We start from the raw sequence: 72,089 nt of genomic DNA, 5'->3' as shown, positions 1-72,089 counted from the left end.
CACGGAAATGCCAGCTCATATTTCACAGGAAACAACAGCCAACTTGCACAGCACAGCAGAAAATTCCGCTGATGTCACATTTATCACTAATATCCAAAATACCACGGAAACAACTGAAAACTCAGAGGATTATGCATCGCTGGCAGATCAAATTAAGGCTGTGATTCTACAGAAAGCAATGGATTTGTTAAACATCCCAGAAAATAGCACAACAACAGTGGCCTTAGAGGAGACAGAAACAGCTCCTGAACTTGCACAGACCTCTAACACAGGTGACCGCATCATGGGAAATCTAATCTGTGTGCCAGTTGTTATTTTACAGAAAGCAACAGTCAACGTGAACAGCACAGCAGAAAATTCCGCTGGTGCCACACTTATCACTAATATCCAAAATACCATGGAAACACCTGAAAACTCAGAGGATAATGCATCGCTGGCAGATCACATTAAGGCTGTGATTCTACAGAAAACAAGGGATTTGATCAACATCACAGAAAACATCACAACAACAGTGGCCTCAAAGGAGACACAGACAGCTCCTGAACAACAGAAAACAACAGTCAACGTGAACAACACAGCAGAAAATGTTGCCACAAATATCATTGATACATCTGACGAGCCCAGAACTCCAATAGACAAGAAAAACCGTGACACCACGCAGGCTGTAGATAAAGCAGGAACCTCTTTGGAAAATGATGTAACCCCAAAGAAATCCTCGGCTCAACATGAAGCCAGCATGCAAAATCAATTCAAAAAACACCCTTTGGTAGCAAAGGATGAATTGTCTCAAAACAAAGAAAAATACCGATTTTTTGTGGAAACATGTATGGAAGAACTAGTTAAGCGGGTTATAAAAAAATCAGGTAAAGTCATAAGTCCAGAAAGAGTTTTAACCATCTACAAGAGGCTTAGCGAAAAAATCTGGGCTAAAATCAGGGATGAAATTGATCAAATCCCCTTAAGGAAGTTCAAAAACTTTGAGAAGGTGATTTTCAAAGCCCTGTGTAAACAGTGGCAAGAGGCAGAAGTAGTTCTGCAAAACATGGAATTAAATGAACCAACAGTCGACAATACGATTGTTAAAATTTTCATAGAAGAGGCAGCCAAACTTTCGAAGAAGCCAAGTTGCATACGTCGGTTTTTCTCATCTATAGGCCGACTGTTTTGTTTCACCAGGAGACAAAACAAGGTTGATGCATTGTAGAAAAAAATTGTGATAACCCCTTGGAACGGTCGCGGCAGATGGCTGTCCCCTCACTGAGCCTGGTTCTGCCGGAAGTTTCTCCCTCTTAAAAGGGAGTTTTTCTTCCCCACTGTCGCCAAGTGCTTGCTCAGAGGGGTTTTTCTGTTGGGGTTTTCTTTTTAATAACTTTTAAAAAAGTTAACATCAATAAAAGTTATTAAATTTTACACTGATTTCTGTTTGTTTTTTTATTGTCTGTAAGTTGAATAAATACATTTGTTATTTCTTGCTCAGTTCAAACTGTGGGTAGAAAATGCTGTGCTGTCATGTGACCTGTACACACACACACACACACACACACACACACACACACACAGAGCAGCTAGACGAGGTAAAAACATTCCTGACTTTGTCTGTGATTTTTGGACAGCTGCAGCAAACAGCAGCGCTGTGTCTGATCAGACCACCTCAGTCGAGTTCAACACAAGTCCAGATCTGGAGTCGAGTATGAAGACCGAGTGCCAGCAAAGTCAGGAGGCTGGAACACACGTTTACAGGCTTTTCATTTCAGATGTGTTACGCCCCAGTCTAGGGGTACAGGAACGTAGCATAAGGGTTAAAAAGGAAGTGACGGTTTGGGAAGAAAAAACAATTTATTAAGTGAACGGTGGTTTATTTGTCTCCACTGAAAACTTAACTCCCTGGTGAACACAGGCCAAAATAACAAACAAAAACAAGCTAAGTCAGGAGAGGAGGTGCTATCTAAAACCCTATGTGTGGGAGAAACATTTCGTCACTCATCCAAGTGACTTCTTGAAGAAATAATTCAACTCAAGGCCGGAGCTAGTTCACAGTAAGATCTTTCCTTCCATCTCTTTCAACATCTTGCAAAGTGTTGCAAACAGAAACACTTGTGTGCAACTCCATATCACAGTAGTGAGCAGAGCAGTGCTAGGCAGCTGATGTATATTTAATTGTAAATGTGTTAATAATTTCATTTTTAAATGCTTTCCTGTGGTTCTTTTCACTTTGGCTTGAAATAAAATGTCTCCCTCTGCTGTAACCACAGCTTACTGCAATTTTTGCATGCATGTATATTTCACACTTTGAAAGAGGCAAAGCATGAAATGGTCACAGTGGGCTGGCTTGTCTATAACACGCTTTACCGTGGTTGATGTGTGAGATAACACTCAAGTCATGGTAAGCTGCACTTACAGCTATTGTAAGTGGAACAATGAGTTATTGAGTATTGATATGTATCTATACATTATTAGAATTTTTTCTAATAGAAAAAGGTTTTCTATACATGGATATTTCTGCTGTTTATTTATGGGCTTAAATCCTTCCAAAATGTGGGCCTTTTTATTCTATGACATAACCAAAAAACTAAATAAACTAACTCCTTCAGCTGATGCAGAGGTAATCCAAAAGACTCTGACTGTGGTGAATTAGTGGATCCTGACAGTCGTCTGCACCACCTACTGGACATGTAGCCGAACAGTTTCTTTAACATCTGCCACTTCATACGGTAATACCCTGTGTTGGTCAAGTTACTTGAAAATAGTAATTATTTACTAATTACTGATTACTTCTCCAAGAAATTAATCCCATTACTTTACTGATTGCTTATTTTTGTAAGTAATTTGTTACTTTCTTACTTAGTTACTTTTAAAAAATATGATACACAACCTGAATACGTTATGAAGCATTAGACCTTTCAGCCCAATTCTATTTTTTCTGCATATTTCATGATATAAAATTGAATCAACTGAAAAAAAAAATTCAAAACTAGTTTCATTAGTTTTAACCTTTTAATTTTATGCACGTTGCAACAAGCAAAAAATAAAATTATATGCAGCATTCGCTGACTGGAAGAAATTTGTTGATTCTGTAGATTCTGTAGATTGCTTAGATTGCTTAGCTAGTATTCAGTAAATCAAACTTGTATCAATCAGGAACATGACTGGAGCACCTGGGTATCAAAGCTCAAAGCAAGAGTGAATAGCAGAATGTGCTGTTTGGTATTGTATTAGAAAATCTGGCAAGTTTTTAATGGGCGTAACCCACATACTCAACTCTACTGGATCGCGGATCACGGGGGCAGCAGCCCAAGCAAAGAAGCCCAGACCTCCCTCTCCCCACCCACCTCCTTCAGCTTGTTTGGGGGAAACACCAAGGCACGGGGGCCTCCTCTCAGTGGGACATGCCCGGATCACCTCACCCCAGGAGGTGTTCTTCTCAGATGCCCAAACCACCTCAAGTGGCTTCTTTCCATGTGGAAAGAAGCCACTTGGCCTCCCCTCTAAGGGAGAGGCCATCCACGCTTCTGAGGAAGCTCATATTAGCCATTTGTATCTGCAGTCTTGTTCTTTCAGTCACTACCCACAGCTCGTGACCACAGGTGAGGGTAGGGACGTAGATTGACCAGTAAATTGAGAGCACCAATCTGTCTGTCGATCTCCTGCTCCCTTCTCCCATCACTCGTGAACAAGACCCTGAGATACTTAAACTCTTCCACTTGGAGGAGGAACTCATCCCTGACCTGGAGTGGGCACTCCACCCTTCTCCTCTGATCTCTTAGCGTAAACTAAGATTTACAAACGTGTACAGGTATTTGTGTGTAACAAAAGCAGTCTGACCACACTCTGTGTTACAATTTGATAATTTTCTTTTTCAAAAAGCTTAGAGTGTCTAAAAATGTCTAAAAAAAATTGTGGAATTATTTTCACTCACTTACAGAACTTGCATGACCAAGCATGAAACAAGTAAATTTACTAAAGTAAATTTTACACAACAGTGTACTTGAGCATAATCCATAATGGGCTTTTTGTGAAAGTAGTTTGCAAAAAGCAAGCAGTGTCACTTTATGTGCCCTTATTTTTTGTTTTAAATCTTTTAGCGTTTCACTGCAACAAGAACACTATGAATTAAAGGGTTTTTCCACCCTGTCTTGCACTCGGTGTGGGAGAAGTTTCAGACATGACTGCATGATCACAAGACTTTTCTGGATGTTTGTCATAATCTCTCACTCGCATATCACACAACTTCATAATGTTATGAAAAAAGTTTAAATTACATATACTTTAGTACATACTGTCACCTGTAAAAGTATGTCTCCTTGAATCTGCAGGTGTACTGAGATCAACAGGTTTTTGAGGCCTACAAACTGTGTGGCAGGGCAGCATCCCCAAACAAGATATGATCATTATGATGGAGATGTTCTGGACCTCAGGGAAATTATAAAACAAAATGTACTCAGGTGAGGATCAGTACTATGTAATCAGTATCACATCCTATATATCATTCTGTTAATTTAAAAAAAATGACTACATTTGGTATGTGATGTAAACATGGCATTGTTATAGACAAGGCTCACCAGTAGTGCTGGTGAACGGAGCTTTAGCTCTGGAAGATGTTGCTCCCACTGGCTTTGCTTTTTGGCAACAAGGTTCATCGCTAAGGTCTAATCATGCTGGGACAGTGCACAGGATGACAGTGTGCAAAAAAACATGCACTCATCCAAAGTGATGGACATGTATGAATCAGTAGTAGTTGTTGCTACATGTTGTTGACATGTATTTATAGACAATGGAGAAATATCCTTAGAGATGTTTGGCCTATGTGAAAACCAGCTGATAAAAATGAAGCCTTTCTTTTAACATTGCGCAGTGAGGACCACTGGTGTGCATCACACAGCAGCTGAATAGATAAAAATGTGAGACCATGTATCAGTGCACAAAGATTTTTTATTATTTTGACATTTGTGTAGGAAATGCAAGCAAAAACTTTAAAAGAAACTTGAGTAGAGTTTTGTAAGCATAAAAACATTAAGAATATACACATCATCTGATATACAGCAGGCCTGTTTTGTTCACTAACATTCACATCCATCCTGTACACTAAAAGCTAGTGTTTTTATTTTGACCATACATGTTTTCTTAACATGAGACACAGCAGGTAACAATAAACAGGTGCATAGCTCACCTTGGCACACAGACAGAAAATTAAAAAATATATATTCAAATATTAAATACAGAATGTTGGAGTTGTCTGCTGCTGGGAATTGTATATAGATGAGAGTCGTCGGGCGTCCTGCACCACCCATCCGATCTGGAGCATAGCGAATGACGTCACAAAGGTACTCTGTGGCAGGTCACCAAGCTGACACACTGCTAACAACTTTACAGCACCTTTGCTAATATAGCTTTATAACAGAAAGAACATTATGACATGAAAATGGTATGTTTGTGCAGATTTCGCGTTTTCTAAGAAATACATACTCTTTTCCTTCTGTCCAAGATAGCTTTAAATGTTATTTATACTTGGGAACCAAATTATGATATTTTAGACATTTCTATTGAGAAATTTTCCCCACATTTTAAATATACTATAATATACATTTTAATAGACTATAAATATCAAGCAATCTTGACTGTTTTTCCAAATTCAGCATTCAAACAATGACTAAATAAATACATTCTTACCTGAGATCGACGTGCAGTGCAGGGACGAGGACGACTACTCGGGTGGGTGCTACGGAATAGTCCAAGTGACAGCAGCTTTAGTTTCCGGCCAACTATAAATAAATGATTTTTCAACGTGATTGTTGTCACCTGGTCGACTGTAATAGATCAACAATCAACGATAAACGAGACAACTATCGTTGTTCCAAATGAAACCAGACAATATTTTAACTGCTACCATTACTAAAGTTATTATTATGGGAGGCTGTGATGAAGCTTGGGGGGGGGGGGAGAGAGAGAGAGAGAGAGACAAACAAACCACACTCTCCGAGCGCATTCTTTTTTTGCTCGAAGTGGGCGGGGCTTAGATCAAAGGCTTCAAAGACGTCACACTTGAAGTGGGCGGGGCTTCAAAGACGTCATACAGACAAAAACCTATAAATAGCCCTCTGCAACTCTGTTTTTTCTAACGCTCGCTTTAACAAACAGAGAGAAGACATTAACAGCAAACAAATAGATATTGAAGCAAAATGGACAACAACACAGCTAGGAGCAATCCAGACAATGTCAGGAGTCATTCCACTCCTGCAAATGATGTTAGGCCACTGCTAGAGGAATTGCTAAATAATGTTACACATGAGCAGTGGCAACAGTTGCGGTCTGATTACGCCGAAAATGCCACCATAGGAAGGCTATGTAATTTTGTAGATAATGTCATTGCCCTATGCTCACTGTCAGCAGGTGCAGAACTGAGGTTTTGCCAGGACACTGCTGTCACTAGCACAACAACAGTGGCCTTAAAGCAGACACAGACAGCTCCTGAACTTGCACAGACCTCTAACACAGTTGACCGCAACACGGAAATGCCAGCTCATATTTCACAGGAAACAACAGCCAACTTGCACAGCACAGCAGAAAATTCCGCTGATGTCACATTTATCACTAATATCCAAAATACCACGGAAACAACTGAAAACTCAGAGGATTATGCATCGCTGGCAGATCAAATTAAGGCTGTGATTCTACAGAAAGCAATGGATTTGTTAAACATCCCAGAAAATAGCACAACAACAGTGGCCTTAGAGGAGACAGAAACAGCTCCTGAACTTGCACAGACCTCTAACACAGGTGACCGCATCATGGGAAATCTAATCTGTGTGCCAGTTGTTATTTTACAGAAAGCAACAGTCAACGTGAACAGCACAGCAGAAAATTCCGCTGGTGCCACACTTATCACTAATATCCAAAATACCATGGAAACACCTGAAAACTCAGAGGATAATGCATCGCTGGCAGATCACATTAAGGCTGTGATTCTACAGAAAACAAGGGATTTGATCAACATCACAGAAAACATCACAACAACAGTGGCCTCAAAGGAGACACAGACAGCTCCTGAACAACAGAAAACAACAGTCAACGTGAACAACACAGCAGAAAATGTTGCCACAAATATCATTGATACATCTGACGAGCCCAGAACTCCAATAGACAAGAAAAACCGTGACACCACGCAGGCTGTAGATAAAGCAGGAACCTCTTTGGAAAATGATGTAACCCCAAAGAAATCCTCTGCTCAACATGAAGCCAGCATGCAAAATCAATTCAAAAAACACCCTTTGGTAGCAAAGGATGAATTGTCTCAAAACAAAGAAAAATACCGATTTTTTGTGGAAACATGTATGGAAGAACTAGTTAAGCGGGTTATAAAAAAATCAGGTAAAGTCATAAGTCCAGAAAGAGTTTTAACCATCTACAAGAGGCTTAGCGAAAAAATCTGGGCTAAAATCAGGGATGAAATTGATCAAATCCCCTTAAGGAAGTTCAAAAACTTTGAGAAGGTGATTTTCAAAGCCCTGTGTAAACAGTGGCAAGAGGCAGAAGTAGTTCTGCAAAACATGGAATTAAATGAACCAACAGTCGACAATACGATTGTTAAAATTTTCATAGAAGAGGCAGCCAAACTTTCGAAGAAGCCAAGTTGCATACGTCGGTTTTTCTCATCTATAGGCCGACTGTTTTGTTTCACCAGGAGACAAAACAAGGTTGATGCATTGTAGAAAAAAATTGTGATAACCCCTTGGAACGGTCGCGGCAGATGGCTGTCCCCTCACTGAGCCTGGTTCTGCCGGAAGTTTCTCCCTCTTAAAAGGGAGTTTTTCTTCCCCACTGTCGCCAAGTGCTTGCTCAGAGGGGTTTTTCTGTTGGGGTTTTCTTTTTAATAACTTTTTAAAAAGTTAACATCAATAAAAGTTATTAAATTTTACACTGATTTCTGTTTGTTTTTTTATTGTCTGTAAGTTGAATAAATACATTTGTTATTTCTTGCTCAGTTCAAACTGTGGGTAGAAAATGCTGTGCTGTCATGTGACCTGTACACACACACACACACACACACACACACACACACACACACACACACACACACACACACACACACAGAGCAGCTAGACGAGGTAAAAACATTCCTGACTTTGTCTGTGATTTTTGGACAGCTGCAGCAAACAGCAGCGCTGTGTCTGATCAGACCACCTCAGTCGAGTTCAACACAAGTCCAGATCTGGAGTCGAGTATGAAGACCGAGTGCCAGCAAAGTCAGGAGGCTGGAACACACGTTTACAGGCTTTTCATTTCAGATGTGTTACGCCCCAGTCTAGGGGTACAGGAACGTAGCATAAGGGTTAAAAAGGAAGTGACGGTTTGGGAAGAAAAAACAATTTATTAAGTGAACGGTGGTTTATTTGTCTCCACTGAAAACTTAACTCCCTGGTGAACACAGGCCAAAATAACAAACAAAAACAAGCTAAGTCAGGAGAGGAGGTGCTATCTAAAACCCTATGTGTGGGAGAAACATTTCGTCACTCATCCAAGTGACTTCTTGAAGAAATAATTCAACTCAAGGCCGGAGCTAGTTTACAGTAAGATCTTTCCTTCCATCTCTTTCAACATCTTGCAAAGTGTTGCAAACAGAAACACTTGTGTGCAACTCCATATCACAGTAGTGAGCAGAGCAGTGCTAGGCAGCTGATGTATATTTAATTGTAAATGTGTTAATAATTTCATTTTTAAATGCTTTCCTGTGGTTCTTTTCACTTTGGCTTGAAATAAAATGTCTCCCTCTGCTGTAACCACAGCTTACTGCAATTTTTGCATGCATGTATATTTCACACTTTGAAAGAGGCAAAGCATGAAATGGTCACAGTGGGCTGGCTTGTCTATAACACGCTTTACCGTGGTTGATGTGTGAGATAACACTCAAGTCATGGTAAGCTGCACTTACAGCTATTGTAAGTGGAACAATGAGTTATTGAGTATTGATATGTATCTATACATTATTAGAATTTTTTCTAATAGAAAAAGGTTTTCTATACATGGATATTTCTGCTGTTTATTTATGGGCTTAAATCCTTCCAAAATGTGGGCCTTTTTATTCTATGACATAACCAAAAAACTAAATAAACTAACTCCTTCAGCTGATGCAGAGGTAATCCAAAAGACTCTGACTGTGGTGAATTAGTGGATCCTGACAGTCGTCTGCACCACCTACTGGACATGTAGCCGAACAGTTTCTTTAACATCTGCCACTTCATACGGTAATACCCTGTGTTGGTCAAGTTACTTGAAAATAGTAATTATTTACTAATTACTGATTACTTCTCCAAGAAATTAATCCCATTACTTTACTGATTGCTTATTTTTGTAAGTAATTTGTTACTTTCTTACTTAGTTACTTTTAAAAAATATGATACACAACCTGAATACGTTATGAAGCATTAGACCTTTCAGCCCAATTCTATTTTTTCTGCATATTTCATGATATAAAATTGAATCAACTGAAAAAAAAAAATTCAAAACTAGTTTCATTAGTTTTAACCTTTTAATTTTATGCACGTTGCAACAAGCAAAAAATAAAATTATATGCAGCATTCGCTGACTGGAAGAAATTTGTTGATTCTGTAGATTCTGTAGATTGCTTAGATTGCTTAGCTAGTATTCAGTAAATCAAACTTGTATCAATCAGGAACATGACTGGAGCACCTGGGTATCAAAGCTCAAAGCAAGAGTGAATAGCAGAATGTGCTGTTTGGTATTGTATTAGAAAATCTGGCAAGTTTTTAATGGGCGTAACCCACATACTCAACTCTACTGGATCGCGGATCACGGGGGCAGCAGCCCAAGCAAAGAAGCCCAGACCTCCCTCTCCCCACCCACCTCCTTCAGCTTGTTTGGGGGAACACCAAGGCACGGGGGCCTCCTCTCAGTGGGACATGCCCGGATCACCTCACCCCAGGAGGTGTTCTTCTCAGATGCCCGAACCACCTCAAGTGGCCTCCCCTCTAAGGGAGAGGCCATCCACGCTTCTGAGGAAGCTCATATTAGCCATTTGTATCTGCAGTCTTGTTCTTTCAGTCACTACCCACAGCTCGTGACCACAGGTGAGGGTAGGGACGTAGATTGACCAGTAAATTGAGAGCACCAATCTGTCTGTCGATCTCCTGCTCCCTTCTCCCATCACTCGTGAACAAGACCCTGAGATACTTAAACTCTTCCACTTGGAGGAGGAACTCATCCCTGACCTGGAGTGGGCACTCCACCCTTCTCCTCTGATCTCTTAGCGTAAACTAAGATTTACAAACGTGTACAGGTATTTGTGTGTAACAAAAGCAGTCTGACCACACTCTGTGTTACAATTTGATAATTTTCTTTTTCAAAAAGCTTAGAGTGTCTAAAAATGTCTAAAAAAAATTGTGGAATTATTTTCACTCACTTACAGAACTTGCATGACCAAGCATGAAACAAGTAAATTTACTAAAGTAAATTTTACACAACAGTGTACTTGAGCATAATCCATAATGGGCTTTTTGTGAAAGTAGTTTGCAAAAAGCAAGCAGTGTCACTTTATGTGCCCTTATTTTTTGTTTTAAATCTTTTAGCGTTTCACTGCAACAAGAACACTATGAATTAAAGGGTTTTTCCACCCTGTCTTGCACTCGGTGTGGGAGAAGTTTCAGACATGACTGCATGATCACAAGACTTTTCTGGATGTTTGTCATAATCTCTCACTCGCATATCACACAACTTCATAATGTTATGAAAAAAGTTTAAATTACATATACTTTAGTACATACTGTCACCTGTAAAAGTATGTCTCCTTGAATCTGCAGGTGTACTGAGATCAACAGGTTTTTGAGGCCTACAAACTGTGTGGCAGGGCAGCATCCCCAAACAAGATATGATCATTATGATGGAGATGTTCTGGACCTCAGGGAAATTATAAAACAAAATGTACTCAGGTGAGGATCAGTACTATGTAATCAGTATCACATCCTATATATCATTCTGTTAATTTAAAAAAAATGACTACATTTGGTATGTGATGTAAACATGGCATTGTTATAGACAAGGCTCACCAGTAGTGCTGGTGAACGGAGCTTTAGCTCTGGAAGATGTTGCTCCCACTGGCTTTGCTTTTTGGCAACAAGGTTCATCGCTAAGGTCTAATCATGCTGGAACAGTGCACAGGATGACAGTGTGCAAAAAAACATGCACTCATCCAAAGTGATGGACATGTATGAATCAGTAGTAGTTGTTGCTACATGTTGTTGACATGTATTTATAGACAATGGAGAAATATCCTTAGAGATGTTTGGCCTATGTGAAAACCAGCTGATAAAAATGAAGCCTTTCTTTTAACATTGCGCAGTGAGGACCACTGGTGTGCATCACACAGCAGCTGAATAGATAAAAATGTGAGACCATGTATCAGTGCACAAAGATTTTTTATTATTTTGACATTTGTGTAGGAAATGCAAGCAAAAACTTTAAAAGAAACTTGAGTAGAGCTTTGTAAGCATAAAAACATTAAGAATATACACATCATCTGATATACAGCAGGCCTGTTTTGTTCACTAACATTCACATCCATCCTGTACACTAAAAGCTAGTGTTTTTATTTTGACCATACATGTTTTCTTAACATGAGACACAGCAGGTAACAATAAACAGGTGCATAGCTCACCTTGGCACACAGACAGAAAATTAAAAAATATATATTCAAATATTAAATACAGAATGTTGGAGTTGTCTGCTGCTGGGAATTGTATATAGATGAGAGTCGTCGGGCGTCCTGCACCACCCATCCGATCTGGAGCATAGCGAATGACGTCACAAAGGTACTCTGTGGCAGGTCACCAAGCTGACACACTGCTAACAACTTTACAGCACCTTTGCTAATATAGCTTTATAACAGAAAGAACATTATGACATGAAAATGGTATGTTTGTGCAGATTTCGCGTTTTCTAAGAAATACATACTCTTTTCCTTCTGTCCAAGATAGCTTTAAATGTTATTTATACTTGGGAACCAAATTATGATATTTTAGACATTTCTATTGAGAAATTTTCCCCACATTTTAAATATACTATAATATACATTTTAATAGACTATAAATATCAAGCAATCTTGACTGTTTTTCCAAATTCAGCATTCAAACAATGACTAAATAAATACATTCTTACCTGAGATCGACGTGCAGTGCAGGGACGAGGACGACTACTCGGGTGGGTGCTACGGAATAGTCCAAGTGACAGCAGCTTTAGTTTCCGGCCAACTATAAATAAATGATTTTTCAACGTGATTGTTGTCACCTGGTCGACTGTAATAGATCAACAATCAACGATAAACGAAACAACTATCGTTGTTCCAAATGAAACCAGACAATATTTTAACTGCTACCATTACTAAAGTTATTATTATGGGAGGCTGTGATGAAGCTTGGGGGGGGGGGGGGGGGGGGGGGGGGGGGGAGAGAGAGAGAGAGAGAGAGAGAGAGAGAGAGAGAGACAAACAAACCACACTCTCCGAGCGCATTCTTTTTTTGCTCGAAGTGGGCGGGGCTTAGAACAAAGGCTTCAAAGACGTCACACTTGAAGTGGGCGGGGCTTCAAAGACGTCATACAGACAAAAACCTATAAATAGCCCTCTGCAACTCTGTTTTTTCTAACGCTCGCTTTAACAAACAGAGAGAAGACATTAACAGCAAACAAATAGATATTGAAGCAAAATGGACAACAACACAGCTAGGAGCAATCCAGACAATGTCAGGAGTCATTCCACTCCTGCAAATGATGTTAGGCCACTGCTAGAGGAATTGCTAAATAATGTTACACATGAGCAGTGGCAACAGTTGCGGTCTGATTACGCCGAAAATGCCACCATAGGAAGGCTATGTAATTTTGTAGATAATGTCATTGCCCTATGCTCACTGTCAGCAGGTGCAGAACTGAGGTTTTGCCAGGACACTGCTGTCACTAGCACAACAACAGTGGCCTTAAAGCAGACACAGACAGCTCCTGAACTTGCACAGACCTCTAACACAGTTGACCGCAACACGGAAATGCCAGCTCATATTTCACAGGAAACAACAGCCAACTTGCACAGCACAGCAGAAAATTCCGCTGATGTCACATTTATCACTAATATCCAAAATACCACGGAAACAACTGAAAACTCAGAGGATTATGCATCGCTGGCAGATCAAATTAAGGCTGTGATTCTACAGAAAGCAATGGATTTGTTAAACATCCCAGAAAATAGCACAACAACAGTGGCCTTAGAGGAGACAGAAACAGCTCCTGAACTTGCACAGGCCTCTAACACAGGTGACCGCATCATGGGAAATCTAATCTGTGTGCCAGTTGTTATTTTACAGAAAGCAACAGTCAACGTGAACAGCACAGCAGAAAATTCCGCTGGTGCCACACTTATCACTAATATCCAAAATACCATGGAAACACCTGAAAACTCAGAGGATAATGCATCGCTGGCAGATCACATTAAGGCTGTGATTCTACAGAAAACAAGGGATTTGATCAACATCACAGAAAACATCACAACAACAGTGGCCTCAAAGGAGACACAGACAGCTCCTGAACAACAGAAAACAACAGTCAACGTGAACAACACAGCAGAAAATGTTGCCACAAATATCATTGATACATCTGACGAGCCCAGAACTCCAATAGACAAGAAAAACCGTGACACCACGCAGGCTGTAGATAAAGCAGGAACCTCTTTGGAAAATGATGTAACCCCAAAGAAATCCTCGGCTCAACATGAAGCCAGCATGCAAAATCAATTCAAAAAACACCCTTTGGTAGCAAAGGATGAATTGTCTCAAAACAAAGAAAAATACCGATTTTTTGTGGAAACATGTATGGAAGAACTAGTTAAGCGGGTTATAAAAAAATCAGGTAAAGTCATAAGTCCAGAAAGAGTTTTAACCATCTACAAGAGGCTTAGCGAAAAAATCTGGGCTAAAATCAGGGATGAAATTGATCAAATCCCCTTAAGGAAGTTCAAAAACTTTGAGAAGGTGATTTTCAAAGCCCTGTGTAAACAGTGGCAAGAGGCAGAAGTAGTTCTGCAAAACATGGAATTAAATGAACCAACAGTCGACAATACGATTGTTAAAATTTTCATAGAAGAGGCAGCCAAACTTTCGAAGAAGCCAAGTTGCATACGTCGGTTTTTCTCATCTATAGGCCGACTGTTTTGTTTCACCAGGAGACAAAACAAGGTTGATGCATTGTAGAAAAAAATTGTGATAACCCCTTGGAACGGTCGCGGCAGATGGCTGTCCCCTCACTGAGCCTGGTTCTGCCGGAAGTTTCTCCCTCTTAAAAGGGAGTTTTTCTTCCCCACTGTCGCCAAGTGCTTGCTCAGAGGGGTTTTTCTGTTGGGGTTTTCTTTTTAATAACTTTTTAAAAAGTTAACATCAATAAAAGTTATTAAATTTTACACTGATTTCTGTTTGTTTTTTTATTGTCTGTAAGTTGAATAAATACATTTGTTATTTCTTGCTCAGTTCAAACTGTGGGTAGAAAATGCTGTGCTGTCATGTGACCTGTACACACACACACACACACACACACACACACACACACACACAGAGCAGCTAGACGAGGTAAAAACATTCCTGACTTTGTCTGTGATTTTTGGACAGCTGCAGCAAACAGCAGCGCTGTGTCTGATCAGACCACCTCAGTCGAGTTCAACACAAGTCCAGATCTGGAGTCGAGTATGAAGACCGAGTGCCAGCAAAGTCAGGAGGCTGGAACACACGTTTACAGGCTTTTCATTTCAGATGTGTTACGCCCCAGTCTAGGGGTACAGGAACGTAGCATAAGGGTTAAAAAGGAAGTGACGGTTTGGGAAGAAAAAACAATTTATTAAGTGAACGGTGGTTTATTTGTCTCCACTGAAAACTTAACTCCCTGGTGAACACAGGCCAAAATAACAAACAAAAACAAGCTAAGTCAGGAGAGGAGGTGCTATCTAAAACCCTATGTGTGGGAGAAACATTTCGTCACTCATCCAAGTGACTTCTTGAAGAAATAATTCAACTCAAGGCCGGAGCTAGTTCACAGTAAGATCTTTCCTTCCATCTCTTTCAACATCTTGCAAAGTGTTGCAAACAGAAACACTTGTGTGCAACTCCATATCACAGTAGTGAGCAGAGCAGTGCTAGGCAGCTGATGTATATTTAATTGTAAATGTGTTAATAATTTCATTTTTAAATGCTTTCCTGTGGTTCTTTTCACTTTGGCTTGAAATAAAATGTCTCCCTCTGCTGTAACCACAGCTTACTGCAATTTTTGCATGCATGTATATTTCACACTTTGAAAGAGGCAAAGCATGAAATGGTCACAGTGGGCTGGCTTGTCTATAACACGCTTTACCGTGGTTGATGTGTGAGATAACACTCAAGTCATGGTAAGCTGCACTTACAGCTATTGTAAGTGGAACAATGAGTTATTGAGTATTGATATGTATCTATACATTATTAGAATTTTTTCTAATAGAAAAAGGTTTTCTATACATGGATATTTCTGCTGTTTATTTATGGGCTTAAATCCTTCCAAAATGTGGGCCTTTTTATTCTATGACATAACCAAAAAACTAAATAAACTAACTCCTTCAGCTGATGCAGAGGTAATCCAAAAGACTCTGACTGTGGTGAATTAGTGGATCCTGACAGTCGTCTGCACCACCTACTGGACATGTAGCCGAACAGTTTCTTTAACATCTGCCACTTCATACGGTAATACCCTGTGTTGGTCAAGTTACTTGAAAATAGTAATTATTTACTAATTACTGATTACTTCTCCAAGAAATTAATCCCATTACTTTACTGATTGCTTATTTTTGTAAGTAATTTGTTACTTTCTTACTTAGTTACTTTTAAAAAATATGATACACAACCTGAATACGTTATGAAGCATTAGACCTTTCAGCCCAATTCTATTTTTTCTGCATATTTCATGATATAAAATTGAATCAACTGAAAAAAAAAATTCAAAACTAGTTTCATTAGTTTTAACCTTTTAATTTTATGCACGTTGCAACAAGCAAAAAATAAAATTATATGCAGCATTCGCTGACTGGAAGAAATTTGTTGATTCTGTAGATTCTGTAGATTGCTTAGATTGCTTAGCTAGTATTCAGTAAATCAAACTTGTATCAATCAGGAACATGACTGGAGCACCTGGGTATCAAAGCTCAAAGCAAGAGTGAATAGCAGAATGTGCTGTTTGGTATTGTATTAGAAAATCTGGCAAGTTTTTAATGGGCGTAACCCACATACTCAACTCTACTGGATCGCGGATCACGGGGGCAGCAGCCCAAGCAAAGAAGCCCAGACCTCCCTCTCCCCACCCACCTCCTTCAGCTTGTTTGGGGGAACACCAAGGCACGGGGGCCTCCTCTCAGTGGGACATGCCCGGATCACCTCACCCCAGGAGGTGTTCTTCTCAGATGCCCAAACCACCTCAAGTGGCTTCTTTCCATGTGGAAAGAAGCCACTTGGCCTCCCCTCTAAGGGAGAGGCCATCCACGCTTCTGAGGAAGCTCATATTAGCCATTTGTATCTGCAGTCTTGTTCTTTCAGTCACTACCCACAGCTCGTGACCACAGGTGAGGGTAGGGACGTAGATTGACCAGTAAATTGAGAGCACCAATCTGTCTGTCGATCTCCTGCTCCCTTCTCCCATCACTCGTGAACAAGACCCTGAGATACTTAAACTCTTCCACTTGGAGGAGGAACTCATCCCTGACCTGGAGTGGGCACTCCACCCTTCTCCTCTGATCTCTTAGCGTAAACTAAGATTTACAAACGTGTACAGGTATTTGTGTGTAACAAAAGCAGTCTGACCACACTCTGTGTTACAATTTGATAATTTTCTTTTTCAAAAAGCTTAGAGTGTCTAAAAATGTCTAAAAAAAATTGTGGAATTATTTTCACTCACTTACAGAACTTGCATGACCAAGCATGAAACAAGTAAATTTACTAAAGTAAATTTTACACAACAGTGTACTTGAGCATAATCCATAATGGGCTTTTTGTGAAAGTAGTTTGCAAAAAGCAAGCAGTGTCACTTTATGTGCCCTTATTTTTTGTTTTAAATCTTTTAGCGTTTCACTGCAACAAGAACACTATGAATTAAAGGGTTTTTCCACCCTGTCTTGCACTCGGTGTGGGAGAAGTTTCAGACATGACTGCATGATCACAAGACTTTTCTGGATGTTTGTCATAATCTCTCACTCGCATATCACACAACTTCATAATGTTATGAAAAAAGTTTAAATTACATATACTTTAGTACATACTGTCACCTGTAAAAGTATGTCTCCTTGAATCTGCAGGTGTACTGAGATCAACAGGTTTTTGAGGCCTACAAACTGTGTGGCAGGGCAGCATCCCCAAACAAGATATGATCATTATGATGGAGATGTTCTGGACCTCAGGGAAATTATAAAACAAAATGTACTCAGGTGAGGATCAGTACTATGTAATCAGTATCACATCCTATATATCATTCTGTTAATTTAAAAAAAATGACTACATTTGGTATGTGATGTAAACATGGCATTGTTATAGACAAGGCTCACCAGTAGTGCTGGTGAACGGAGCTTTAGCTCTGGAAGATGTTGCTCCCACTGGCTTTGCTTTTTGGCAACAAGGTTCATCGCTAAGGTCTAATCATGCTGGAACAGTGCACAGGATGACAGTGTGCAAAAAAACATGCACTCATCCAAAGTGATGGACATGTATGAATCAGTAGTAGTTGTTGCTACATGTTGTTGACATGTATTTATAGACAATGGAGAAATATCCTTAGAGATGTTTGGCCTATGTGAAAACCAGCTGATAAAAATGAAGCCTTTCTTTTAACATTGCGCAGTGAGGACCACTGGTGTGCATCACACAGCAGCTGAATAGATAAAAATGTGAGACCATGTATCAGTGCACAAAGATTTTTTATTATTTTGACATTTGTGTAGGAAATGCAAGCAAAAACTTTAAAAGAAACTTGAGTAGAGTTTTGTAAGCATAAAAACATTAAGAATATACACATCATCTGATATACAGCAGGCCTGTTTTGTTCACTAACATTCACATCCATCCTGTACACTAAAAGCTAGTGTTTTTATTTTGACCATACATGTTTTCTTAACATGAGACACAGCAGGTAACAATAAACAGGTGCATAGCTCACCTTGGCACACAGACAGAAAATTAAAAAATATATATTCAAATATTAAATACAGAATGTTGGAGTTGTCTGCTGCTGGGAATTGTATATAGATGAGAGTCGTCGGGCGTCCTGCACCACCCATCCGATCTGGAGCATAGCGAATGACGTCACAAAGGTACTCTGTGGCAGGTCACCAAGCTGACACACTGCTAACAACTTTACAGCACCTTTGCTAATATAGCTTTATAACAGAAAGAACATTATGACATGAAAATGGTATGTTTGTGCAGATTTCGCGTTTTCTAAGAAATACATACTCTTTTCCTTCTGTCCAAGATAGCTTTAAATGTTATTTATACTTGGGAACCAAATTATGATATTTTAGACATTTCTATTGAGAAATTTTCCCCACATTTTAAATATACTATAATATACATTTTAATAGACTATAAATATCAAGCAATCTTGACTGTTTTTCCAAATTCAGCATTCAAACAATGACTAAATAAATACATTCTTACCTGAGATCGACGTGCAGTGCAGGGACGAGGACGACTACTCGGGTGGGTGCTACGGAATAGTCCAAGTGACAGCAGCTTTAGTTTCCGGCCAACTATAAATAAATGATTTTTCAACGTGATTGTTGTCACCTGGTCGACTGTAATAGATCAACAATCAACGATAAACGAAACAACTATCGTTGTTCCAAATGAAACCAGACAATATTTTAACTGCTACCATTACTAAAGTTATTATTATGGGAGGCTGTGATGAAGCTTGGGGGGGGGGGAGAGAGAGAGAGAGAGAGAGAGAGAGAGACAAACAAACCACACTCTCCGAGCGCATTCTTTTTTTGCTCGAAGTGGGCGGGGCTTAGATCAAAGGCTTCAAAGACGTCACACTTGAAGTGGGCGGGGCTTCAAAGACGTCATACAGACAAAAACCTATAAATAGCCCTCTGCAACTCTGTTTTTTCTAACGCTCGCTTTAACAAACAGAGAGAAGACATTAACAGCAAACAAATAGATATTGAAGCAAAATGGACAACAACACAGCTAGGAGCAATCCAGACAATGTCAGGAGTCATTCCACTCCTGCAAATGATGTTAGGCCACTGCTAGAGGAATTGCTAAATAATGTTACACATGAGCAGTGGCAACAGTTGCGGTCTGATTACGCCGAAAATGCCACCATAGGAAGGCTATGTAATTTTGTAGATAATGTCATTGCCCTATGCTCACTGTCAGCAGGTGCAGAACTGAGGTTTTGCCAGGACACTGCTGTCACTAGCACAACAACAGTGGCCTTAAAGCAGACACAGACAGCTCCTGAACTTGCACAGACCTCTAACACAGTTGACCGCAACACGGAAATGCCAGCTCATATTTCACAGGAAACAACAGCCAACTTGCACAGCACAGCAGAAAATTCCGCTGATGTCACATTTATCACTAATATCCAAAATACCACGGAAACAACTGAAAACTCAGAGGATTATGCATCGCTGGCAGATCAAATTAAGGCTGTGATTCTACAGAAAGCAATGGATTTGTTAAACATCCCAGAAAATAGCACAACAACAGTGGCCTTAGAGGAGACAGAAACAGCTCCTGAACTTGCACAGACCTCTAACACAGGTGACCGCATCATGGGAAATCTAATCTGTGTGCCAGTTGTTATTTTACAGAAAGCAACAGTCAACGTGAACAGCACAGCAGAAAATTCCGCTGGTGCCACACTTATCACTAATATCCAAAATACCATGGAAACACCTGAAAACTCAGAGGATAATGCATCGCTGGCAGATCACATTAAGGCTGTGATTCTACAGAAAACAAGGGATTTGATCAACATCACAGAAAACATCACAACAACAGTGGCCTCAAAGGAGACAGACAGCTCCTGAACAACAGAAAACAACAGTCAACGTGAACAACACAGCAGAAAATGTTGCCACAAATATCATTGATACATCTGACGAGCCCAGAACTCCAATAGACAAGAAAAACCGTGACACCACGCAGGCTGTAGATAAAGCAGGAACCTCTTTGGAAAATGATGTAACCCCAAAGAAATCCTCGGCTCAACATGAAGCCAGCATGCAAAATCAATTCAAAAAACACCCTTTGGTAGCAAAGGATGAATTGTCTCAAAACAAAGAAAAATACCGATTTTTTGTGGAAACATGTATGGAAGAACTAGTTAAGCGGGTTATAAAAAAATCAGGTAAAGTCATAAGTCCAGAAAGAGTTTTAACCATCTACAAGAGGCTTAGCGAAAAAATCTGGGCTAAAATCAGGGATGAAATTGATCAAATCCCCTTAAGGAAGTTCAAAAACTTTGAGAAGGTGATTTTCAAAGCCCTGTGTAAACAGTGGCAAGAGGCAGAAGTAGTTCTGCAAAACATGGACAATACGATTGTTAAAATTTTCATAGAAGAGGCAGCCAAACTTTCGAAGAAGCCAAGTTGCATACGTCGGTTTTTCTCATCTATAGGCCGACTGTTTTGTTTCACCAGGAGACAAAACAAGGTTGATGCATTGTAGAAAAAAATTGTGATAACCCCTTGGAACGGTCGCGGCAGATGGCTGTCCCCTCACTGAGCCTGGTTCTGCCGGAAGTTTCTCCCTCTTAAAAGGGAGTTTTTCTTCCCCACTGTCGCCAAGTGCTTGCTCAGAGGGGTTTTTCTGTTGGGGTTTTCTTTTTAATAACTTTTTAAAAAGTTAACATCAATAAAAGTTATTAAATTTTACACTGATTTCTGTTTGTTTTTTTATTGTCTGTAAGTTGAATAAATACATTTGTTATTTCTTGCTCAGTTCAAACTGTGGGTAGAAAATGCTGTGCTGTCATGTGACCTGTACACACACACACACACACACACACACACACACACACACACACACAGAGCAGCTAGACGAGGTAAAAACATTCCTGACTTTGTCTGTGATTTTTGGACAGCTGCAGCAAACAGCAGCGCTGTGTCTGATCAGACCACCTCAGTCGAGTTCAACACAAGTCCAGATCTGGAGTCGAGTATGAAGACCGAGTGCCAGCAAAGTCAGGAGGCTGGAACACACGTTTACAGGCTTTTCATTTCAGATGTGTTACGCCCCAGTCTAGGGGTACAGGAACGTAGCATAAGGGTTAAAAAGGAAGTGACGGTTTGGGAAGAAAAAACAATTTATTAAGTGAACGGTGGTTTATTTGTCTCCACTGAAAACTTAACTCCCTGGTGAACACAGGCCAAAATAACAAACAAAAACAAGCTAAGTCAGGAGAGGAGGTGCTATCTAAAACCCTATGTGTGGGAGAAACATTTCGTCACTCATCCAAGTGACTTCTTGAAGAAATAATTCAACTCAAGGCCGGAGCTAGTTCACAGTAAGATCTTTCCTTCCATCTCTTTCAACATCTTGCAAAGTGTTGCAAACAGAAACACTTGTGTGCAACTCCATATCACAGTAGTGAGCAGAGCAGTGCTAGGCAGCTGATGTATATTTAATTGTAAATGTGTTAATAATTTCATTTTTAAATGCTTTCCTGTGGTTCTTTTCACTTTGGCTTGAAATAAAATGTCTCCCTCTGCTGTAACCACAGCTTACTGCAATTTTTGCATGCATGTATATTTCACACTTTGAAAGAGGCAAAGCATGAAATGGTCACAGTGGGCTGGCTTGTCTATAACACGCTTTACCGTGGTTGATGTGTGAGATAACACTCAAGTCATGGTAAGCTGCACTTACAGCTATTGTAAGTGGAACAATGAGTTATTGAGTATTGATATGTATCTATACATTATTAGAATTTTTTCTAATAGAAAAAGGTTTTCTATACATGGATATTTCTGCTGTTTATTTATGGGCTTAAATCCTTCCAAAATGTGGGCCTTTTTATTCTATGACATAACCAAAAAACTAAATAAACTAACTCCTTCAGCTGATGCAGAGGTAATCCAAAAGACTCTGACTGTGGTGAATTAGTGGATCCTGACAGTCGTCTGCACCACCTACTGGACATGTAGCCGAACAGTTTCTTTAACATCTGCCACTTCATACGGTAATACCCTGTGTTGGTCAAGTTACTTGAAAATAGTAATTATTTACTAATTACTGATTACTTCTCCAAGAAATTAATCCCATTACTTTACTGATTGCTTATTTTTGTAAGTAATTTGTTACTTTCTTACTTAGTTACTTTTAAAAAATATGATACACAACCTGAATACGTTATGAAGCATTAGACCTTTCAGCCCAATTCTATTTTTTCTGCATATTTCATGATATAAAATTGAATCAACTGAAAAAAAAAATTCAAAACTAGTTTCATTAGTTTTAACCTTTTAATTTTATGCACGTTGCAACAAGCAAAAAATAAAATTATATGCAGCATTCGCTGACTGGAAGAAATTTGTTGATTCTGTAGATTCTGTAGATTGCTTAGATTGCTTAGCTAGTATTCAGTAAATCAAACTTGTATCAATCAGGAACATGACTGGAGCACCTGGGTATCAAAGCTCAAAGCAAGAGTGAATAGCAGAATGTGCTGTTTGGTATTGTATTAGAAAATCTGGCAAGTTTTTAATGGGCGTAACCCACATACTCAACTCTACTGGATCGCGGATCACGGGGGCAGCAGCCCAAGCAAAGAAGCCCAGACCTCCCTCTCCCCACCCACCTCCTTCAGCTTGTTTGGGGGAAACACCAAGGCACGGGGGCCTCCTCTCAGTGGGACATGCCCGGATCACCTCACCCCAGGAGGTGTTCTTCTCAGATGCCCGAACCACCTCAAGTGGCTTCTTTCCATGTGGAAAGAAGCCACTTGGCCTCCCCTCTAAGGGAGAGGCCATCCACGCTTCTGAGGAAGCTCATATTAGCCATTTGTATCTGCAGTCTTGTTCTTTCAGTCACTACCCACAGCTCGTGACCACAGGTGAGGGTAGGGACCTAGATTGACCAGTAAATTGAGAGCACCAATCTGTCTGTCGATCTCCTGCTCCCTTCTCCCATCACTCGTGAACAAGACCCTGAGATACTTAAACTCTTCCACTTGGAGGAGGAACTCATCCCTGACCTGGAGTGGGCACTCCACCCTTCTCCTCTGATCTCTTAGCGTAAACTAAGATTTACAAACGTGTACAGGTATTTGTGTGTAACAAAAGCAGTCTGACCACACTCTGTGTTACAATTTGATAATTTTCTTTTTCAAAAAGCTTAGAGTGTCTAAAAATGTCTAAAAAAAATTGTGGAATTATTTTCACTCACTTACAGAACTTGCATGACCAAGCATGAAACAAGTAAATTTACTAAAGTAAATTTTACACAACAGTGTACTTGAGCATAATCCATAATGGGCTTTTTGTGAAAGTAGTTTGCAAAAAGCAAGCAGTGTCACTTTATGTGCCCTTATTTTTTGTTTTAAATCTTTTAGCGTTTCACTGCAACAAGAACACTATGAATTAAAGGGTTTTTCCACCCTGTCTTGCACTCGGTGTGGGAGAAGTTTCAGACATGACTGCATGATCACAAGACTTTTCTGGATGTTTGTCATAATCTCTCACTCGCATATCACACAACTTCATAATGTTATGAAAAAAGTTTAAATTACATATACTTTAGTACATACTGTCACCTGTAAAAGTATGTCTCCTTGAATCTGCAGGTGTACTGAGATCAACAGGTTTTTGAGGCCTACAAACTGTGTGGCAGGGCAGCATCCCCAAACAAGATATGATCATTATGATGGAGATGTTCTGGACCTCAGGGAAATTATAAAACAAAATGTACTCAGGTGAGGATCAGTACTATGTAATCAGTATCACATCCTATATATCATTCTGTTAATTTAAAAAAAATGACTACATTTGGTATGTGATGTAAACATGGCATTGTTATAGACAAGGCTCACCAGTAGTGCTGGTGAACGGAGCTTTAGCTCTGGAAGATGTTGCTCCCACTGGCTTTGCTTTTTGGCAACAAGGTTCATCGCTAAGGTCTAATCATGCTGGGACAGTGCACAGGATGACAGTGTGCAAAAAAACATGCACTCATCCAAAGTGATGGACATGTATGAATCAGTAGTAGTTGTTGCTACATGTTGTTGACATGTATTTATAGACAATGGAGAAATATCCTTAGAGATGTTTGGCCTATGTGAAAACCAGCTGATAAAAATGAAGCCTTTCTTTTAACATTGCGCAGTGAGGACCACTGGTGTGCATCACACAGCAGCTGAATAGATAAAAATGTGAGACCATGTATCAGTGCACAAAGATTTTTTATTATTTTGACATTTGTGTAGGAAATGCAAGCAAAAACTTTAAAAGAAACTTGAGTAGAGCTTTGTAAGCATAAAAACATTAAGAATATACACATCATCTGATATACAGCAGGCCTGTTTTGTTCACTAACATTCACATCCATCCTGTACACTAAAAGCTAGTGTTTTTATTTTGACCATACATGTTTTCTTAACATGAGACACAGCAGGTAACAATAAACAGGTGCATAGCTCACCTTGGCACACAGACAGAAAATTAAAAAATATATATTCAAATATTAAATACAGAATGTTGGAGTTGTCTGCTGCTGGGAATTGTATATAGATGAGAGTCACCGTGGGATAGTTGGTCACAAAATCCAAAAAAGCACCATATTGTTTTCTACAGGTTCAAACATCACAATACTGAAGCTTTAGCAAAGCTGATATTACTTCTCCCCACTTTAAGCTCCACCTACCAAATAACACAATAATGCTACTTACACAGTACCTCAAAGAAACAGCTGATGAGACAGAATGTGTAAGCATGTAAACTTCAATTCTCCAGTGATGTTAAAATACTTCTAGACCAACTCCTCCTTTATGTGTTGTTTGCACTTCCAGTAAATGTTTCCTTCACTGAAAAATAGTTACACTTACAACATTAATATAGAGAATTCTGCATCGTACTGCTAAGGTTTGTTCTGCTTCTAGGCGCTGTTTGGAGCAAGAAATGTTACGGTTACTTACCATATAACACATAATAAACCTACGAATAAGTATTTGTGTAATCATTTTCAATCTGCAGGGATTACAGTTAAATATTTAATATAATCTCTTTTTGTTCCTGACCAATATTTGCATTGTCAGAAACACATTTAGCCATTAGCTTAAACAAAATGAACATTGTTTAAAGAACTGGCAGGTTTATTTCCACAGACACTCAAAAGCTTCAAATGGCCATGGAAATAGATACCTTAGTGAAAAAGGCACAAAAACATGAACTTATTTGGATTTAGTGTTAGAGGGCTTTGAGACTTCCTGTGTTGTATTTGTTCAGTGGCTCAATCTAATTTCATGTGACTGAATAAACACTTTTAGAGCACTAAGATCTGAGAAAGATATGTTACGCTTTAATACCGGTTGCAATAAGAAAGAAAAGCATATGATGCTGCACATTTGTTCGTGTTCCCTAAAAAAAACAAAACAAATATCAGGACGCTTGTGCAAACGCACTTGTTTTTTGTTTTTCCTCTCTCAGCACTCCGTCTCTTTAGTATCAATGCGTTCCTGCCTCTTAAGGCGCCGTCGGTCCTTGGCTGGTAGGTTCTGTTCGGTCAGATCCTCGAAGGAGGATTTCGTAGCCGACGAGCAGGCTCCTGCGGTTGTGAAATCTTCCAGCAGGCCCTCCTCTCCCAGGTGAGAGCCGCTGCTGGTGTCCTCCTGGATGGTGGCCATCCGCAGCCCCCCTGCGCTGTCCGGGGTGGGGCCGGAGTTCAGATCGGGGGCCGGGGTACTGGTGTTGGTTGCGAGTGTGGCCCGGACCTGGCTCTGCGGCTGAGGCTGTTGTTGATGGATGAAGGGCACGGTCCGGCCGCCGGAGGAGGAGGGAGGCTGAAGAGGCTTGACGATGCGCACGGATGCTGACTCGAGGTTGCTCAGCACGTCTTGATTCTGAAGAGGGAGAACAGCATGTGAGGACGGAGGCAAGTCACAGCTGTGTGTGACTGAGGTGGCACCCATTCCCTTTTTACTACATTCTGTTTAATTCAGAGCATCACATGTATCCCAGAACTTTACAGTTTAACTCCCCAACATATGTTTTATAATAATAACCTCATGTTGCTGATTGCGCTACCTTTAAGTAGCTCCTATCTACTCTTATCTACACTCTTAAAACACACCCAATATCTTAAGGTGGGAATGAGTAAAAACAAAAACCTTTCTGCCTTTGACCATTTTGAAGTGTCAGGCAAATGTGATTTATTAATTATGACTGCAATCCATTTAGGGTTACCAGCACCCTGATATTAAACACATTGGTTCAGCTGCAGGATTTAAAAGCAAACCTAAATGGAACTAAGCCATCATTAATTTGATCATTTGTGCGAGCGCTTAAAAATGCTCTAACAAGTCAAAATGTCTGCAAGAAAGGTCTTAAGAGGAATGTACCCCCCAGTCTTTTTCTTCTCCCTCTAATCAAACCCAAAGAAGGACCTCACACAGTGCACACAGCCACTAAACAAAAAATAAAAACAGTCACCTAAACGCTTCTTGTTTTGGCTTTGAAGAGCAACTAAAAACTGAAAAATGTCGACACACACTGCATCCAATTTCACGAACGACAACAATGTGAAACCCGTTTGGTCGTCTCGATGTTTGAATACTCCAAAAGTGCAATCTTGCTTACTTGAGGCAATTCCTGATCTGCTGCTCCACAGCTGTTCAGTCACATGAAGCTGTGCGAGCCTCCCTCGCTTTATTTGTCAGATGAAGACGAGTTCGAGGGGCTGCAAATGTGCAGCTGGATCAGTGATTACCATCAAGCAGTAAGTGACTGCAAGAGTATCCCAAACGTGGGCCACTGACCATGCACCGTCATGGACTCAATGGCAACGCATTGCAACACCAAGCCGTCGCACACACACTCACCTATGGCGGGAGCTCTACTACAAATTTCCACCATCTGCTGCAGTTCCAAGGCAAAGAGTGATGGACAGGTCATTCAGAAAACCCAGCAGTGACAGTGAGGCCATTGCTTGTGGATTATCTGACCACTGGTTTATACAATTTAAAGAGAGTCTTCTGATTCTCATTCTTACCCTTTTATTTTTCCAGGTCTGGGCTGGTTTACCACTAGCCTTTTCCAACATCAAATAATGATATTAAAGGTAAAACCACAATTTCCCAGCTCAGCAACAAAAACCATAACTGTTAGCAAATTTTAAAGTTGGCCTATTTTGATTTTTCTCATCTTTTGTCACACATATACCGTTTCAATGTGGGAAGCACATATAAAACATGGCCAGGCTCCCTATGAACTAAAAGCTCAGGCTTAAGATGCTCTAAATGCTAATTTCATCATGTTTCCTTTTACTCTTGGTGCTGCAGGATGATCAGAGAAGGAAAATCAGCAGCAGACACACAAGACTTTTGGTTAAACCTTCTGTTTAAAAGGCTCAGCCAATCAGAGGAAAGTCAGCTGGAAAGAAGAGGAGCTAAAAACAGATCTTGTTTTCTGGCAATGAGGGGGTTGCCGTATGCTCCAGCATAAGATATAAGCAATACTTTGAACTTTAAATGTTACACTGCAGTTTTGAATTTATGTCTTAATTTCTCATTTGCAATGAAAAAAGGCCAATCCCTGATCCTCAGTTACAGTCCTTCCTGTTTCTTCTCCCTGCTTGATTAAAGAGGTCAGTTTTTAAGAAGCAATATGGAACTGGATTAGTTTGGTTAGTCTGGTGCAAGAGAGCAACGGTGGTGCACAGGATCAGCGTGTGTGAGCACTGGAAAGTTGAAGAACTTACATTTGGAGGATAATAAAATGACTTTGTGTTCTCCTCATACTGCTGGTCGAGTCGCTTGTCCTAAAGATAGAGGTAACAGAAAAGGACAGCATAAGCATAGTGCTAATGATGCAAATATCAGCTGCTCATTGTACACTGAAGACAATGGGGATCAGTGCAAATGGATATTCAGCAGCTTCTTACCACACAGTGAACCAGGATACTGAGAGGAATCCAGAAGATGAGGGAAAACACCACGACTGAGCCCACTATGTTATCAGCCAAGAACTTCCCTGATGTGGTGATGAGGTGGAGGATAGTGATAAACACACAAAAGAGGAGAAGAAGAAGAAAAACTTTGAATTTGACTAAGCTAAGCTACTACAGTCATAAACATTAAAACAATATCACAATTATTCAGAGTTTTATTGTATCTGGAAGCATTTTCACACACTTTTTAACGCCGACTTACCAAATGTGTTTATGTCCAGCTTGTCAATAAAGTCCCACAGCCTCTCAATCACATCCTGTACCTGCTTCATGCACTTTCCCTTTATGACCGAAAACAAAGTTGACATTGAAATAAAAATAATATCTCCAAAATGTTGTAACGCTGACACAGTTTTGTCAGCACTACTGTAGTTCAGAAATACAGAAATATGATAGGATCAGCAGGTTTCTTGATTGCAGAGCAGAGAAGTATAAAGGTTTGGTAACTCACGCCTTCATCACAGAAGCCCACGGTGCAGGGTTTTCCTTTGCGAAGGAATAGAAAGTTGCCACCTTTAGAGTAGGGAGAGCAGGTGCCATTTTTACTCCTGCAGCACACTTTACAGGAGTGCTCAGTATCTGGAAGCAGAAGAGACGATCAACACAAGAAGCATTTAAAAAAATATTGAGAACTGTTATTCATTTATATCCTGGATATATTGAAAGAATATCCAAGCTTATTCAAACAGTCCCTTTTATTCTTAATATGTTACTTCCAGCTGTAAATCCAAAAAAGAAAAATTCATCTGTGATCTTGTCATTTCTTTCCAAACTCATTGATTTTTGCTTGTCTAGATACTCCTCCATCTGATTACCTCTATAATCAGTGAGAGTCTCCAGGCTTATTCAGCAAATCTCAGACATTTTCAAATGTTGTTGAAAGAAATAAAAATCACCATTGCAAGCGCAAGGCTGAAGGTTCAGCTCAGCCTCACAGAAGGGCACACACTCTCCATTGCGACACAGGCCTTTGTCAACACACACTGTTTTGTCAGCAGCATTTTCAGGAGGTGGGCATTCACTGCTGTTACCTGTTATGTGAAGAAAAGGGTTAATTTATCTAGTTTTTTAATAGGCAGGCTTGAATAACTGCTGCAGTTCTCGTGTTACACCAGCAGGAGGCGATCACCTGTGCAGACTGATTTGCCTTTACAGGTAGCATTGATGGGCTCCTGGCACACTGTTCCTCTCTTTGCATAAGTGCAGTTCTTGCAGCAAGGGCTGTTTCTGTCACTGTAAAGAAATCAATTAATCCAACATTTAATTCGATTGTTGTTTTTCAAAAAAATTCCTTATAGATCCATCTTTTGGATTTCATACCTGCACTTTGCATGACTTTTGAACTTGCAATTGGAGGTGCAGCAGGGGTCATCATTGAGGTGGAGAAGCCCAGGGTCGCAATCTTCCCCATTCTCCACTCTGGAGTTTCCACAGACTTTGCTGTTCCTCTCTTTGAAGCACAGCGGTGCCTTGTGACTTAATGTCTTCTCTACAGAAGCCTTGCTGCAGTTGGAGAAATGCTTGAGGAAAAACAAGAAGATAAGAATTAATCTGTAACAGGTTAAAGAGGACTAAATTTTTACTGTTATTTTGTGTGTGTGATTAAAGGTGATGTGACAAAGAATAGTCATGAATCTTTAACGCTGAAATAATGACATACGCAAATCACTTGCCTCTAAATTTTCCAAACCTGAATCTCAAAAGGTTTAACAGTTTATGCAATTATCTTGTTTTATGCTTCTCCTCAAACACCTAAAGTGGTTGATGTGAAGCTGCAGAAATCATAAGGCCAATGATGGAGGAAGCGCATAAGATTTTGCGTGTGTTGTTAATTTCACAGGAACAACTGTGACTCAGTTATCCCACCTTCTGCACAACCAGAAGCTGCCATCCATTCTGCCCATCACATTCTGTATCATCTCAGCTCATCTTGCAGACATATATCCTGGTATGCAGCAGTCTATTCAAACTAAACGGCATCATAGCCTATTTAAAAAAATAAATAAACAATGCTACCTGCTGTAAATTTGATTGATCTGCCCCCTCAAGTACAACTTGTTGGCAAGGTTATTATGGTTAACTAAAACAAAATGTGACATTTTAGCTAACTAAAATAAAAACTAGACTTTCGAAAATAATTAAAACTGGTCAGATTTTTATTTGTTTGGCTGTAACAAAAGGGGACTTTAAGTCGACTGCTTTCTACAAGTTCTGTGTTTAAAATGTAAAGCTGAAACTGATTTTCCTAAACCTTGCCTCTGGCATAATCCATCGATACAATAATAACATTACAGACTAAAACTGAAACAAATAAAAACTAAATGGAAACGAAACGAAAGGCCATGCTTCTCAGCCGGAAAAGGGTGGAGTGCCCACTCCGGGTCGGGGATGAGTTCCTGCCCCAAGTGGAGGAGTTCAAGTATCTCGGGGTCTTGTTCGCGAGTGATGGGAGAAGGGAGCCGGAGATCGACAGACGGATTGGGGCTGCGGCTGCAGTAATGCGGACGCTGCACCGGTCCGTCGTGGTGAAGAAGGAGCTGAGTGTAAAAGCGAAGCTCTCAATTTACCGGTCGATCTACGTCCCTACCCTCACCTTTGGCCACGAGCTGTGGGTAGTGACCGAAAGAACGAGATCGCGGATACAAGCGGCGGAAATGAGCTTCCTCCGAAGGGTGGCTGGCCTCTCCCTTAGAGATAGGGTGAGAGGTTCGGCCATCCGGGAGGGGCTCAGAGTAGAGCAGCTGCTGCTCCACATCGAAAGGAGCCAGCTGAGGTGGTTCGGGCATCTGACAAGGATGCCCCCTGGGCGCCTCCTGGGTGAGGTGTTCCAGGCATGTCCCACCGGGAGGAGGCCCCGGGGCAGACCCAGGACACGCTGGAGAGATTATATCTCTCGGCTGGCCTGGGAACGCCTTGGTGTTCCCCCGGATGAGCTGGAGGAGGTGGCTGGGGAGAGGGAGGTCTGGGCCTCTTTGCTTAGGCTGCTGCCCCCGCGACCCGGCTCCGGATAAAGCGGATGAAGATGGATGGATGGATGGAAACGAAACATTTTCAACGATAACTGAAACGAGCAAACTCACTCTGGAAACTTACTGAAACTTAACCAAATGAAAAACAAAAAGTCCAAATGAAAGTAATCAAAACGATAATAATTCTGTTTCTGTTGTGGACTTGCTGTTCTGACCTCTCACACTGTACACCGTTTGATTTCACCACAGAGTTGCACAAAAAGATGATGCCAATCACTTATAACCAATAGTTTGTCCATTCCCACAACTTTTTGATCAAAGAAAATCAAGTAGTAGCTGAACTACGAGCACAGCTGAAGTATTGTTGGGTCAAGATTTAATTAAGCTTAGGATCAGGTCTTATTCATAGTGAGTAATACTAATTCACACAACTATGTATTAATGACTAACATTGTGGGTCATTGCAGACGTTCTCTCTTCCTGGTATGTGACTGTATTTGTCTCTGTGTCAACATGGACTTTCACGAAGAACAGTTTAACCCTCCTCCTTCATCTTCCTGGTGTTTAGGTCTCAACTTTATTTCAAGTAGTGCAATTTCACTAATCCTCCAAAGGTCATTGACATTTAGTTTTTTATGTTTAGTGTGCAAAGATGTACAGTGTAGTTTTGTTTTTTCTCTCTTTAATCATAACATGGCATCTCCTCTTTAGGTGGAAACTAGCTAACTAGCTTCTCGATCATTTCTAAGGCTGCTTTTTCATGGATACCTGGATGTTAAACTTTATTGTAACACCTTGGACGACAGACACATTGATCATGATACTGTAGCTGAAAGAACCTGGACTATTTAACTCTCAGTGTTGCTTCACTGTGTTTACTTTGGGAAGTGAAGAAGCATCTGAACCCTGGAAATAGCTAATGATGTCAGGCTTACCAAGCATATATGTTTTTATATTACATGAATGGATAGTTACCTTGTTGTTGACATGATCTCCACTCACAGCAATAGGGTACATGACAAACTTCCCCCCCTGGTCATCACTGGGGGCACAGTACGGTATATTATCAGGATCATGCTCTGCTCCAAAGTTATGGCCCAGCTCATGAGTAGTTACCAAATCCGCCTCCTGATGAGACAAAAACAACATTAATTTTTAATGCTTAATTTTTAAGCTACCTAAGAATAAATCTAGAATCTAAAATCCATTCTGTTTAAAATAAAGGTAAAAGTTATAATTACATAGTTAAGTTTTGCACATTATATTTATAACAGTAAGCGTTTTGCAGATGAGCGTGGAGCATAACGCTACTTGGGGTGTCAAAATGCAGCCTGACTTGACATCGATACTCATCACATCCACACAAAAAGGTGTGTCTGCTCTACCTAGAACCTCAGCTTGGCAGACTGACATGTTGCGTAACATCTTGGCTGAACTGCACCCAGCAACTCGTTTTATTCTGAAATTATGACTAAAGAAATGAGACGAAACAGACCTTTGTGAGGATGGTTTTGCCGTAGTTCTTGGTGCTTGTCAGGCCTGTGTTGAGATAACTCGGCTTCTTTGAAGAATGAGATGGATAGTAAGCTAGAAAATTACAAAGGAAAGTGTCAGTACCTTTTTTTGTTTGTTCTAAAAAAAGCCTCCAACACATGGCTTTTTGTTTGGTTTCTTTTCAATATTATGGCTCGTTTTTCTTTTTGTTTTTAGCTTCACAGAGTAGAAATCATAGTTTGTCCATCTGGTCAAGAGCTGTGCCAGTGCAGTAAATTTTAATGGAGCTAATTGTCCTAACAGGGAAACGCTAAAAGTTAGGCTTTCAAAATGACATTAGAAAAATCCTCCATGCAAATAATCAAAAAGTGATCTTACGTTTTGGGCAGAGTCCACCTAGAGCCTGAGGTTTGGAGGGGGCCACATACGCCAGACCCAGTGTCCCCTCATCAAAGTCCTGGTATGTAAACAGGTGGGCCAGACACACACTAGAGGCATTGTCAGCAATGTCCGAGCTGAATTGCTGCAGGACAAGAGGATTCTTATTTGTCACCATTTCTGTAAATCCTAATTATTTTTCAATGGCAATACAAAAATATTGGACATTCAGAAACTGAGCTCTGTGTAAAACTCTTTGATTTGGAACAATATTTATCTTATACCAGGACATTTTACATGATGCACTCAACTTATTTACCATATTACCTCAAACAAACCTGTGCTCAGCTACTTGAACTCACTATTTTTATGCATTTGTGTAAATGGATTAAACAACCTGATTGAGTTGAACTGAATGATTTCCAAAACTAATCTTGGAAATATGAATCCAGTCAGTTTTGCCTGAAAAGGCCCCTTTGAACTTTGTGTATCTATACACTTTGGTTTTCTTGCTTTTGTACCTCCAGAAGTCTCTTCACGTCCCAGACCTCCTTTCCTTTTACAGGGCTGTCCTCCATGTTGTAATGGACCCAGTTGGGCTGGTTAGGGGGAGGCTTTGTAGGCTCCTTGTTAATAATGATCTGCGAATAGTAACCAAAGACACAATTTCAGTAAGTGTCATTTCTGAGTAATACAAAATTTAAATTAAAGCCATGCCCCTAAGTGTAATGCTAATAATAAGTGCTACGTGGAACATTTTATTTGAAAAGCTATTAAAGTAATAAGAGCAATGTGTTGGGCGTTCCCTTTCAGACCCTTACTGGGGGTTAAATGTGACACAGTTCAAGTTCCTCTTGACATTTATTGTGAAGAAAATTAGTCATTAAGCAGCTAAATGAATGCATATCTTTTCAGTGAGAACGCACTGAGTTCATAGTGTGACAAACAGTGTTTCTATTCATTCCCAAAGCCAGTGGAACAAATTAAATTACCCAACGAGGAATGCACAAAAGCTTCCAGTTTCTCCTAAAAATGCACTTCTCAAAGCCACTGAGGGGGCAGCGTTATTCTCAGCCTCATTTCCGGAGTGACGCAATATAAAACATCAGCCATCGTGAGGCTGGGAGCAGCACCGACTGACACTAAATCGCCACAAGTGGATCAAAATGTCAATATTTGACAGTACTGTAATGTTATGACACACAGCCACGTACACACCTGATGGATCTGGACCCCATAGTTTTTAAATTCCTTACTCCATGTTGTGTTTCTATAAATATCGTCAACTCGATCAATTAGCTCAATCTGGGATAGGAAAAGAAAATAATCAGACATACAAATAAAGCATTTTGACACACCTGAATATGCAAACAACAAAATTCCTGCTGGCTTTATTTACAATTACTCTTTCAACGGGAAACAAAATGTGACAAAAGTTATTCTGCTGAAATATACATGTATAATAACACATTAGAAAATCAGACCAGGTAGTTCAGAGTAATGCTCTCTTCTTTGCGGCCCATGTGTCTGTAGAAGCGGTAGTCTGCAACCAGCAACAGGGGACAGGTATTCTTCTTGTGATCGTGAACTTGTCTCTTCTCTCTGTGGTGGTATTCTGCCAGGACGAAGCAACAGAAGCAGAGAGAAAGAATAAGTACAAGCAAAAGATTCAGAAAAGTAGAATCTTTTTTTGTAGCATTGCCTCACCAGATAAGTCTCAGGTAAGACAGATTAAGTACAAAGTACATAAAGATGCTGGACAATGAGGCCACGCTCCAATATCCCATTGTTAATTGTCCTCATTTTCAGATATAGTAACATGACTTCTCTTTTTTTGCTTGGCTGTGATCTGATTAAGCTCTACCTCTGTTCAGGCCAGATTTAAATAGCAGATTTAGCCTTATTATAGAGGTTTAACAGCACAATAAATGTGGATGAGGTGTACTTTACAGGGAGGAACAAAGCCACTGTAAACACAAGGTAATTTAATGCGCAGATCATACAGTGTTGGGCTCCATCACCTACCTTAAGCGTAGGTATTCATGATATACTCAGTTATTTATTTTTAGTCCGCTTAAGTTGCTTTGTTCTTCCTTTATTAAAAGTCTAGCATTAATCCATCTACCCACTCACTTTTCCAATTTAAGGTCGCAACCTAGCCATCACGAGGTACACCCCTGACAGGTTGGCGGTTTACAACAACATTAACACAGACACACAAACAACCATTCGCGCTCACACTCACAACTACGGACAATTTAGAATCAACAGCTAAACTAATATGCATGTTTTTGGACTGTGTGAAGAAGACAGACGACCCACACGGGCACAGAACCAGAACCTTCATGCTGTGAGGTAACAGTGCTAACCGCTGCACCAGTCTGCTGCCCCTGCATTCATTGTCAATATTCAATTAATCATGTTCCTCAGCAGGGTCCTTCAAATATAAGCCAAATATGTGTTTAGACACGAAGGAAACAAAGTTCTCTTGCTGCAAGGATTTTCAAACTAAACAGAAGATGGCTTTATTTTATTCATTTATTTATTTTATTTTTTGGGTTATTTTTAAGGGTTTTGGGGGTTATTTTAAGGGGCTCTTTGCACAATTCCTCCGATTGTGCAAAGAGCCCTACATCACCCAGCTTTAAAAAAAACTCTTCTATAAAAGGTGGAGGGCCATGAGTGCAAAAATAAATTAAACAATCACATCATTAAACGTCCAAAAGTTGGTTCTGTTCACCTGGACGTAGCGCTTTCAGTGGAACGAACGTTTTGTCACTTTGATAAAATCCAGATGAACAAAACCAACTTTTGGGGATTTCCTCATCTGGATGACTAAGTTGGCAACAACACACATCATTAGATAATTAATTAAATATGAGTCAATATTTAATTAAAATTTAAAATAAATACATAAACAATCTTTTACATTTTTTAAATAAAATAATATTTAATTACTTACACATTAAATGTTACAATTCATATTAATATATAATTTATTTAACTCATTTTGGCTCTTGCAGCCCTCCATATAAACTAAGGCGATCCTTCATTATAAATCTGTGCTTTTAATAGACTAAAAATCTACAACCTACTACCCAAGATAAAATCAACAGCAAATCCTTTAGGAAAGAATGACGATTAATACAATTTAAAAATAAATAAATAAATTATTCGAATGCATGTGCAAAGTCATTTTACCGTGTAACGGTCACAGTATGTTCGTCATAAAAATCTGAATATTCTACCTAGAAATGTTTAAGTGAGACTCACACACCATAAATAATGCATTACAGAAAAGGAAAACAGGAAGACATCCTTTGGGGCATTACATCACACAGTACACTCGACACTATTCAAAAGTGTGGGTGTGCGCTTCACTGTCCTCCACAACAAGCAGTGGGAGACCAGTGACGACTCAGAGTCCGCTCATTGGGCAGAGGAGCATCCATGAATTTTAATGCCTCCTCCTCCATACGAACCTTCACCTCAGCTCATTTCCCCAAAGAGCATTTTCAACCAGGAACCAGTGAGAGCTGTTGCATACATTTCCTCTGGCACATCGCGCTGTTATATTCTTTACATTTCCAAAGCAGCACAAAAGAATGAAGAGGCATTTGGTTTTTACATAATGCCTACTTGTGATCAGTGTGTATGTGCATAACACAGGATGGAGATAGAAAGGCTTGTATTAAAGTGACTGAATCCAACACCCACCTCCTTTGTCTCACTACAGGCTCCTCTTTCCTTCTCTCCACCTTAAACATTTGCTATCCTCCTACTCTTTTTCACCTACTCCTATAATCCACACCAGCACAGAGCCCACGCTGTAACAGCACAAATATCTGCACAGATTTGCGAGATTCACCACTTCAAGAGAGTTAAAAAGCACAGCTCACCCTCTTCCTGGTCCACCCTCTCCTGCCCTTCCCAGTCCCCTCTGGTATTCTGTGGCAAAAGGGGCTCAGCGTTGACGTAGCCACACACTTTTGGAGAAGCAATGCGGCTCAGATTCTTGACATCTTCTGAGCGATAAACCAGCAACCTCCCATCAGTTGGGGAATCGGTAAATCTCCACAGGGGCTGCATTTTTATAAATTTTTTAAAGAGAGAAAGAAAGAGCTGGTATTAGAGAGAAAAAATCACAGAGCTTGATGAAACGTGAGTATTGATAGCTGGAGAAAAAAAGACAGTAAGGGTAGTGGTGTGGTGGGAATGGACTGGCAGGTGTGTCAGATTTACACAATATGAAAAATGCACTGTATCGTTTACTTCTGTGTAGTTTCACATGTTAGTTGTGAATAATTAGAACAGATATTGGGCATTTTTAATCACACAAAATAAGCTCATTTCTACAAGGCATCGATTATTTAGCTGCCTCACTTTCTACTAATCTAGCATCTTTTTCAACTGACACTATAGGTAAGCTCTATACTGGTAATATTTTATGATATCTCAGCAAGCAAGCCCAGCACGTTGTACTCAGTTGTTGTATACATATAGATTTTGGGGTTTTGTATTGGTTTTGTTATTGCTGCCGTTACATGCTTCAGGAGTGCGGGCTTGATGATGTGAAACAGCTAAGGTTAAGCGTCTTACAAAGAAAAATACTGAATTTAAATTCTCCCTCTATTTTGGCACGGAGACAGCAGGTATACAGATGCATACCTCTACATTGTACTCTGCTTCATCAGTCAGAATGTGAGCAGAAAACTCATCTCCGTCTATGTGTGCCTGCACACGCGAATTCTCCTCCCCTGCGAACATAAAACAAATTATTAGTAACATTTAATAAATATGGATTTACTTCAGATATATAAAAATTTGCTTGATTTCCACATATAAACTGTAACTCTTCTAAAATGAAAGACTGGAAAAATTATATTCTGAAAATATGTTTTTTTTCATTCACTCACCAACAACATGGCCAGTGAAATAGTTTTGGAGGTGAACATCATAATTTTCCTTCATCCCGTGTTTGTCAACAAACACAGCTTGGAAGTTGTCCGTGAAAAGGTCTGTGTTTGTGGTCAAGTAAAGTTTGAAATGTCTGGATTTGGAAAAGAAGATAACATATTTTACTTAACTAATAAATGGCTGTTTGGTCCTGTGTGAGACATCAAACTGGGTTTAGCAGACATAGTATTCACTACGGGTGCAACGATACACAAAATTCACGGTTCGGTTCGATACTTTGGTGTCACGGTGTGTATGTGTCTGTATCTCCTCCTAGATTGGAACACTGTAGAACATCCAGTGTGAGGGCCAACATCTATATAGCATATACAAATATTCTATAAAAATCCCACAATTGTATATATTTGTACATTTGACAGTTCAATTGAGCACCAAACATCTCGCACAGGAGTTTGCTAGTAAATATAAATTGCAATTATTAAATAGAGCAGGCAAAAAAATAGTCTTTGGGCACATTTCGATTTTACAGTTTGTGTAAATTTAGAATTGTCATCTCAATTATTTTTGACGTGAGAGGATTTAACAAAACTAACAAAACTGAAACCTTTCTTGTTCCCCTTTCAAGACAAAGGGAACTAGGCACGAACTCACCGCTTCAACTGAGCCTTTTCTTTTTACAAATAACACTTCTTACAAAACAGTCTATAACAGCCACAACAGTCTATTAGGTTTGTACTGAGCCATGGCTGCGTGGATTTTTAACAGTTTCTAAAAGGTAGAACGCAAAACATTTAGCTTTTTCCAAGACTTACACAGTTTCTGCCATTACTGCTATTTGGCAATGATGGCAGTAATGCACATGTAGGATTCACCAATAAAAGAAAAGGTTCTGAGTGCTTCGGGCAAAAAAGCAGCCCAGTTAAGACTAAACGAAAGAAAAACAAAGCATGCTTTGAGAAAATCAGGAAAGAATTATCAGGAAAGTGCAAGAAAAATGGCTTAAAGAAAACAAAGCTCCTATGAGATTAATTTTTACCCTCTCTGTAACACTTGGAGACCTGATTGTGCCACTGATTGTGATCATTATTATTATTAGAATATAGTGACTAGTGAGACAACAGCAGATCAGTGTTATAATCTCTGAGCCACAAACACAAATTTGCACTGGCGTGCACAGATAGAGACGAGGTGGTGCTGAAGCACTTGCCCTTTTGCCCTCAGTCCAAAAAAGTGCCCTTTTGAAAGACGTGATTTTTTTTTTTTTTTAAAGCTGCGCGATTTAAAAAGGTGTGAAAATAATGGCTTGATTTGTGCCCCTTCTTCAAAGACACCCGAACCCTGTCGCTTTTTCACTGTCACCGTGTCACGTGAACACGCTTGCAGTTCATTTGTTGTGAGGCGTGTAGCAGCGGCATGACACAGGACTACTTGGAGTAGGCATAGTAGGCTAACTATAGCGACTGGGAGCCACGGCGGACAACACGGCAGCTCTTTCCCTTCCCAACCAGTCAGGTAACCCATGAATCGAGTGAAATTATTCTGTTTGCCCTCTAAGACCAACCTGCAATTGTTTTGTTGTGAAGTAGCCTGTCAGAAACTGCACATGACAAACTTTGCCAGCTTACCCCTCCATCCATCCATATGGATAAACAAAAAAACGACACATTTAAAATGTAACCTAAACCATTTAGGCAACCCCACTCTCCATCAATTCCGACCTTTTTGCATACACTATTGAAAATATCACGTTATGCTATAGGCTAAGGCTACATGCCGTTAGGCAGAGGGCTCTTTTGAGCCCATTTTTCGTTACAAATTTTAGGATGATCTCACGGAAATCTGTGAATAAATACAAAGTTTTCAAACTGAAGTCAGTGACGGGAAGACATCACACTTTTTAGAGATGGAACTGCAGAAAAACCTAAAACCTTGACATGATTATGAATAATAGAATTATGGACGTTTCTCCGTTTTTGTGGATTAGCCTTTCCATAACTAACGTCAACTACTGTCCTACTTTGGTAAGATTGAAATTAATGTCTTTGACTGTCTTTAGTAGGTGTCTCCTGTGAGAAAGTTAGAACACCGTCAAACTGTCTAAAGATGCAGTCTTTAGCCTAACTGGTTGTTACTGACTCAGCGATGCTCGCAGACATTTACGCACTGTGTTGTGACCTGATTGTGACAGAACAGTGACGTTGTTATTGGTAGTTTGAAGGGTAGGTGTTGGGGGTGGTGCATGTTAAAAGTTTTGAGAAGCACTGGTTAGACATGTTAATTTTTTTTGGTGTAACATATTGGCAACATTAACACATTAATTTGCTAAAGGAAAAATAGGCAGTTCCCAATTGCCTGTGAAAACGACCATTCTGCCCTGTTCTTGTAATGACCACAGTCAGTCTTATTCGTTCTCATACATTTTGGTCTATTTATTTACTAATTTCAGCAAGCATAATGTCTAGGAAAGAGAGGCTGAGAAAGGAGAAAATAAAAGTCAAATTGCATTTAACCTGTGCGATTTTTTTATTATACAAAGAAAAGGTTTTCCACATATGCAAAAAGTGCCCTTTTTTCCCCCTGGAGCACTTGCCCCCCAAAATGCCTGTGCACGCCACTGCAAATTTGTGTTTCTAAAGAGACTGATAAAAAAAAACAAAAAAAAACATGTCAAACACGTTAGAGATGTTTTACCAGGTCCTCATTACTCCAAAACCAATGTATAATATCACAGTGGAAATCTGCTCATAGATTTGATCAAGATTTTTACCTCATGTGCACAGCTATAGGGGTCTTTGTTTTAACACAAACCTAAAGGAAAAGTGAAGCGACTCAACAACATCGCTTAAAAGAGCTCATTGTTGTACCTGTGCAGGGCTCTGAAGCTCACCAGACGCTCAAGGTGGGACTGGGTGTGGACGTCCCTCTTCCTCAGAGAGTGCAACTGGAGGCCTGACAAAGGCAGCACCTCATAATCTGACAGGACTGAGTTCAGAGAATCTGGAATATGAAGGGGAAAACTGTCACATAAGACCGAGGACATACTGAGTTCGTTCATTTACAAAAGTCTGCACATGTGAAAACGCCCCTGTGCTCGCAATTAACAACTGTTCGGGATTTCGTGAGTTAATAAGTTATAACATATCTAAGATCGAGAAAATATAAGTGGCATTGCTTTAAAGTATTTATTATTTACCAAAATTATCCAGAAGATAGCTTTAATGTTACCGTAAACTAACTTCTGCTTAGGCTGAATTGCTAAATTAGCTTCTTACCAAACTCGGGGTGGTCTTCGTGGTCCCCATCGGTAGCAGTCATTGGCTTAATTGCAGCGTTTACCCAGCAAGGAGCCAGAAGGGTAAATAAAAGTATGCTCTCCATTTTAAGCAGAGCTCTCTATACATGTGCTGTCATTGTCGGGGGTAAATAATCCGTTTGTTTCGACAGCTAGCTAAGCTACCCGGAAGTCCACCGAATGGAAAACATCCGCTAAAAGCTAATGTGCCGTTGGAAAGGAGTGACGAATGACGTCAGACACATGAAGAGCAAAACTGATGTACGACATTAGATAAAACGCTTGATTTTGATATATATATATATATATATATATATATATATATATATATATATATATATAATCTGTAGTTTATAAATAAACCTATAGAAATAATGTAAATGCCATTTTGCATTTAAAATTTTAAATACACAGAAAATCTCAATTCCGTAAACATAAGCATGAGGAGTTGTTGATATATGACTGAGATCGTCTTATCATACTCCTCAGTGTGTATTTATACCACTTGAGTAAAGTACATCTTGCATCCGAGAAAAAGAAATCCTCTCCGTGACTGAAAACTAAAACCAATAGTGAAACTATAACCAAAATAAAACTGAACACACCAAATTACAAGCCCAGGTCATCCCGAGTTTACCTTCAAATCGGAGTATGAACAAATGTACATACTGCTGCTCCCTTTAGGGGTCGCCACAGAAAATTATCTGCCTCCATCTCACTCCCTAGCATCCTCTTCTGACATGCCAACCCTCTCTGCATGTCCTCCATTACATCCACTATTCTAAGTTTCTCACACATCGAAAACATCTCAGGTTTTCCTCTATGCCAATATGTTGTCATGTATTGCACTTAACTCACTGGGACAAAACATTTTCATTTCAAATATATTCATGTTTCATCTGTATTTTCCACCACTGTTTGTTAAAGCATTTTACCTCAAGCTGTGCTAATGCGGAGATCAATATTGCTAGCTTAAGTTTTATTGCAGTAAAGGTAAACATTTAACCCATATCAAATGTGGAAAATGTCAATTGTAAATGCAAATTTAATGTCATAATTCACTGTTTGAGTCATCTCAAGTTTGCTTTTTATTGATTTAATCCTACAGGGAGTTTTAAGTACAGTTAAAAATTCCTCATTTTTCCTTTTGTTTATAAGCACCAAGTTAAAAAAAAAAAAAAAGAAAAGAAAAGAAAAAGGCAAAGGCTGAACTTGGTTTATAAAAGGTTTTATTTATGTTAACATAGCCGATACATACAGATTCAACAGACTGTTCAACAAGGCTTGGGGGGGGGGGGGGGGGTGTCTACAACTGAATGAATAGCAAAATAGTGGTCCAAATCTCTAGTGACAATCACTGGACAGACTAACATTTCACCCTTTCTAGGATGTGTACAAACTTGCATTGGAAATGGATAAACTTGACATTTGGACAGGTTTGTGTTACAGCAGTTTCCCATGTCAGTCTGAAGATGCACAAGACCCAGAAGATCAAGGTGGCCTCTCTGCTGGAGGATGAGGAGGACTGACATTATAAATAAATCAGAATATAACAGACTGGAGTGTGAACATCTACTTCAACATCCACATCTCAGTCTGGTTTTCCTTCTGTGACGTGAAATTTACAACGAGAGAAAATAAACAAAGTCCAACTAGTTCCCAGTGGACATCAAGTATCAAGACAGTGATGCATTAAGGACATTACAGGAAACTTCAAATCTCATCACGGTGTATGAGTGATGAAAAGACAAGTTCACTGAAATTCAACCAGCTGTCCATCGGGGTCTAGTGCATGGACATCAGAGTCCTCGACATCCACAAGCTGGCTGCCTCTGAGCGCTGTTCTCGAACTCGCCACACCAGAGAGGTTTAAAGGAAGTGATGCGCATTAACAACTTATTATATTTAGGAAGTGTATCAACACCACAAGGTTTAAGAGACAAGCATGTCCCTGAATTTGATCACACGAGGCCCACTATTACCCACCAAGTATAAATGCTTCATCAGACCCAGGACAAAGTGAGGGAAGTTAAACCTGTTGCTGGGCGCCGGTTTAGCTCAGTGTGTCGAGCAGGCGATAAGTCTGAGAGCGGCCGGCCCGGGTTCGAATCTGACCCACAACCCTTTGACGCATGTCTTCCCCTCTCTCTGCCCCCGCTTTCCTGTCCTTTCTTCACTGGGTGTATCAAAATAAAAAGGCCAAAAAAATTAAAACTGCTATGTAGCAACAGGTGTACTACAGTAAGATATACAAGGAAATTAGTATGTGTGTAATATTTGTTATTGGAACAAAATACAACCATTTTATGAAGTTTAGCTTTCCAGTTGTTTTGCCTCTAATTGAGGTAGGGAATCTGATATCATGTTGAGCTAGCATTCACGGTAAATTGCACACAAAGGGGATGGCTGAGACCACAAAGTACAGGAATGGAGGGTTCTCTCGTGTCCAAATCAAGTGTGTGTTTTTGTCGTTTCTCCCCCCCATATTAATACACAACCGTTTTCAGCAATGTTTTCATGGTAGAATGTTTAAGTGGAGCATTTTAAGGAATGAAGGATGTATAAAAAGTTGTTGTTTTTTTTCCTTTTATTTTTTGGAGTCAACCCCAGCAGCATGGGCTTGGGCTTCTTAGTTCGATGGCTTGGAGCCCTCTTCTCCCTCTCCCTCTTCAGTGGCGCTGTCTGATGTCCATAACTATGGGAGGGGGAGAGAGAGAGAGAGAGAGAGATTTAAGACAGGCAAATATCCAGATTCATTCACAGATTATGATCAATTTAATGAAAATTTACTGTATTGTACACACTAAAAAACAGGGACACTGTTAAAAGGCATTTTTAATTGATTGGGTGGGGTCCAACACTTATCCGAACACGCAACCTGACAGTCTCAGCCATTTTATCATGAAGGGATACGGTTTTGAAGAATGACATGTTTCTTTTAAGCCAATTAAAAGTAATCGTGACTTTATAACCTCAATGTCACACAACATGCATAAGCCAAAGACAAGTCATGCTCTGGCCTTTGCTACACTGACTTGTCAAGTGACAGAAAGCCTTCTTCCCCTCAGCACACAGACTGGCTGGATAACCACAGGAAGTCTGTGCATGTGCAGAAATAGCCGATTCATGCTTATGCTTGCATCTTTCATCAAAAAGGATCTGTACACTGCAGATTTGTCACTTGGGATAAAGAGTAATGGTATTTAAATGTTTGTGGCTAAGTATTGATTGTTTTTTCCAAACAAACCTTAAAAAAAAAAAAAAATTAAATTACAACACTCCTTGTCATACATTGGGGTGGGACACTGGAAAAAAAAAATAATAATAAGGCAGCTGCCCAAGCAAAGTTGTTTTATGGGTATCTCGATGCAAATTAACAGTCTGGGTTATCACTGAAACTGCAAACTGAGTGACAGCACTGCTTTAAGACATCCTTACTAGTTGTGATCATACTTTGTCAATTTTCTTTAAAGGAAAAGTTTACATTTCTAATTTTTGCAGGTTGTGTGTCTTTTCCCCAGATGTTTGTAACTCTTTGTAAGAGTCAGTGCACACCATTCAATGGCAATATATGATATACATCTTTAAGCAACATATAAGATGTCTCCTGTACAGGGAAGGAGGAAGAAAAAAGAAAAGAAAAAAAAAACAAAAAACAAAAAACTTACTACTGTAGGAGTAATAGGAGCTTAACCAGCGCTAACATATTACCTTGGTGCGACTTAGTGTTTAACACATCAGTTTTGTGGTTTAAAAAGCACCAAAGTCACAAAACCAACAACCACAGTGATACACACAAAAAAAAAAAAAAAAAAAAAAAAAAAATTCCCCTTCTTCTTGCTTGAAACTTGAATTAGAAATTAAAAATACTGCCCAGCAATATTTTAGGTGTGGCTGAACATCAGGTTCATGACACTGAAACAACTATGATACATTCGGTTCAGTGAAAACTGTTTTATGTCAAAAGAGTAAAGCACTCACTGTCAGGTTATCTCTGAGGAGCTGCATGATAAGAGTGCTGTCTTTGTAGGACTCCTCTTGTAGATTGTCGAGCTCTGCAATAGCATCATCAAATGCCTGCAAGTGCAAAGATAAACAGCAACACTTAGAACTGATCCATTTCCAGCTGTTTACAACTTAAGACCTCAATTAGTTGTCAGATTACTATTAAAGTCTGTACCTGTTTGGCCAATTCACAGGCTTTTTCTGGGGAGTTCAGGATCTCATAGAAGAAGACCGAGAAGTTAAGTGCCAAGCCCAAACGAATGGGATGTGTGGGTTCCATTTCAGCCTTGCTGATGTTAAATGCTTCCTGGTATGCTTGCTGTGAGCTTTCAATGGTATCTAAAGGAAAAAATAAATCATTTGTGTAATTATCAAAGTTCCCAAACAAATCCATTGAACAGAAATTGTTCAACTTAAAGACTACACTCCACTTTCAGCAGGAGGCAAAACTGTAAACTTAAATAAATGAAAACTTACAAATGCTAGTGTGAGAATAAAATAACCGTAGTACTGATGTTAACTCACTTGTTTTGTTTTCTCCACTGGCAACTTCAGCAAGGTATCTATAGTAGTCACCCTTCATCTTTAGATAGAAGACTTTGCTCTCCGAATTTGAAGCATTTTTAATTAGATGGTCCTCCAGCAGTTTCTGTGAAAATAAATGTGAGATTAATTTCAAGTTTACAGACCAAATACTGAACAGCAAAACTTCAGTATGAATATTATTTATTGAGCCCCAAGTTAAAAGATATGAGGACTGCAACATTCAACACCACTGGATGAGCAATGGTTCATCCAAGTGTCATGCTGGCCTACATCCATTAGAAAGCTCTCCTGCCTTTGCTCTTTACGAGTACATTCTGTATCCATCAGGAGTCAAGTGCATATGCTCACACTGTCATTTTGAAGGATCATTTTACTTTGTGGTAATTTCAGCTGAAGTTGCTCCAAATTGCACAGAACCAGGCCAGGCCTCTGGTGTGTCCCCAGCTGCCCCAGATACTTGCATTTTGTGCAAGGACTGTGCAGCATGGTTTCACATCTTATTGCTGACACTGCCGTTATTGCCATTTTGAAACAGCCATGGCATTGCTTATAGGCTAGAGATTTTCTCAGATATTTTATAAGGTACTATGTTTTTACAATACTCCCATTACAATGGTCCATTTGCAACCCCCCCCCAATTTTAGCACATGCAGTAAAGACTAACAATGAGCATCTTTGCACAGATAACAAAGAACTAAGAAAACTAATTAAATCCACCTCATCTGAATTTGAACAGTTTAGATGATAACTACATCTGATATAGTTATGGTAAGATATACAATCAGGTGCCCAAAGTTTATTTCTTTCAATAAAAATAAAAAGCTACATACAACCCACATTAACATAAGTTAACCATTTGTGTGGGCTATACATAACATACTGGGGTAACAGCAGAAACTACAAGCTGATCATTTCTCCACCTGCATGTTATGCCTAAACAAACTCCATCCCGACTAGTGCTGAGAGGTATACGGTAATGGTTTAACGGTATAAAATTTTTGATTTTTTTCCCCATATACCACAATCCCCACAGAAATTCCATGAGCAAAGTCTAGGGAAACAGAAGCTCTGGCTGCAATGGATCATTCCCATAATTACTACTTGAAACCACAAAGTTCAGAAAAGACCCATACTTGCTCCATGTGCATACTGCATACTCATTTAAATTAAAAAAAAAACAAAAAAAAAGGAGAAAGAAAGAAAATGCTGTCCATCTCTAGCTGGCAAATTCAGAATCTGCCTGAAATTGAATCAAGTTTGCGAGAGAAGGAAACGCGAGCCCTGATGCTCAGTGGCTAGTTTACAGCTACCTTCTCCTTTCTAATTTCGTATGGGGTTTTTTTTATAAATAAAGCCAAAGTTCTTTAACTTACTACTTGCCTAGAGCAATAAGCTTTGGTTGTAAAACCATCTTAAGCTTTAAAAACTGTACTTGCAAACTACTTTTTGCAGTTTTGAGTAAATAACTAGTTACTTAAGACATAAATGACTCCTTTTTACCATCCATCTGCAACAAAGACCAATGTAGAAAGTCTTACCAACCACATCTAGCCATTTTGCTTACATTTTACTTAAAACTTTATTTTTAGCTTTTTAAACTGTTAGTTTTAAATTTGTATTTGCGTATTTTTCCATTTACCAATTGCCTTGCTTTGTGCAAATATTGCATTTAGCTACTAGATTCTATTTCCAAGTTAAATTACTATCAACTGTTACGTTTCGGTCACCTAACAGTATTTTCCCCAACTTCGTGATGATTAAGCTAGGCTAAGTCATTCATCTTTGAGTGGATATGTATAGAGGATTACTTTGGCTAATCTGTCAGTGAAACTCACATGGCTTAACCGATTGAAAGTGCAGATTAACTGTTTGACTAAATGAAAAGCTTGATACTCTGCAGACAAACATCAATTTTACCTACAACTTCCGTTTTACAAATTTAAACCGTTTTCAAACAAAAAGGTCCATACCCGCCATTTCCAAACACGCTCAGCTGAAACACACAAGTGCTAAGCGTTCCTCTTTCATTGCATATTCTACACAATAGACAAGAAGAGGAGTGCATTTCCCTTCAGAGCTTTCACACAAAGCTCTGATTTCAGTCACCAGTGCTCACACACACACACACAGCATGGTGTTGTTACATTTAATCCCAACTGTGCAAGTGTCTTCACATTTTTAATGTGAATTGATGTGCTTTCAGAGTATGGGCGGATCCCTTATCATTTCACTATTAGCTGCAGGGTGTTTCCTTTACTTTTTACATAGCAAAGGTTAATCAGGCAGAATAACGCAATGTGTCTGTGTCCTCCCTTTAGAATATCAAAGATGCCTACGCTGGAAATTAAGAGTTTTGCTGAAGGCTTTAATTTTTTTAGACTGTGTACAATTTAGGGTTTAAAACTTTTCAATAGCCTGCATCTGCTCAGCTGACAAGCCTATAGTTGTGTTTTAAAGCTCTAAATGCACATGCGTGAAAACCGGAGCAAAGCATCTCCACACCTCTGCTGTCTGCACAGTGAAAAGTCTAGCACTTGTCACTGTGCAGGAAATCAAATAAGGCGGCACATAAGCAGCTTACTCGTCTATTGCCGTCTTTGCTCTTCTTTGTGGGTGCATTACCAACTTGTAAGGCTTCAGCAGACAAGTTAAGGCATGAGCACTGACACGCCCTTCTCTGCTGACAGACCCTCAGTCAAGACTCAGTAGGGAGAAAGCTGAAAGCTGAGTCACTGCCATGCAAGCGCACATCCTCATGAACACGCATGGAAGATGGTGGAAAATGAATGCTTTCTACGTCTTTGCAACACATTTGAAAAAGGCATCAGCTCAGAAAAATTATTTCAATCTTATAACTAAGGTTTCACTTTGATCCCCTCTAATCCATTATCAAGGCCAGCTAGAAACAATGTAAAGAACCAATCTGTGATGTAGCATTGGGTTAAGTAGTAAAGCATACTCCAGCAACTTTGTAATGATAAGCCTTGAAATGCAGCAAGCAAAGTCTGAGAAGGTATTTAATTGGACTGGTTTTAATAGGTGGATCTGCACAACAAAGGATGACTTTTTTTTTTTTTTTTTTTTAAACCAATCAAGCTGAACTTGAGGAAGAGTGAGGCATTTCTGCATGTATAAATGGCACCAATAATATTATAGACTACACTGACTATCATCTACAGCATACATGCAGTGCATTTCCTAGGTTAAGCCTTTACCCATTTAGACACACCTTTTTGGTGCAGCTAATCTGACCTTTCCTCAGTTACAGCACACCCTCACAAGTTTAAGCCCATTGTTTGAAATCCAGATTCCCAAAAGACAGGAACAGTGGGAGGACAACATAATACTTCCTTGTCCCCACTGGTTTTAGAGTCCATATTTACAGGACAACTTACAGGAAAGAGCATTGAATTCAATTTAAAAAAAAAATAAAAAATTTTAAAATGCAAAATTAAAATGTGTGTGCGTATCATATTTAGATCTCAGGTAAAAAGTCTATTTGCTTAATTAAGTGCATTCTTAAAAGAAAAAAAAAATCTTGTGGAAATCTCTCCTTACAACAAAACACATCAAGCATTTGCCACTCCCCTCAAGAGCAAACGTAGATTCTAAAAAAAGAAACGCTGCAGTTTTAGTCACCACTAACTAAAGTTGGTTACAATAATTATAATTTAGTCAGCAATAAGACATTACAGCTTAGCTTCCAGAGTACATATTCCAAGACTGTGGTCTCCATCTCACATATAAGCAACATGCGCTATGCTGCGCGATTTAAAGAAAAAAAAATAAGTACAATTAAAAATATATATATACACTTTACCAAAACACATCTGCAGATTTCATCCAGTTCTGATTCCACTTTCTCGCGATATTCTTTGACCATCTGCTGCTTCTTTTCGCAACCCTCGGTCTTCAGTCCGATGCTGGATATCACCCTCCATGAGGACCGCCTCGCCCCAACCACGTTTTTGTAGGCGACGGACAGCAGGTTCCTCTCCTCGTTTGACAGCTCCTCTCCCATCTCTGTAACAGCCTTCATACATTCTGCCATGTCGTCGTAGCGCTCAGCCTGCTCTGCCAGCTTGGCTTTCTGGATAAGATCCGTTTTAGCCATAGTTTATATATTTATTGAAGCGAGAAATGAGAAATCCCGGGAAGGTGAGTGACAGTCGAGGACTGTTACGCTTTAGAATGGCCGTAGGATGGGATGGACTGTGGCAATCCCCACAAGCTGCGGAAAGACGTTAACAATTAGTACGATGGGACATATCAATATACAACTGGAGGACAAGATATCCCAACGATAATCGTAACGGGGCGTAAAAACGGGTTTAAAATAGCACAATTTTTCCAAACTGAACGCGTTAAATCGCTTTAGCGTACAGAAATTTCCGATCCCAAACATAAGTAACCTGTAGTGTTAACAGTAAAGACACTTGATCTCGCTATACGGTTCTTTTAAAGCTGCGGTTTGCTGCGAGCATCGGAAGTAGGAGATCTACTGGCAAGCCCGTCTCACAATTGAACCCGCCACAAAGCTGTCTGCTGCACCTAGCTAGCGAGTTAGCAAAAGAACTAGCTGGCTACAACGGCCACTCCTTTCATTATGAAAAAAAGTCACTAGTTCCAGAAAAGCCTAAACGTACCCACAACGTGTCACTAAAGCAATCCACCACTAACCGTATATTTTCCAGGAAAAAAATAAATACTCACTGTTGCTGACCTAATGAAGTCTAAATTTTCTCCCCAAAATGCTCCGTTATGAGATAGTGACTAGAAAGGAGAAGAACGGCGGTGGCAGCAGAAAAAAACCCAACTGAACTGCTAAAATAAAGGGGGGTGTGGGGGGGGAAAGTCATCTGAGTGTTGACTCTCCAATCATAAGTCCGTCTCGCATTTGATTGACAGGAATAGTAAGCTCTGTAAACCTGTAGCTGTTTAGCGCGGGGGGGAAAGGCGGGCTTATGGTGGTAGTTTGGTTGAGCGGAACGCTGCAGAGACTGAGGCCCACGGGGTTTCCTCCAATGAGACCAAGGGATGAAGACGTCATCGCATTGCCATGGTGATGCTTATCCAATCACGCCCTTGCCTTCCACAAGCTGTGGGCACTGTAGGCGGGTGTGGTTCTGGCTTTTTTTCATGACTAGAAATTTGCCTTTTTAAGTGTTTTGGATAATATTTCATTGGTTCTTTCTTATTTTAAAGAAATCACTTGAGAACTTGAGTCGATATCTGCACATTTTAATTACTGTGGCTAATTTCTGTGTTGAAATCTATCCAGCTTTAAATCCAGTAGGCTTTAAATCCAGGCATAAGTATGTCAGTTAATCAAATAGCAATGCTGAATCCACTTTCACATATGAAGACAAGTCAGCAGCCTTGTTTATTTTGATTTTCATTCTGCTTTTTTGCCTGGATTTAAGCTACTTCAACTGTCACCAGGATTGATTTAAATGATTTAAATATCATCTTTAAAACTCCCAGTAATGCCCTCTAACAATGGAAGAGATTATTCTGCAGCAACTAAATAAAGTTGTTGCTTTCACATGGTAAAAGAAAGTGATCAGCTTTTGACTGAAGTAAATGGGATTACACTTTTATGACCGCATTAATTATTATACAATAATACAAAGATACAGTGCAAAGGTGTCTTTGCTTTTGATGTCGAGGACAATACAGAATAGGCTGAGTGGGCTTACGTAATGTGTTGAAAACCTTGTGAGGCTGCTCTCATCTAAAACCTGTATGACAGCTGATAACAACAGATAACAGCTCGCTCTCTCTCTCTCAGTTTCCCTGACACTTAAAAAATGACTATGATCTGTAGTTTACCTGATACTTCTAATTTTGTATCTGGGCTGGGCTTGCAGTGCAAATTGTCTGTCAAAAATGACTTTCCTTACTTACCTTGTATTAGTTGATTTGATTTCTTGTATGTTTGACAAGCAGTAACATGTCAAAACTTCAGTTTCCCAATTGACCACTTAAGACCAGCTCCAAATTATAGTGAAAATCTCATGAACCTCCATTTTACAATGCCGAACTAAACAGCAAAATTAAAGGTGTTTAAAGCCTTCAACAAAAGACGTTTCTTTTTTTTTTTTTTGTTCTTTTTTTAAACTAATTTCCAGCTTCTAGATAACTGAGCTTTTAAGCCAGGGTGAACTGTATGTCAGCAGTAACCCTTGTCCCGTCTCCCTCCCCCCACCCCCAACTGGCTGAGGCAGATGACTGCCCCTCCCTGATCCTGGTTCTGCCAGAGGTTTCTTTCTGTAAAATGGGAGTTTTTCCTACTCACTGTAACCAAGTGGGGGTCTGGTTGTTGAGGTTTTATCTGTATTATTGAAGGGCCTTTACCTTTTAATATAATGTGCCTTGCAGTGCCTCCTGTTGTGATTTGGCACTATAGGAAGAAAAAAAAAATTGGTAACCTGTTGCATCGCCCACAGGGGCTTCAAGAAACAGTGTACTGCTTTGCATTTCCTTCATCACTTTCATGTCAAACTATAACATAGAAGCTTATCATATTTGATACATACAGTTTTTTAGACTTCTACATCATCAGTGTGATCTCTTTTTTTTAAATGCCAGATATAACAAACATGATATAATTAAGTCATATATGTATATTAAAATTGAATTCATTTTTTAAAACAAATTTGTCAGATGGTTCAATAAACTCCCCATTTTCAAATATTTCTAGCAATTATTTCATATTTCAGGTTTTAACGGGTAAATTTCAGACCAAACCCAATTCTGGCAAGTGCTGGTGTCAAGAATTGCTACCTCACTTTAACTACAGACTACTACAAAACTACATGACAGCTTAGTTTAATGTGTCCGAGTGACACATTACAAACACTTATGTGTGCATTTTTTTTCCATTGTTAAGCAATTGTGTGTTTTGAATGAAAGTCTGGTAACATTGTTTTTTTGTTCTGCTAAAAGACACTAATTAAATCCCCTCTATTGGCCAAATATTTGGGATTTTCCTCACCACACCTACTGCACTGATGCACCTTAATCATCAAGATAGTTATGTAACCCTGCACAGGTCTACCCTTTCATCCAAATATGGTCACATCCCGATTTAAAAATCTTTTACATATAGTCTGTGTACCTTAGTCATATATATGAGTGGGTTAGTGTAGATGCATTAGTTACCACTCCTAACAGACCTAAAGCAAGCTAACGGGGCCTTTTAATCCAAGACATAAATGGAAAAGGTCAGAACAACAATTGAGCAATAGACACTTTCTTTCAGAATCTTAGCTTTTAGAGGTCTTGTTTTTAGAGGTCTTGTTTATAGAGTCACAGGCGATTAAAGGAAGATTTAAGATCACGATTTATCATTTATAAAAACATAATGCACTATCTGGAATGTGTCACAAATAGCTGAATCTCTGAGTATTTCAGTGCTAGATGTTATTACAGCTAATGTAAAATATCGACATATATGCAAACATAGTGAATATGAGATTTAAACTCAAATTTATCCATATGTTCTTATTTTATTAGAACTGTAATAACTGTTCATAGTTTTTTTTGCACTTTCAGCATGCCTCATGGAGTACTTTTTAAAGTTTCTGGTTCCTATTAAAATCACAAGCTTAAAAACAAAATAATTTGCACAAACATGCCTGCTGGGTGTGAACATGGGCTAAGCAAACAGATGGCCCTAGGATTTCAGTTAAATTTAGTCACTCACGCTCTTTAGCTAGTGCTTTACGATGGACATGACAGTAATTCTAGTTCTCCAAAATCACAGATTTTGGACAATCAGAGCTTCCTTCGCCCTTCATCTGCTCTCTTTAAACACAACATGTGTGCTAAAATAGGCTATTGGTAGAAAATGTACTCCATTAAAGTCAGCTAATCTGTTTTACTATACAGATCCTCTGTTCTTAGAACCAGCAGCAGATGGGAAAGAAAAAGAAGAGGAAATGTCTTTCAAGATAAGCATGCCATGTGGATAAAAAAATGTAAAACACATCTTTGTGTTGTATTAAGAGCTAAAGAGGAGTTTGGGATATGTACTGATGGCTTTTGTCCTTCTCATTTGCGTGATAGAAAAGAGAAGGGCTTTTTTTAGGTTGCAGCATACCCTTCACACAGTGTCCTCGAGTTTCTTTTCCCTTTCCCACGTACTCTGCTTTCATAACGCTCAGTACCTGTTCTCCCTCCCAACCCTGTTTTCACTCACCCTGTGGTTCTCGACTGACTCAGCCTTTCCAGGGATGCCCAGCAGTCAAACATGCTCAGACACATACATATGTACTGACTAAAACAATCACACTGCTGGTTCATCACTCTTTGCTCACCAAGTGTGAGTTAAAATATTTATTAACTGTGTTTTCCCAAGCAGTCCAATCCATACATACATGCGCACATATACAAAATGCTATAGTAACCACAGTCATGAATCTCTGACCTCAAAGCATTATCTCACTACAGTGTGCCACAACCCCCCGCCCCCTGCTACCGCCTTTTTTTTAAGCCAGCTGTCTTGTGATTGGCTGCCTCTGGCTTGAACTGTGGAGATGGGCTGTGTGCATATCTGCCCTCATTGACATCATATAGCAGAGGTGTGGACTCGAGTCACATGACTTGGACTCGAGTCAGACTCGAGTCATTAATTTTATGACTTTAGACTTGACTTGAAAAAATGTTCTAAGACTTGTGACTTGACTTGGACTTTTACACCAATGACTTGGGACTTGAATTGGACTTGAACCGGTTTACTTGAAAAGACTTGATATTTTACCCCAAATATAAAATTTAACATGCATATTATATAGAGATTGAAAATGTGACGTCATTCACGGGTAGAACCGCAAAGGATTCTGGGAACTCGTGGCAAGCGGTACTAGCGCACGCAGGCTTTCAATTAAAATCAGTTATACAGCGATAAAAAGAAACACAAAAATGTCAAGAAGCTGTTGTATTATTAACTGCAATAGCCGGTCGCATGACAGCCACGGGAAGCCGACGGGTAAAGAGATCGGTTGTTATCGGATTACGTCGTTGAAGAGAAATTGTTCATGTTTCCGAAGTAACAAAGACGCGACGGATGGCCTGGATTGCAGCCATTCAAAGATCAAATATAACGTCCCAGAACACTCCAGCTCACAGGTTAGTCTGCTCCAAGCATTTACACGAAGGTCAGTGTTTTTTAGTAGTTAATACGTCATTTTCATAACATAATTGGTGATATAGGTTACAAGCAAGAACAGAAATTGTCGCGCTATGCTCCTTTATTTATTGTGCATAAATAGTGAATTGTCCTGACACAATATTGCGTTTCGCTTCTGTTATTATGGTACATTGACAAAAACATATACTTTTATTCACAGGATAAAACAGGTTTTTTGTATCACTAATTGCCCAGTACGATTACAGCATACAATATTGTTGTCACTGCTACATTTCTGTGATGGGTACCAGAAATGATTTCCACTACTAATTAATTACCGTTGAGCTCAAAGGTCCTATTAATAAACGGTTAAGGAATGTGTATTTATGACGACAATTTGTGAGACTGGTAAACTTATGATACGTACGATGGTCTTTCGTTCTACACGGTGCATTTCAAGGTCCTGTACCCATCCGTCGGTAAACTGTACCTGGGCTTGTTGCAGTGACCTGAAGTTACTAAACTTCATGAGTGTATGCACTCACTCCAAGAAGCGTATAATTATAAATATGCATATAAATATGCTAAGATGAGATAGCTGACTTCATCTAACTAGCAAATGTTGTCCAGGCTACGTTGGTGATACAGTTTTTTTTAATGTGTATGATATTTTTGTCATGCGATTTTAAAGCTGGTCCTACAACCGCATCCAAGAATAACATGCAGCTTATCTCAGAACCGTCGGTGAAAATTATTCTTGGAGCTAGGTTTAATTGAGCTGCATTTTAAAGAGGTGCAATTTCACAATTTGTGTATATTTTCTAAGTTCACTATTTTGTCATGTGTTGAGAAAAACACAGATTTAAAAATTACATGGTCTAATATTTACATTTAGCATAACTGCAACATTCTTTTTTCGTTTGTTTTTTTTAAAGACTCGAAAGGACTTGAAATTCAAAGTTTCAGACTTGTGACTTGACTCGGACTTTTACACCAGTGACTTGAGACTCGACTCTGACTTGCCTGACATTACTTGAGACTTGACTTGAGACTTGAGGATAAAGACTTGAGACTTACTTGAGACTTGCAAAACAATGACTTGGTCCCACCTCTGTCATATAGAGGCAAGAGTGGAAATGAATTGCCTGAAACTGATCATTCGAATCACCATATGAGCACTCTGTCACATGACAGGAAACAAAAAGCCCAACTGGTCCCCTTTAATGAAGATAAATATGGACCTTCAAACAAAAAGTCCATATTTGATTTAACACTTACGCATTGCCTCTGTAGGTGACAAATAAGGTGGCTATTTTTGTCTTTAGAGATGCCACTGTTAGATGAAGTGTCTCCTGTTCACAATAGACAAGATGCTATAAAAAGCACTGGTTAAAAGGTTGGGAATTCCCATAGCTTCAGCTCTAGTTTTGAGCTGTCTCTACCCTGCAGTGTGGCAGCTTCTCTTGCTCAGGTTCACATTTCCTGTTGCTATATCCGATATAACGAGCAGCCACAATGTGAAGTTAGGAAAAAATATAACTACTATACTGTAGTGGAAATGTTTCATTACTCTAAAAACCTAGTCCAAAAACTGAGACTTAAACCCAAGCCTTATACCAGACCTCAGCTTCAGTTCTCTTCAGAAAACAAGTAATATATTCAAGGTGCTGTGAGTGCGACTTAACTACAAGGCTAACTACAAGGCTAATATGTCACTTCTGCAATTTTTAAATCTAATCAAGTCTTTTTAGTCCAAACAGGCTTTTAGTGTAGTGAATCCCCGATAAGGCTTTAGCATAGATTTAGAGTTGACTGTTGCTATGCGATGACAGGATATAGCACCTGAGCAGCCCTGTTCACACCAAGCTGTGTCAGTCAAGAAAATGTATGACAGCTCCTGTTGCTCTCATTTCTTGAAACGGTGGTCAAAGTTCATCTTTGATCTGTGATCTGTGTCATTTACGCAAGAGACTATGATTCAAATCCCACAGAGACACTTTTTTCCCCTCAGACTTTTCCTCTCAAAACCTTATGTGATGCAGGCAGAAATCATCCGTCCAAGTGAAATATATACAAAGTTGTGCTGACTGTTATGAAAAAGAGGATAACTGGTGTCTTGACCTTGACTAGCAGCCAAAGGGAATCCAAGCCCAGTGTTCAGAATGAGATCATAGCGCTCCCAGTCTGCAGTGCTTCCTAAGCACAAAGACCTTCCCCGGACATACTGAAGTAAAAAATGCAGTTTTTGATTTTGAATTCAGGCTGACTTTGTTTGATATCACACAGAATTGTCCACTCAGTCTGGCACTCAGCTTGACAACAACATTGATACTGTCCATGGCGCTGATTGGCTAATTGTCAGTCCTCCCACAGCACTTATTGAACAGATTGTATTTTTAAATTGAGAAGCTGTAATTTCACATCAGAATGCCCAATCAGTCAGTCGGTGTATTCAGCAGGGTAGATGGACTGAAAAGGGAAGAATTTCACACACTGGGCCTTCTAACTAATGCATTCATTGAATTTTGTAGATTCCCTTTTACACTGTATTAAAGAGGAAGTCGGAAGGGATAGCATGAAGCCAGCAAAACATTTTAATACCCTTCCCCATAAAGATTAAAGCCGGTGTAATTCAACCTTGCTGTAGTATAGATTGTGTGGAGGAAGCAAATGGTGTTACACAACAAGCGGGCTTCCAAAAACTCCCACCCAGGGTGCTACAGTACCGAAGACTCAGCCAAATGAAACAGAGATAAGAGTAGGCTGAAGTGCTCCTCTTTCTCTCCCAGTTGCCATCTGTCTCTTTTTCATTGTTTCATCTTCATGGGCTCTTTTTCATCCATTTATTTTTGCTTTATTGTTGCATGGAAAGTTGGAAACACGCACATGGTATTAACAATTAGCACAAACATCTACTTATCTGTGTAAAAAGCATTGTTACTCTGTGTTTGCAAGGTACACGCCCAGCTACCAACACCCTGCATGCATATTCTTAGGAGAGGAGACAGAAGGGCTGATGGGCTTCTGTGTCGACTTGCTGAGTTGAAACGTGACCAACTCTGCACAGGAATGCAGCCAAGAATGAAAGCAGAGGAGAGAGTGAATGCTTTCTCCCAGGAAGTGCGATTACGAGGACGCGTGTCTTCTTAGGGGAGAGGCGTTGGTGTCCTAGTAGGAATATATTTTTCAGTTGTACCACAAACCAAAGGCTCTGCATGAAAGTATTTTCTGTACACATCCACCTTCTGTTTAATCCTTGGACCGATATGCTTCCTGTATAAACATATTATTCGTTTGGATGCATTGGATGTGTCATTCTGGGAATTTTTGTCTAGCATGCCAATCACATCCTGCTTGAATCTTGCTAGAGATTTGTAGTTCAACACAGTGAGCATCAAGTCTGTATTCTTGTGATTGTTAAGCTGCTTTTATGCAGTTAAAGGATTGATAGAAATTTGTCATTAAAAGAAAAAGTAAAAATAAGCTGTTCTGTATTTGTTCATCAAAAATGTTGAGCAGAAATGTTAGGTATGCATAATTAATGTTATGAAAGTAAATTTTTAAACGCATTAAAAGTTCAAGAAATACACTTGCGCAGACATCAAACGGGCCTTTTTCTTCTTCAACTGTAATGAACTAAAATGGAAACTTACTAAAGCTGGTTTGATTCTGGCCACTCCCTGTGGTTTACCCAAAGGTGAGATGAGTGGCCCACTGCTGTGTGCCCCAGGCATGAATTGTAAAGTGTCACAGAGTCTGTATCCTATGTGGCCGCAATGCAACTGAGGATGAATATTATTGTTTGTTTGTGGCAAACACTATAGCAACACTTTGACCAAGAGACAAATGCAAAACGCAGAAGCATGCGCAGAGGTCCTTTTATTTTCTTTTTTTTCTCTTGAGTTTTTTTTATGAGTCATCAGAGGGCACCGCACAACCACTGGGACAGAAAGCAAACAGACACTGCCACAACATGCCTGCAGAGAAAGCTGCTGCTGAATCAAAGGGAAATAATGGGGATGACAAGGTTTGAGAAAACATTGAAAAATGCTTGTTTCTTATTTGCTTTGGTAATTGATTAAAGTAGATGATCATGATGACCACTTTTTGATTAGAATGACTCCCTTTTCAATTCTGTAGGTGAAAAAAAGGTTTACTAAAATGCACAACCAGATGTAAGAAACATAAACAGTGATGGAGCAATACTGGAAGAGCATTTGGGAGACGGATGCAACCCATAACAGCAATTCTCAGTGGCTAGTGGATGTAAGTGCAGACCACAGCAACCTCCCTGAACAGGATCCAGTAACCATCATATTGGCAGACATCCAAGAAAGGGTCTCCAGTATGAAGAGCTGGTCAGCGTCCGTCCTTGCTGCCTTGATCTTCTTCTCTAGTCTCCTTTGTCATGGAGGGTACTGCTCCTTGTGAGTGTTCATCTTGTAGCCATGTATCTCAGTGATCACTGCTGCTGTGGTGCTGCAGCTGGTCGGTTACAGAGGGTGCTTCACGTAGTACTGGTAAGTGACCACGGAGGGTCCAGCTTTCCAGCTTAGCCATGATCCTGTCTCTCTCAGGTCAGTACAGTTGTACTTAGATCTGGACTCCAGGTCGAAATGTTTAGGCAATAACTAGGCATATCTTGGCATGGTGTGCTGAAACTGTGAACTAATTTGGTATGTTTACAGTTGACATTATAGGCACGGCATCACAAGATGATGTAATTATGATAATGTGGTCAAAGAATTCAGAAATGGGTTTTCTCCCGCACACATCATCTTTATAACCTGTGACACAACACAAAATTTAAAAAACCTACGAAACCTAAAAATCAGGAAATCAATTACTCAAGAAAAGAAGAAAAAAAGAAAAACTACAACATGCAGAAATGGAGTTGTGTCAAGTATAGGACATGTGATGTGCAGTTCACAAACCTCTTCAGCTGTAGTAGGGCAATAGTTTGCAGAAATTTTGAATGTTATCTTTAGGCACTTTAGTACTAGCAGACGTGCACACAGTTTGTTCACATCTGTTTAGTTGAATCTATTAAAAAAACAAAGATAACACAGTTTGGCAAGCATAAAAATGTATTTTTTCCACCAACAAGGTGATTCCCAAAGACCTATAGACAAGAGGACAAAAGAAGAACGTGGCAGGATTAAAATACTGGTTACATCACATGAACAGTAACAGAAAGTCCTGTCCCTAAGAAATGGGCATAAAATACAACAAAGACTTTACACAGGACCCCAGAGACGCATGTGGGCATTTTTAGTTGATCCATGTACTGGTCACTGAATCCTCACAGGCATATTCTCAGTGGAAGGGTAGCTATCAAGAAGCCATTCTTAATTAAGGGGAAAAGGGAGAAAATGCCAGTCAAGCTTGGTCCTCTACCTGGGAGTTTGATAGTTCTGCGCAGTATCTTAGCTGTTCCTAGGACTGCACTCTTCTGGACAGAGACCTCTGGTGTTGTGCCTGTTGAATCTGCTGAAGCCACTGTTACAGTTTTTCAGGGTTACATCTCCAAAATCTCTTATAACCCCCTAAACTTCTGTGGACTTTACCTTTTACATCAGATCCAGCTGTTCCTTTAGCCCCTACTACTTCTCTGCTCATGGTCTTTCTTTCTGAAGTTGCTGCTTTGCCTGCTTTATCCATCACAATTGCGGTTTTCTGTCAACCACTGCATCTGGTTGGTTGGACAGCAGCTGCTTGTATGTCTGAACCTCAAATATCCCACAGGACCTTTGCCCTGCTGTTGTCAATCACCTTTGTCAGTGGAGTTGGGGCCCTTAGTCCACATGTTGTGCAGATGTTCCTGTACACTATCCCAGCACTCGGTTGTACCTCTCGGAGTATGCAGTCTATGCTTGAATCTTACATCTTGCTACTAACTGCTGGAATGTCTTCAGGGCACCTTTACACAGTCTGAAACTATGTATAATTCTTTAAAGCATTTGTTTTGTGGTACTGGATCATAATTCTGGTGGTGTCCTGGTATTCTCTGAAAGTATACATTTCTATAAATGTGTACATTTTAGCCACAAGCATGAGAGCTTTAAGTGGAGCAGTTATTCTTTCAATGACAAAAGAACAAATGGCTGTAACCTCTTTTTGTGGTATACATAACAAAAATTCAATGTGGCTGGTGTGAAAGCCAGTGAGCTTATAAGAGACACATACACACAGTCCAGTGCTTCATCACCAAATTAGTATGGACCACATGAAATGGTTTGGGGGCTTGCTGTTAATTATTAAGTGGCTGAGTCAGGTCCAGAGCCTTGCAGGAAAACAGCAGCAGAAAAGGTTACAGGGAGCATGGCATGGGGCTCAGTTCTAATGAATTTAAAAACACCCTACAATCATTTGAAGCTGATATTGTCTATTGTTATGTGATGCAAACGGTCTGTCACGCTTAACCATTGCACACACCCACGTGCTGACAAAGCCATTTGCAGGAGATTACAGCTTGCACCTCCTGCAAAACAGAACAGGCCATCATGAGTTTTCATCCCATCCTCCTCCCTTCTTCCCATTACCACCTCCTCCCTTTGCTGATTTTTCTGACAGTGCACTCTGTCTTTTCTGGGTTGCCTTTGCATGCCTCTGAGGCACAGATTATTGAGATAAACTTAGCAACAGCTAGCTGGGTCAGCCTGCAGACCCTGATAGAGAGAATGAAGAAGAGCAAGTAAGGGATACAGTTTTACTGCTTGAGCCTAAATATGTGAAACAGAGCAGGTTAAACAGGTCACTGTGCAACACTGCTGTGCAATCAATACTGCAATTGTAACTAGGCACTCATACTATAGTTCTCTTGGCTTATTTAGCATTATACCAGGATGCTAAAGAAGAGATAAAGAAAAGCATATATAAACAAGGACAAGTTAGTCATTCAAGGACATTACTTTTTATTTATTTACTTGATAAAAATACTAGAGACATGAGAATAGATCCTTTACTATTCATGGTCTTAAAGTCAGCAGTGGACAGCTTTTTGTCTGAGACTATTTCTTGGATAGGTGCAGTAACCTTTCTTGTAAATTCCAGGAAGTTACTGTGAATGAGTAGGAAATAGTCTGCCTCATAACCACTGATACTATATATATATATATATACGTGTGTGTATGTGTGCATGTGTGTGTGTGTGTGTTTTGTTTTTACTTGAAGGATTGTGTGCTATTTAAGAAATGATACGGTCATTTATGAGTTTACCGGTGCCAGTCACTTTATGTTATCTTTAGACTGATGCAGGCCCAAAGGGAACCTCTGAGGCTGCCATGCGAAGCCATCATGAATGTGTCAAAATCTGGAGTTCCTCTAATGTCACACCAGAGTAAAAATATGACTTCGGCCTCTTTACGATTAGGTAAAATCGGTGTTTCCTAGATTATTGCACAAAAATGAATTTGGTGACTGATTGCAAATAGTTATAGCAAGAACTTTTGATAGAGTTTTGTTAGAGTGAAAACTGTCCAGTGGTGCTAATATGCTCACACTGACGCTCTGCTGCTTCAACATCGTTGCTTGTCATTAATCACGATTTTGTGGCAGAATGAAGACACTGATGAACACTTAAAAAGATGCGGGAGAATGTTCTGAGTTGGGGCATGATAAAGTGTCTGCTTATTTTTTATGTTTATTTGTTTTTATTTGTTCTCTAAATAGCAATAAAAATGAGCTAAATCACTAGCGATTGTTAGCTAATTTTAGCTTTCTGTGCAACTAGTCTGCTGGTACCGTATATCGCTACACACGAAAATAATAAAGGAGCTGCTTTATCATTTCAGCTTGTTAAAGATTTCTGTTCCTGTTCTGTGCTTCATTGTTTGTATACAGTACAGCTCCACATCCAGGTGAGAGCTAGTCAAAACGATGTTACCCGTCTATGTCCAGCAGCAGTTTGTATTCAGCAAAAAGAGTGAAAAATAAACAGGTAAGAGTGGACATGTATATTATAAAGGGAGTGGTTTTGCCCATAGTCACAGATGATTATTTCAGATAACTAAGCTGTGTGTTATACTGATATCAAATATGGATTCCCAACTTGTTCTTATAATAATATTAATCAAATGATATTATTATGTTATCTTAATGTGTTTGTGTGTGATTCTCAGTGGAAAGGAGACCAGGACAGAACAACTGTACAAGAGCAGGAACAACCAGGTGAGTAAACTGGCAGATAATGAAGTTAGCTGGAAAAGCAATAAATATTTTTCACCAAATAATTAAAAAATATTTTTTTAATGTTTTATTATCACAGCCTTTCTGTGCTTAGTCTGCACAATATAGGGAGGATTTGTATGACTCAAAAAACTTTAATGTAAAAGCAACTTTGCAGTCTGAGCAGTTTGCTTCTTGTGTATGGCTTGGCAGTGTGATCTGAAACAATGTTGTGCATGTTTCTTACTTTGAAAAATTTGGTCAACATGATTGAGCCTTTGCCTCAGATTTGATAACCAAAGGCTCCACCCTAAAACTGGTGAAAAATATAAAAATCTACGATTATTCATTCTGAATTATTCTTGGACACAATAGGTCGTTACCAATTTAAATTCATTTTGAAGGTAACATTACAGCATGTACCCAGCTGAAATGAGGCTTGCAAATGTGAAAAGAGTTGAGCACCAGTGGCATATTCCTTTAATATTAATTGGAAGGCACTGTATGCATGACCTCATGACTGAGAGCTGAGCACTCCTAAAACTCTGAACCTAGACTTGCCACTGGATTCACTGTAATAAATCTTGAGATCAGCCTGCACCCTGCCACTCACCCTAAGACAGCTGGGATAGGTTCCAGCCCCCCATGACCCTAAATTGAATAAGCATAAGAGAATGGATGGATGGATAATCTTATGATATTGAGGCGACTGAAACCAGTTAGATTCCTAAATTATGACTAGTAGTAAATTAAGTTTTACTCACTTCATAACAACTGTAGCTGCTTTCAGCTTCTCCCTTGCAAGAGATCACTACAGCAGGCAGCGCCATGTTTGGTTTGAGTTTTCCACCAGATTCCCCCAAAGGAGATTTGTGTATCCAGCTGGAATTGAACCAACAACTTTTGGCTTGCCAAGTTAATGTGAAGGCTTCACTATTCTTCCATGTTTTTTGCTGCTGGCACCATTTGGTCCATTTTTCATCAAATTATCAGCCGGCTGTACACTAAAGATGTCCAAGAGGTTTGTGCTTCAGGCTACTTCACACGTTATGGCTACATCTTGCTTAGCAAGTTTGCTAGGTTTAGCTGATAGATTAGCACGCTGCACTCTAAATCAAATATGATCACTTCAGGCTCTAAAAAACCAACACAGTAGCCACTAAAAAGCTGTTGAGGTTTCAAAATGCAAAGTAGAAAAGACAGTGAATGACATCACAGGGACTCTACCCACCTTTTATGTACAGTTTGTGAGCCACGTTTGGCCTTTCCCTGTTTTTTTTTGCCAAACTAATGCTCATTAAACTTTGCAAACAAAGATGAAATTGGTATTAGTCATCTCATCTAACTATTATTATTTTAAGTATTTTTATTTCTCAGTCTGTACTTTTATTTCCATCCAAGGGTCAACTCTCTTTTTCTCTAATGGTTCAAATTTCTGCTCTAATTTCTTCCTTCTGTGGTAAAGTTGGCATGCACACACTCTCTATTATCATTTGGAAACAATGTCTTCAATTAAAAAAAAAGAAGTTGTGATGAGTATCTCAAGTAAACTGTCAATCAGTGAAATGTTTTCTCTGCGGCTGAGGCTGATAAAGAAGACGTGGGCCGAATGTTCCCTGTCATTCAGTATTTCAGTTAATTTACTTTGCTAAATACTATATTAGGGACATGAATAGGACCAGAACTAGTACAAATATCCTGTGGACAGAAATATACAAGGATATCCCTGCAGGAAGTGCTGCTACGGTGTCTTCCTGGAAACAATGCTTCAGGAAATTATCTTTTGCCCAAATATGGAAAATCTGATAAGGCGCTTAGAACTTTGTCACACGTGTGTTTTGAAAAGTTTTTTTAAACCCTTTTCTTCAATTTTTTTTCATTTTTTCATCCATTGGATGTCACAACAAGAGTGATTTTATGGAGAATTGTTACTTTTTCTCTCTTTTTTTGGTCCCCTGAGATGATTGTGCAAGACTTACCCAGACAGAGATCAGCGTGGTCTTTTCGCTTCTTCTTCTTTCTTTTTTTTTGCACTTGTGATAAAAGCTTTCCTCAGCAGGCACAAAACAAAATGCCTTTGTTTCACCAAGGTAATCTGGCTATGTGTCTGAGAAGCACAGACGGTAGACGAGTACAGAGACAGAGAGAAGCTTCAATCTGTGTCCAGGCCTCAGGACATGTTCTGCTCTGATGACGAGCTCTCTGCTCTCGTTTCTATTTTTTCCTCTCCTCCCAAGGTGACCCTGCTCTGTGATGACTGTACTTGTTGACTTAATTGCATAATTTTATTGCTTTTATTTTCTTACCATTACAACTGGTTTGCATAACAGGATTTTATAAAAATCTGAACATTAACAGTCTTCATTTCTTTACATCTGTCCTGCTTGTTAAGGGAACAAAGTGAGATAACGTTTTACATCCCATCCCACAACCACATACATTTTGTTTCTCCAAGCCGACATAAGGCATGAGGGGCAGGCAACACCTTGGACAAGTTGTCAATTAATCACATAGAGGACAAACAGACAACCAGTCATCCCCACAGCCAGTTAAGAATCCCTAATTAACCAAACCTGACTCTGAGGTGTGGGTAGAAGCCAGAGTACCAGAAGAAAACCCACGTAGTGACAGGAAGAATGAACAACTCAAAGGCCTTCCTGCTGTGAGACCCCCACCCCCGATCATAAACTGTCCCCACTTTAGCAGTACTAGCCTCTAATGGTTTCATATTCTAGAAACTTCCATGTGGATCTACATTTTGATGCTAGGTTGCAGCAGTTATAGATTTCAGATGTTTTGCCAGTTTAATCTACTGAGGGATATTTACTATTTTATTTGTCTGCAGTGGTGTCTACATTCGTGTTTATGGTCTTTTGTTTAGTCCACCTCTTTTATAGTTAACTACTAAACAAATTACTGGACATTAATGTCTTAGTGTAGATGAAATGCCCCAGCTGCATTTGCATTTAGCCTCACCTTAACCTCAAATCTTTATTTTGACCATTTATTGCCACAAAATATCCATCTATCCATTTTCTACTGCTTATGAACAGCAGTGTAAGCAGAGATACCCAGACATCCCCTCCCTGAGTCATCTACAGGGGAATAATAACAAGTTCCTAGGGCCATAGAGACAAAATCTCTCTCGTCCTGGTCCTCGGTCAAAACACCTCACCCAGGAGATTTTCTGAAGGGATACTTTCCAGATGTTTGAACCATTAAAATATCTTCAAAAGGACTCCAAACAAACAAGCATTAGTCCAAACTGTGCTGTGTGTTTAATGTTATTAGAATGTGTTAGTGTAAAGCTGCTAAGCATTCCTTGTAAGGAATGAAGCTCCTTGTTTTTATTCTCTAAGTAGCTTTGTTTCACCCAGTTCAATCAAATTGCTTATTTATGTAACACTGAGTTTTAGTGCAGTCTCTTAAGTTCAGCCTCTGTCTGAAAGAACTGTTTTGGCCACTGTCCCTTTAATGCTGTGTTCCATTTGAAGTGGGATGCCAGAAATCCCAACTTCTGAGTCAGAATTTCCGGGTGGAATCCCGAAAGTTGGATTTCCTACTTTGCAAGTCAGAGAAGTCCCACCAATCCTGATTTCACAAACCCAACATGATAACAGTGCACGTAAACAGTAATAAGAAGCGTTTGAAGAACACAAACATCAACCAAGCCAGCTCACTCACTGAGCAGTAGTTACTTTTAAAGATATAGTACTGTATTTATTTTTTTTCTCATCAATTGGTAGGTTTGTTTAAATGTTTAGTAACAAAATATAGACAAAAAAAATATTACTTTGACCTTCAGATCAACCTATTGATCTTGAAGGAGAGGTCAAAGGTCAAATGTTATTTTATGATATTTTAAATGCTTAATATATGGCATGTTCTGTATGTTGACAGTACACAGCACGTTTATAAGAATCATAGTTTAACCATAAAAACTATGGCGGATTTAAGCCAAATTTTAACTGATTATTCACACGACTGCTACCTCTACAAAGTTTTCATGTTTACAGACAGAATAATGACGCACCTCCTCAGCGGAGGAAAAAATCTAAAACTCTTAACCTATGCTAACACTGCTGCATGTTTGTGGTTGGTTAAATACGCCTTACATAGAGCTCTGAAATGCTTGTTTTCAGGCACAGAATAATACCCATTGTGTTGTACTGCCAGTGATGCATAAACTGCTCTACTGTGCTATTGAAACAAAATAAAACCATTTTTTTTCTTTATTTTTCTGACTACTAAGACTGGAACACGGTATGTCACTCCCTGCCTCAACATCTGACTTCTGAGGTAAAAGAAACACAGAATTAGAACCAATAGCCTATCCCTCCTTAAGACAGTTTTCTTTTGATTGGTTGCTGCTTGCAAACAAAAGGGCACAGTCACAGTCAGAGATGTGTGTTCCTCTGTTTAATGCCATACAGATCCAAAATTGAAAGATTTGACATTATTTATATAAAAACATCCAGTATCATGTATCCCTACATCAACAGTGGTGCTGCAGTAAATCCAGTCTGCATTAGGTTACATGTGTCATTCTTATTGTTTATTGGGAGGTATATTGAAGAGTTTTCTATCATATCTTGAGTGAGCTCATGAAGGTGATGTCAGCATTCCCCGGTGAAGTCTACCCAGGGCCATAAATGGTCTGCATCCTGGTGTGACTGATCGCTTCAAACCAGCTTCTCTTTGTGTCACCGTTCTTTTCTCCTCCTGTCTGACTTTGACTGTTGCCATGGAGACCAAGTGCAGGCTGACACACTCGCAGGCATCCTTGATCTTTGGACTGTGAGGTCATGTGGTGCGCATGAGAGACAAGCAGTCAAGCACAGACAGAGTCAGACAGGATTTGGGAGGAGACAGACAGAGGGAGGATTCCAGGGGAGTGTGTCACTGCCGACTGGTCACTAATCTGGCTGACACCTGGCACTACATGCACACACACACACACACACACACACTACTCATAGTGCAATAGAATAAAGAGCAAGTCTGCATCTCTATTGTGTCTTCAGCTACAGTTTTTCTCGATGGGACTCAGTCAGCTGTTTACATACCAGCGTGACAGCTGTCCCAGGGCGTAAACTGGGCTGATAACTGGACTGCCGGGTGCACCAGCAGGCACAATAACAAAAACCAAGCTATAGCCAAGGCAGCAAGAATTATGTGAGTGCATGTTTTTACTTGATGTTGGTATCAATTCAATACCAAGTAAATACAGGGCCAGTACTGCTGATACCACTACCAATACAGTTTATGTATGGGAGAGCATTCTTAACACATCTTAATAACCACTAAATCACTGGGAGTTTTACTTTCTACAGTAATTAGTTAACACAACAAAAACCCACCTTTTAGGTTAGCATGTATTATGAAACTAACTTTTTGGAAACCTGGAATGTGAATGTGACAACTTCAGTTGTTTAAATGCTTTATAGGCTATAAATAAAATATATGAGACGGTAAAATTGCACTACTGTTTATGGAGCATGTTTGAGGTATATTTTTACATTTCCAAAAAAATCATCTATTTAACACAATTCAATGAGTGTAGAAGATAGAAACAAAGTATCAATCCTATAACATTAGTATTGATCAATACCAGCGTTGCGATCGATACTATTGCTATATTGCTATATGCTGGCATAGGTTTTTATTTATAACTACCACAATGACACATAATTGTCCAATAGTTTAGCCTACATTAAATGTATGTAAATAACATCCTCCAATCAGAGAGCATAGAGCTCAGTAAACTGCCAATACTAAAGATACATTCTGAAAGCCATTGTTACAATGTTGCCCTAGATTTGAAGAAAATATGTTACATGTGAACAGAAACTGTGAGACTCTCGGCTGTAGAGGGGAAAACTACTGTGGAGTTTAAAGCCTTTAGTGGTTGTGTTGTTTGTTTGTGAAGACAGCATAAGGTTTAGATCAGGAAATAATAACTGAGTCTGATCCTGTTCTGCATTCGTTCACTCATGGCTCCTGACTGGATAATTGGAACAGCAGGTGGGAGATAATGAATGTTATCATGTGTTTCCTCTAAAATTCTCAAAAAACAAACATTAAAAAAAGAAATTCTGGCCTTCGAGCCTTACGTGCGACACCCCTGTTTAAAAAAGAAAAGAAGAAACCATTTATACTGTATATATTTTTAGTGGTCAGTAGTAGTGATCAAATAATGATAATAATGTAAGTGATCAACTGAGACACTTGGATCTGTTTTGCTCCACTTCCATGTACAGTAGGGTGTCAAATCACAAAAAAATAAGAGATAAGATGTGTGTGTGTGTGTGTGTATGTCTGTGGGTGGGTGGCTGCGTATGTGTGTGTGTACTCTAACGTTTACTGCTTCTGTTCATGGTGATGAACCCAGCCTCCTTCCCTCTAGTGGGTGGAATAGTCCCAGTTTTCAGTGGGATTGATGCGAATGCATTTCAAGCAGCGAGTCGTGCAGCGGTTTCTATGGTTACCAGTATCACGCCGACGTTTTGCGATTTTGCAGAGGATTGAGGAGGGAGGGCGGAGAATTACATGGGAACATCTGCGGTGAGCGAACGTGTGTGGCGATGAGGAGGAGGGACAGCAGGGGGAAGGCATCGTGTTGTTGCTGCACTTCCCTCCATGTTGTCCTGTTTCCTGTTTCCTGCCATGTGTGCAGTGCGGTGGAGTGGAGTGACTGTCTGCTCTTCTCATCAGTGACTTACTTTCACAAATCTCCGCACATTTTCTGTGCACATCTGGAGCACAGGGTGGAATGAAGCAAACAGTGCAATTAGACTCCAGGTTATAGACAAATAAAAAGACAAGGATGATGAATCCAGCGAGTACCTCTGACAGCTCATTACCTGCACCTTTTTGTTTACCCATGCAGTGCATGATAATAAATACCCACCTTCTTTTTTTTCTTGCTTTAACTGGGACTCACACAGGTCGATACCAATCCACCTCCTCTCATTCACTCATCATCATGATAAAAGATTTAGGAACCGAAAGGAGAAGAAGGTGAGAGATGAAAAGGTGCTTTAGAGAGAAGCAGCCTGCAAGAGCAAAACTCAACAGGGGAATGAAACTGGTGAAATATTCATGAGCGAGAGACAGGAGAGCAGAAAGGAAAGAGACAAAGAGTCAGACCCAGTGCAGCTCTGCTTGAGCGTGCGTGTGTGAAACAGCAAGTATTAGCCCTAATAATAGGGTCTCCTAGCTAGGAGGCCTCATATCAAACCTGCTCTTTTATCTGCAGCGTCAGTTGAAGCCTGCAGTTAATTTCCATAGATAAGAGCACCCTACAGCAAGATATTTGCATACAAATGATGGGGTCCTGAAAGGTTGAGAGTATAAATAACCTTCTTTAGGTGGTTAAAGTGTGCACGTGTGTGTGTGTGTTGCCTGAACACAAGAAGAGCTCTCAGTAATTAGGAAAAATTAATTTTTGGAAGGGGCAAATATTGTGCAACCTACTTCTTTTACCACAGAATAGGAGACAGTTTTACTGGAAATTGATTACACATAATTACATGCTATCATGTGGTGCCCTCTTCTGGCTTCTTACAGTACTGCACAAAAAAGCCAGTTGTTCATTTTCTTCCATTTATCCAGTCAGGGTTTCACTCACATTCACACCTATAGCCAATTTTGAATCACCAGTTAACCTAACCCCACTAACTGTATGTTTTTGGATTGTGGGAGGAAGCTGGCGAGAACATGCAAACTCCACACAGAAAGGCCCCGGCCAGATCACATGTTGGATTTGAACCCAGGAGTAGTCATTCTTTCTAAATTCTCATTTATGCATTTATTTATTTGTAATGCATGTTGAGGGGCTTGAGAGGGTATTTATTTTCATATGTGGATACCAGTGGTGGCCATATTTCATAATTCAAATCTGCGCATTAGAAAATGTCTCTTTGTTTCCAGCAGGGGTCAACAAAAGCACACTACTTATGAAGAAAGAAATCACAAATGATAGTGTGCAAAAGCAGAAAAGCATGAGGTACAGAAAAGTCCTCAAATGGATAAATTGGAGTGTGTTACAGCAGTTTGAACAGAGCTGCTTACAAATGCCAAAGGGGTAAAACTTGGAGAATGGAAAGATTTTATTTTTAATTAAAATTCCAGGTTCTTATTCTACATCAGTCACTTCGTTGTTGGATATTAATTACTTGCTCAGTCACTCTTTCTGATTTATGTTCTCTTAAGCGTTAGTCAGAGTTTTTGACAATTTTATCTAAACCACCTTTTATCCATGAAGCTGTTAAAAATAATATGATTATAGTATTTGATGCCACACACTGACAGACCTGATGTACTGGAGGATGAGATAAATGTGAAGATAAATGTAAATAAGTTTTTGTTCATTAAGAGCTTAAATTTACACTGTGCCAAAATACAAGTCCTAATCGTGCATTTGCTGCTTTTTTGCTGTTCGCACAAAAACAGATGCAGAGCGAACTAAAAAATCCCCAAAAAAGTGTCTTTAATAGTAAATTCATTATATTTATCTTTTTTGGTTCAGAACAAATCATAAAAGATATTCGTATTTTTCACAAATCAAACAAGTAAAAACAAATGCGAATGAACGCATGGAAAAAAAAGTTGGTCAATACATACTCCCGCGATTTTCTGTGGAAACATGCCATTGTGTGTCTTGTGTCACAGATCCAATCACATAAACTGACTGAAACCTTACAGCAACATAGAAACAAAAACCAAAGGTGACGGTTGGCCTAATCCAGCTTGTCAACTGCAGTGATTTCTCTGCTCCACCCTGGCGTGGACTAAGGATGGAGGTGTTGCTGGTTTGACTGGTCTGTAGTTCAGTTAACAAAAGGCACGCATGTAAAGGTGTTGTTTTAGCAGCAGTTTCAATCACTCTCTAACCCGCGCTCCACACACATTAAAGCCTCGCAGTACATGGTCTCATAAACGACCAGCCAAAGTTTAGATTAAAGCCT

At 39.6% G+C, this 72,089-nt stretch overlaps 2 protein-coding genes across 2 annotated transcripts; both read right to left on the bottom strand.

Moving 5' to 3' along the window:
* Positions 1-24,517: 24,517 nt before the first annotated feature.
* Positions 24,518-41,458, bottom strand: adam17a (ADAM metallopeptidase domain 17a). Its single transcript, XM_085342372.1, has 19 exons — positions 41,251-41,458; positions 40,843-40,975; positions 37,978-38,111; positions 37,730-37,818; positions 36,961-37,144; positions 34,546-34,676; positions 34,280-34,366; positions 33,583-33,702; positions 33,062-33,206; positions 32,685-32,776; positions 32,165-32,317; positions 29,541-29,740; positions 29,350-29,453; positions 29,117-29,251; positions 28,672-28,799; positions 28,423-28,501; positions 28,155-28,243; positions 27,972-28,031; positions 24,518-26,115 (listed from the first exon to the last, which is right to left on the bottom strand). The coding sequence occupies exons 1-19, from the start codon at positions 41,354-41,356 to the stop codon at positions 25,699-25,701; spliced, it is 2,586 nt and encodes an 861-aa protein (XP_085198498.1). The 5' UTR covers positions 41,357-41,458; the 3' UTR covers positions 24,518-25,698.
* A 1,030-nt stretch (positions 41,459-42,488) lies between these two features.
* Positions 42,489-50,637, bottom strand: LOC146612445 (14-3-3 protein zeta-like). The gene is made up of 6 exons (XM_085343594.1): positions 50,535-50,637; positions 49,642-50,052; positions 45,801-45,924; positions 45,451-45,614; positions 45,252-45,347; positions 42,489-43,965 (listed from the first exon to the last, which is right to left on the bottom strand). The coding sequence occupies exons 2-6, from the start codon at positions 49,933-49,935 to the stop codon at positions 43,900-43,902; spliced, it is 744 nt and encodes a 247-aa protein (XP_085199720.1). The 5' UTR covers positions 49,936-50,052; positions 50,535-50,637; the 3' UTR covers positions 42,489-43,899.
* Positions 50,638-72,089: the final 21,452 nt, after the last annotated feature.

This window comes from Diplotaxodon limnothrissa, linkage group LG19 (genome assembly GCF_057381915.1).
Source record: "Diplotaxodon limnothrissa isolate DT_005_m linkage group LG19, D_limnothrissa_male_GT1.1, whole genome shotgun sequence".
Taxonomy (NCBI): domain Eukaryota; kingdom Metazoa; phylum Chordata; class Actinopteri; order Cichliformes; family Cichlidae; genus Diplotaxodon; species Diplotaxodon limnothrissa.
This window is presented reverse-complemented; position numbering and strand designations above follow the sequence as displayed.

What these genes read in the sequence shown, in the direction of transcription:
- adam17a (XM_085342372.1), bottom strand. Translation starts at nt 41,356, where the DNA reads ATGGAGAGCATACTTTTATTTACCCTTCTGGCTCCTTGCTGGGTAAAC. An exon ending in GAGATCATGTCAACAACAAG is followed by an intron (nt 29,741 to 32,164) that starts GTAACTATCCAT and finishes TTTTTCCTCAAG; the next exon opens with CATTTCTCCAACTGCAGCAA. An exon ending in TCAGCCTTGCGCTTGCAATG is followed by an intron (nt 28,800 to 29,116) that starts GTGATTTTTATT and finishes TTCTGCTTCCAG; the next exon opens with ATACTGAGCACTCCTGTAAA.
- LOC146612445 (XM_085343594.1), bottom strand. Translation starts at nt 49,935, where the DNA reads ATGGCTAAAACGGATCTTATCCAGAAAGCCAAGCTGGCAGAGCAGGCT. An exon ending in CAGTGGAGAAAACAAAACAA is followed by an intron (nt 45,615 to 45,800) that starts GTGAGTTAACAT and finishes TTTTTCCTTTAG; the next exon opens with ATACCATTGAAAGCTCACAG. An exon ending in TCCTCAGAGATAACCTGACA is followed by an intron (nt 43,966 to 45,251) that starts GTGAGTGCTTTA and finishes CCCCTCCCATAG; the next exon opens with TTATGGACATCAGACAGCGC.